Genomic DNA, 69,003 nt, shown 5'->3' on the forward strand with positions numbered 1-69,003 from the left:
AACTCAATCTTCTACTCAAGTCTTATTCATCAAGAATGGGAGGCTATGTGTTAACATGTTATTATGGAATGGTAAAAACATCAGCAGGGGTAAGCCAGTTATTGTGGTGGGTACTATATCTACAAACAGGACTGAAACAGATTTGTTACGTGAACAATTATTTCTTAAAAAAGGAATTAAAAACTAATAAATAATGAAATCTTTAAAAATTTAGCCCGGGTACAGAAAAATAATAAGTGAAATTCAGTCCCTGTATGACACACTCCGATCGATTCATTAGAATAATAACGTTCCAAGTGTTACTGTAGGACCTATCTGTAGAACGGCATGCTACATCTGGAACCACAGAAATACCTGGAAGATATTCAGTGGAAACAGGAGTAGTGAAAGTCGCAGATGTGGGAGGGCCGGCTACGTTCGGTAAGATTTGATGACGCTTCAATGCCTCAAGCTATATTCTATCAGCAGTAGTGTAGTATTCAGGGTGGTGAATTTCACCAGCACGGAAGAGAGCTTCAACCAAACCAAGGTAAGCCTTTTTCTGAGATTGTGTTTGTTCACTCTGCATGATACTTTAGAAAAATGTAGAATTTACGACAAATTAAATACAAGATAAATGAATATACCAAGTTGGTTGAACCTAACAGACAGCTTGAACTGGAGTCCCTTCCGGTATCCGGACTGCTATTGTGTGCTCTTGATCTAGACTCTTTTCTTCCCAGTCTAATTAAATTTTGATTTTTTTTTATTTAATGCTTTTTTATAATTTATGTACAGTATGTCCATTTCTAAAATAGGGGTTCCGATTTGGAACTTCACTACCTAATCAAAAATTCACAGTTGTTTTAGATTTGTGAAGAAGAGAATTATGAAGGGAGTTTTCAGCTAAACTCCTTAAGTATGATCTCGGAATCATATGTTTCTGTGATTGAAGAAGTTGGTAATGCCAGAGACATTGTTGTTTTAAACCTCATTGAAGAAGAAAATATTGTTTTACCAATGGATGGTGATATTGATGGAACACTGTTGATTGGTGTAAACTATCCACCGGGCTCGTTAGTAGAAGGGAATTTTGCAAAAATGTAGGGGAGACCGGGGCTATGTGGGACATTTTTTTTCTTTACGCTGCCATTTATATAAAAATTAAAATTCTGAAAAAATTAAAGTATAGGGGTGATTCCCTGGCATTTATTTACATTTGGTAATTTTCTTAATTTTTTTCGTTGATTCGTTTAAGAGTTATGTGATGAAATGCCAACATGAAAAAATGCCGAAAAACAAAAAATTTTGGGTTAAACGAAACAGAGCCAGGGGTAAAATTGAACATCGTTTTTCTCTGCAACGGCTGAATTATATTTATTAAATAATGCACTGGTGAAAAGGAAATTCATTTCCCTTTCAGAAGTGCTGAATTTTTATTTATTTTATAAAGTAGAAGTGGAGATACTATAAAAAAAGTTTTTTCGATCATTTTTCCTTTGTTTTTGTTGCCAGGGGACGTTTTTCTGGAAATAACGTTAATCTGGCAATACCTGTTTTACCCCGTTTTCCATGTCCCGTTTAACCCGAACCCAAACAACATTAAATAAACTAAATTATTAAATACTTAGGAACCCATAACAAAAACAAAATACAGCACCTTAAACTAGAATAAAATTGCTATCAGATAGTTATTTGGGTTTTACAAAAATATTGATTTAAGTATCAATAAAATAAAAAACTAAACGTCTTAAATATTTTTTCAGATTCCCATTTTTTAAATTTCCCATAGAACAAGAAAAATAAATCACAATTTCAAGAAATGAAGTTGTTTGTTCAAGAATGAAACCAAGAATCACGTGATAAATAGGCCACTTCCTGCGTTTTAGAGGCGGGCCACGGAGTGGAAACTTTAAACGTAAATAACTCGTAAAGTAAATTTTTCCCAGCTATAGTATGATTGGGAGATATTTTTTTTTCTCTTATTTTTAATATGTTTTATTTTTATTTTATTTTTTTTGCGCCATCCCCTATTGATGTTTTTCTTATTTTTAAAAGAAGCACGACAGTTCTACATTAAAAAGTTATTTAGTTATCAATTTATTTATTTTAAAAGCACCCTGTGGGGTAAGTTGTCAGAAATTTTGAGGGGCATGTTGGCATACAGATAACTCACCAGAGGGTGAATTGCAAGTTTTCAAAATTGGACGTAGATATTTTAGAGCAATGGAGAATCGTCAGTAGCCAACTTACCCCGTAGTTGGGGCAAGTTGACAGTTTTTTTTTTCTTGCAGTTTTTCTCGATTTCACAATTTCGTGTAAATGAACATTGTAAACAAATACGAACAATTCATAGAGAATTGAAATCTGAATCGGATTCATTCATTTTACCAGTAGTGTACTCAAAAAATTCAGAAAAAATGCACCTGCCAACTAGCCCCTCTCTCCCCTACAACAGATTAGCAATTGCATTCGCTAATCAAAAAGTTCCTTAAACAGATCAACACGATTAGGTAATCAAAACATCTATTAACAGATGTTAATCAGCTAACTTAGCTAACCACGAAATCGCTGTGAAAAACCAAAATTATCTTGCGCTGCCAGTCTGCTGCTCACTTTTTTTAGCAAGCAGGGATAACATATTTGTTTTTGATAAACCTACCCCAAAACCTTCAAATTTCAAGGAGATCAAGTAGATCCCTAGCAAAATATGATTCCTTCTCAAGCGACAAATGTTTCCTCAATTCAATTAGAAAGAGAACTGACGGAAAGAGGATGGTTTCATTTGCACCTGACACCAAAGTAAAATGCAAAAGTAAAATCAAAACTTTTTCCGTTCTTGACCCAATTGGCAAAGAAGGAACCAATTCGAACACACCCAGACCCCTCCCAAACGAATAATTTTTTTCCCTTCACTCAACTATAAAAACCCCGATAGGGAAGATGAAAAGTATCAGTTGTTCTACAAATCAACCGAATTCAACATGAAGTTGGTAAGGAGATGACACGCAAGGCATTTAATCAGTCAACAGTCGTCGAATTCATTTATGCTTTAATTGCCTCAGACTTGGGACTAAACTATGTGAAATATTATTTTCTAGTTTGCTATCGCCACTGTCTTGGCCGTCGCTGCCGCTGCCCCTTCTAGCTACAAGCCGGAATACAAAGCCCCAGCTTACGCTGCCCCAAGTTACTCTGCTCCGGCTTACGTTGCCCCAAGCTACTCTGCTCCGGCTTACGCTGCTCCGGCCTACGCCAAGGATAACAAATACGCCGGCATCACCGTCACCAGCCAATCTGATGAGCGCAATCTCGACGGCAGCAGCCAGTGGAGGTAATAAAAATCAACGAAATGTTAATTCTACTTTATTTACTAGTTATAACCTTGATGGATTCAATCGGTTAATCATTTCTTGATAATGATTAATATGTGCAGCTACGCCCAGTCTGACTACACGACCCGCGAGGAATCGCAGGTGCAGAAGAAGCTCCAAGGCGTCGCCTACGACTCTTACGGCAAAGCAACTTACGAGGATGTGATGGGTAACACCAACAAGGGATCTTCTTACTGGGTTTCCCCCGAAGGCGAGAAATTCACTTTGACCTGGGTCGCTGATGAGCAGGGATTCAAACCCAAGGGCGACCACTTGCCCGTCGCTCCCGTCCACGTCTACGAACTCCCCGTCGCTCCCGTCCATGAATACGAACTCCCAGTTGCTCCCGCTCTCCCCTACAAACGCACCGGACTCGGTTATTCCGGCACCAGTTTTTATTAAATTATTAAATTATTAGACCAATGAATGATTGAATGATGTCATATTTGATATTTGATGTTTTCTTTGCGATAACGTTGAGTGTGATTTGTATAAATAAATACAAATTAGGCTCTTAATTAATCTATAATTAACGTTAAGTTCTATTTTTACGAATTCATCAGAGAATTTAGTGATAAGCTATTCTCCAATTTCGTATGGCAGTATAGGTAAAGAATTTATGCAAGGGACAAAAAAAAAGATTCTTCAGTTCTTCCAATTTTATCTAATATGAAAAGTAAATTAATATTTAATATATTGTAAAAATAGTTTTGGTATTTATCATATCTTGCAATAAGTGAAATCAAAAATGTTTTGTTTTAAAGGGCGCTCAACTGCTCAAGGGCGTTGTCTGACAAATCTGCGGGGAATGCTTGCGAATATATAGGTGAATTGGCTTTGAGCAGCTTTGAGTTTGTTACGTATCACTTATGACCAAAAGAAGAAACACGAAAGAATGAAAACGAATAACTGGAAACCGGGCGCTCTCTCTTATTACTGGCGAGTATAATCTGATTTTGTACCATATAGGAGGACCTAATCTATTCCAGACATTACAGTGTTAAACTCTTTCAACAAACAACATGAACACGCAGGTAGCCAATAAACAGGAATTCTTCGTGGATATTTCGCAACGCATATTGGAACTTGATCTGCTTGAAATAATATTTGACTTATAAAACCCAAATAAAAATAAGAAATTTCCGAGGATATTTCTTTTTCATGTTTAGACTGTTTACACTCACTCCTACTTCATAAAATGTTATTTGACTAAAGATACTGACCCGGAACGTCCACAAGAACATTATAATAGGGTGCTGTAAACATTTAGTCTCTGACTTCCATTTGGACTTATTTCTTCCAGTGACCTTTAAAGGAGTTGGACAAATGGTAATGGCTGAACATTACAATATGGCACGTTAGGTTAAACTACTTGTCGCTGTTTCAAATGTTCAAAAAATGTAGGCCTAGTTGGGTCATCAACCGAGTACTAATTGATCTGCCACATTATTAATGAATTTATTTGTACGTGTAAATATTTTGAAGCTTGATCAGCGGTGGACGCATTTTATTTGTCACCTGATGTTACGTTAAATAAGCTTTGTACTATACAATAACACTGCGTTTCTGTTAAACAGTTGTCCTTGTGCAGCAAAGCGTCGAACCATTGGAACTGCCGGCAAGGGATTCGATAGTCAGCGTGTTGTCCGTCAACGTGTACACTGTGCCCACAGTGGGTGACCCGGTGATGAGGGTTGTTCCGCTGGTGCTGTAAAACTGTCAAAATCATTGGGTAATCAAAGAAATTGTGCGCTTTAGCATTATTTGTATCACAATTCACCGTGGTGTACGTGCCAGCCTACGTTCCTATATTAGACGGCCGTACAACTAATTTGAATTTTGCTCCAAACAAACGGCTACCGTGGCTAGACACTGTGCCGTTTGTGTCCCGGGAGTTCGGATCGGTTCGGATGGTTTTGTACGATCCAGTCGTCGTTGTGGAGCACGTGACATGCCAGACAGAATAAACGAGAGATTATAATCTCTCGTTGTATAGTTGTCGGCGTCGTAGTAGTTGTCGGAGTTGTTGTTGTCGTCGGAGTTGTTGAAGTTGTGTTGTTGTCGTCGGAGTAGTAGTTGTTGAAGTTGTAGTTGTTGAAGTTGTAGTTGTTGAAGTTGTTGTTGGGACTTGGGGTTATTGTTGTGCTTAATGTTGAAGTTATTTGTTGACATTGTGGTATCCTCCTGCACGACCAAAAATGGCGAAATGATTGAAATGAGATTTAATTTCCCAAAGGCCAAGCCAACGGACCCCAGAATCATGCAGACTCGCTATCCAAATTATCTTCTTTCGATGTTCAAATTCTTCGTCTGAAAAAAAATGAAATGAATCAACCAGCATTCCAAGAATTAATGTATAGCGACTTTTATGTACAGACAGTACAGTGTACTAAACTTGAAGTCTCATTCAATCAACAATTTATCCTTTACATCATTACAGTTCAGTTTATTATTCTCATGATGATTTAAATTCATTTCGTCGTCTGAAGGTGTTTCGGTGTATATTTGATTCCATAACGATAGTTGGATAATATTTCCAATGCTTATTAATGCTGCTCGCGAAACTTATCGAGGTATTGAATTTGTTTGCTGACAAAATTATGGTTACAACAGCACTGCTGCTGGAGGCGACGTTTTTGGACGTTTTCCCATCGCTCGGGATTTATTCGTCGCTGAGAGTTGCACATCCACAGAGATGAAACTTGTAGCAGACCGGGGAACAGAACCTTTGATTTAAATGAACAATTTGAGATAGTTCGAAATAAAAGCAAACACCGTCATCAGTTGAAAATTGTAAGCGCGCTTTATATAAAGGTAAGTTTAAGTAGGCTAATATCAGTTTTAAACTACCAAGAAAGTAGCTGATTGAATCACACTATTCATACTGATGAACTTATTTGCATTTTGTTGAAGCGGGAGTCGAATTACGAGGGCCTATCACCAAGAAATATGTCGTAAACTTTATTGGTTCTTAACTGGCGATGCTCACTCACGAAACTGATATCCTCGTATGGTCGCCTCACCGCGTGATAAGGTGGAATCGCTACCCTTCGTTTTACTGTAGTTCTTATTCAGGTCTTGGTTAACATACGAGAAAATGCTGGTTATGAAAATAAATGTCTATTTTTCTTCAAAAATTGCCAGAAATACAAAATTAGAATTCGTGTCTAAAAATATGGCCAAATTTTGTCACGAGCATAGGGATGCCTTTTAACGATTTTACAGCAGTTTGTATTTTTATTGGTAAGAGAAAACCGGTTTGATATTAACGCCATAGGCTACTAATATATTTTTCCACAGTAATTTAATGCCCACAGGGACTTTCGGTATTGGGCGGATAACGTCGAAATAAAAATGAACTAAATTTAATCGAAATAATTTAATCGAAAATTAATTGTGAATAACTTCCTTACAAGTGGTAACCTTCCTCCATAACCTTTTTAAGACAGAGAACTGACCGCTTTACATTGTTAAAAGCACAAATTTATTATACTTTTTTAGCAAATCGATTGTGTCAGAAAGTAAATATAGCAAGGTCATTCATTCACGCGAATTAAATAATGTAAAATTAAAAAGTAAAAACAGTGCGCGATCAGTTGAGTCAAGCATTAGCATAATCTTCAATTGGAACCGGAACTGTAGATCCATCGGCAACCGTCTCTTTGTCGTTTCTTGTTGGCCGGTAATAAGGCGCACCAGCAGCAACAGCTTGTCCAGCTCCGGCGTATTGCATCACCCAAGTCTGTGCGAAAACTGAAAATATGAAAATGTTATGCCAACTTGAAAGTGGATTGTGCACAATTTTACCCTATCAGACATCTGCGGAGCACCGGCGTATTGGACGAACTTCGGGCCAGCAGCTCCGTATCCAGCGGGGTAAACGGCATATTGTTGGGGTGCAACACCCTGGTCAGCAACAACAGCAGGGACCTGGACAGGAGCTGCGTATTAAGCGGCAGCCACGAACGGATTTTGGAGAGCACGAACGAGACCGAGCACACCCAAGAGCTCTTCTGCAGGTCCTGTTACGGCAAGAAATTTGGACCCAAAGATTACCGTTACGGCGGCGGTAGAGCTGGAGTCCCATCTATGGACGACGGAACCGGCTCGTCACTCCACGTCACTTTTGCCGCTGTGTCAGAAATGCCGGACTTGAGATTGAGGAACCACGCCTCCAAAACGACGACAAACAAGCTCAACAATGACAGGCTCACAATTACAGTCTAATATAGGAAATAAGACCATAAAACACAATGAAAAGACCAAATAAAATAATTCACAGATTAACATAACTATATAAAAATTCATTTTATACCTTCATTTTCAATAGAGTTGGAAGAGACAAGTTGTGCCGTGGAAGATAAAATGGGATCTGCATACCATCTGCCAAGTCACGTCGAGCTTTTATCTCGTCTCATCGAATCCATAAATCACCTCGAGCTATTGGCGCTAATAAGCTTTTCAAGGTAACATTCCTGTCTGCTATTGATGGAGGTGGAGACCAATTACTATTATCAAATTCTGATTCACTTTAAACAGATTAAAAAGTGGCGCGCACATTTGAATGGTCTGTAACTGCTATCGTGGTACGGTATACAGCTATACACCCATTTTTAGGCTGGGAAAATATAATGGCTATCGAGTTCTGCTCGAAGTACATTATTCTGCTATTTTTTTTTATTCGTGTATGTAGTGAATTCAAAGAATTAAATTTATCTCAGGAAGGAACAAAACCTCTTAATGTGTATTTACGCTAGAATTTACGTTCACGTCATCCCTGCGTCATGCAAAATATAATTAAGAAACGAAAACGTTATTACAGAAGAAATCCCGTTTCCATCTATGAAATTATAGTACAATTACTTCGTTGTAAAAATAATAAATCCATTTGGATATTATCTTTCCGTAGACAAGGGATTTTCATAAAACGATGTTTATTTATCAGAATATCACACACAAATAAATCCAACTGCCCCTCTGGATTGATAAGATGAAATTGAAACTTGAGCAAACACATAAAATAATTTCCATTTGTTTGATCACGGTGTACGCTATTTTATCAAAATATTTCAAATTATACCACATCAAAATCTGCCTCCTGAGAGGATTGAACTCTTGGCCTTTGGTTTGCTTTATGTTATCTGCTCTTTTCTTGGTAACTTTTCTTTGTATAAGACCAAAGCTCTACCACTGAGCTAAGAAGGCACAGGTGAATCTCAAATAGGCTATTTTTTAAATGGTAATATTTGTTTGAAGCGTGATTTGGAAAACATTCTAGAAGCTTCCGCGCTGCGCAAAATTCAGATAATTAAAGTGTTATCTACGTTTCTCAAGGAAGAGTTCATTACGTTTAGATACTCAGTCTTCTCAAATTTACAGCTATTCAATGGAATATAGAGCTTCAAAAATATTTTATTGCGGGTTTTATTATATCGTTCAAATGTGATTACTGCCTCCTAAGAGGATTGAACTCTCGGCCTTTGATTAGCTATACATTTAATTAATACTAATCTCTTTAATTTCCCTATACGAGTCTACGAGACCAACGCTCTACCACTGAGCTAAAGAGGCACACAAAATTATACAAAATTAGAAAACCTTAAAAGACTGGAATATTTACATGCTGAAAAAAAACGATAAGTTGCTCATAATCAATCTTTATGAAATATGAAACGAGAGAAATAAAAACTAAAAGAATTCCATTTTAACTAAAAACTTTATAATGCTAAACCGAGAGACCGATGCTAGCTCTTATTCTTAGTCATGTTTCCGACTTAAAGCAACTTACGACATACCAAGATTCAAAAATCTTCCGCAGTCATTCACATCACAAATGATACCGTACTATATTTACCATTTTTTAAATAAGTCTTCAAACTTCAAAGGGATCATTTAGTTCTCCTGAAAAATAAGATTCTTTCTCGGACAAAAAATTTTACCGCAATTCAATTAGAGACGACTGCGAAAGTGAATGGAATTCGTTTGCACTTGACACCAAAATAAAATGCAAAAGTAATATTTGCAAGACTTTGTTCCGTTCGTGACCCAATTTGCAAAGAAGGAACCACATTCGAACACACCCAGACCCCTCCCAAAAGGATCATTTTTTCTCCCTTCACCCGTTCCCATTCACACCCAACTATAAAAGCCCAGATAGAGAATATGAAAAGTATCAGTTGTTCTAGAAATCAACCGAATTCAACATGAAGCTGGTAAGGCGACGACATACAATCACACCAATGGCATTTAATCAGTCAGCAAAACAGCCATCGAATTCATTTGTGCTTGAATTGCCTCAGACTTGGGACTAAACTAAGTGAAATATTATTTTCTAGTTTGCTATCGCCACTGTCTTGGCCGTCGCTGCCGCTGCCCCTTCTAGCTACAAGCCGGAATACAAAGCCCCCGCCTACGCTACCCCAAGCTACTCTGCTCCGGCTTACGCTGCCCCAAGCTACTCTGCCCCGGCGTACGCTGCCCCGGCCTACGCCAAGGATAACAAATACGCCGGCATCACCGTCACCAGCCAATCTGATGAGCGCAATCTCGACGGCAGCAGCCAGTGGAGGTAATAAAAATCAACGAAATGTTAATTCTACTTTATTTGCCAGTTATAACCTTGATGGATTCAATCGGTTAATCATTTCTTGATAATGATTAATATGTGCAGCTACGCCCAGTCTGACTACACGACCCGCGAGGAATCGCAGGTGCAGAAGAAGATGCAAGGCGTCGCCTACGACTCTTACGGCAAAGCAACTTACGAGGATGTGATGGGTAACACCAACAAGGGATCTTCTTACTGGGTTTCCCCCGAAGGCGAGAAATTCACTTTGACCTGGGTCGCTGATGAGCAGGGATTCCAACCCAACGGCGACCACTTGCCCGTCGCTCCCGTTCACGTCTACGAACTCCCCGTCGCTCCTGTCCATGAATACGAACTCCCAGTTGCTCCCGCTCTCCCATACAAACGCACCGGACTCGGTTATTCCGGCAACAGTTATTACTAAATTATTAAATTATTAGACCAATGGATGCATAAATGATGTCATATTTGATGTTGTCTTCGCGTTAATGTTGAGTGTGATTGTATAAAAAAATATAAACCATCAAAGATTAAAACAAGTTGCCTAAGTTCTACTTTCACTTTTTACGAACTTCTAGCCGAGACTATAGTGATAAGACTAAATTACTGTCCAACTTATTTTAAATTAATTTAATGGTTTTATTTAAGGAGAATGGAGACACACCCGGGAAGCGGGAACACTTTACGTGATTCGATATAAACCATTTTTGTTTTATTATATTTTTTTCGAAATATTTCATTTGTTTGAGTCGTTTCCTATTTTTTCCGATTGGTTTTGAATAATGTAAGAAATTGAATAGCGCTGAAAAGACGCAATCCGACACAATTTGCCAATTTCTATTTCACGAAACGGATATATTTCGGAATGGGTTGATGCCATTCAAAATGACTCTTTACCATGGAGGCATGAACAAACGACAAATTTGAAAATCAAAAGTTGATTTCATCAAATAGTTTCTCTCCAGAAAATTGCGATTCTTTATTTCTCATCAATAAAACGATAATCGTCGAAAAATTATTTTGTAATTCCGGAAACATCAGGGATGCGTGTTTCTAGATAAATAAATCGTGAAACCCAAAAATAATATCACAGCCTTGCGATAAGTGAAATCGCAATTTTTTTTTTTTTTGAAAGGGCCCTCAAGGGCGTTGTCTGGCAAAGCTGCGGGGAAATGCTTGCGGATATGGGTGAATTGGCTTTGAGCTTGTTACGAAACACTTATGACCAATAGAAGAAGCAAGAGAGTATGAAAACGTATCTGAAAACCACTCTCTCTTATTTCTGGCCAGTATATAATCTGGTTTTATACTAAACTATATCCAGTCATACTTCAGTTCTTGAACTCACCCAATTGCACCCAACAGACAACATCATGAACAAACTGGTATTACAAACTCTCTGGATATTTCACGATTTTGATTAGTACTTCTTCTGCTTGGAATAATAGCCTATCTAAATGATGCATTTCAAAGTTTATTGTCGCTGCTGTTTTGGCTGTCGCGGCCGCTGCTCCTTCCAGTAGTTACAAACCGGTGGAATACAAGGCTCCCGAAATCACCATCGTGAGCCAATCTGATGTCCGCAATCTTGATGGCAGCAGCAACTGGAGGTAAAGTTAATATCCACAGCATGTCTTGGATCCTTATTGATGCCTTACGATTTCATCTTGTCGCACAGCTACGCTGGATCTGACGGTACCACTCGTGACGAATCCCAGGTCCAGAAAAAGATGCAAGGAGTCACCTACGACTCTTACGGCAAAGAAACGTACGGTGAAGTCCTCGGCAACACAAACAAGGGATCATCCTATTGGATCTCCCCCGAGGGTCAGAAATTCACTCTGACTTGGGCGGCAGATGAGGCGGGATTCCAACCCAAGGGCGACCACTTGCCCGTCGCTCCCGTTCACGTTTACGAGCTCCCGGTCGCTCCCGTCCATGAATACGAACTTCCCGTTGCCCCTGCACTCCCCTACAAACGCACTGGACTCGGTTATTAAATCATCTAAATCCAACTTCATTCTTGAAACTCACGTGAAATTTCTGTCTTAAGTTCCTAAATGGCTTAAATGCACCAGTGTGTAACTTATTGGTGTGATATAAATATATTGCTGAAGTCCTTGTTAAATATCACTTCTAACCCAAACCGAGTTGCGTCTTTTTAGGATAAATGCCGCATATTCATTTTGATGACTGATGACCTAGTAGACTATTCTAAATTCCTAACACCTGCTTAACGCATATTTTAAAACCTTAGTGAATCGCTCTCTCACTCTTGTGAACTTAACTACCGTATCCCTACATCACAATTCACAAACCATTAAATAAGTTAGAGTTCAAAATAATAAAATTTCGGTGTCCTGATGCCAGCCGAATTTTTAGCTAAAAAATGCGATAGGCTAATTGTGTATGTTCTACGGGGAGTTTTCCAATTTGTTGAAAAATGCTAAAGACGTTTTAATAAATCCCCATCAAGCAATTTTATTAATCTTAATTTTCTATTTTCGCACTCATTTCCAAGCTAGAGTGACCGACTATACGATTTGGTCTTTCCTGTTGCGTTGGTCGTAGACCATTAAAAGTAATTGGAAATTTGTAGAACCAAATTAAGAGCGGTCCAATAATCATAGAAAATAGCGGTATACTCAAAAAATAATTGCGTAGAGCAAAAAAGGGTAGGCCTACTGGTTGGAACGCATCATATTATATATTAGGCCTACTGTACCCACGGGAACGGGAAAAAAGCGAGACTATCCGAATGTCCGGAATTCGGATTCGGACATCTCTGGAAACGTTAATTAATGATTTCTGCAATTTTCCACAACTAAGTAATGCCATAATTGCTTAAGCTGTTCATGAAAAAGAATGAAAAATGTCGTCTGTGACTGTCACCTGTCAGTGATAACGTCGTCTGTGATGAATTCAGTCAGATGCCGACCTTTTATCCGGTAAAAGATCGCTATTTATTAAGCATTTTTTTCATATTTTCTTGATGAATCAGCTTTATCATTTACACCACCGTGTATTGAGCATCGTTTTGAGATCACTTCTCTGCCATTTTATTGAAAATTTTTCAGTTGGTTTTGTTATTTTTCAGTTAAACGAATATCTCAGAGAATGAGCCTTGTCTTATTCACCATTATTATTGTAATAATTTTGCATTAGTGTTTTCAGATTGCTACCCTTGTTTTTTAGTTGTAATCATTAGTTACTTGTTTTGTTTATGTCAATCTGAGACAAAATGACAATGCCTTCAGAGCTTGAAGGATGTTGTTCCAATTTGTATGATGATGTTTGGCTTTATTCTTTCATTGCTCTTTCTTCTTCAAACAAATTCAGGTACTTCAATCTTGCCTTAAGGATCACAACAAGAATTACCAGTAATGCACTTATTCTTCGATCATGGGAGACCTTAGCTTCCTACACAGCGATCAGTCTTCCCCAATAGAATATGTTGATATATAACCTCACAGTAAATTTGTACAGGTAAGACTTAAACCAACAACAAATTCAATTTCATCAAAAATGAATTCTTGTTTCAATCTTTTAGGGATACTCTTATGGGCTTTTTTTCTATCGAGGAGAATGGAATACTGCCACATGCAAACAAAATTGTTCCCATTTTGAAGATAACATGACAGATAACTGTCAGACATCATTGAAGTCAACAATAAGTGATGACCGCTTCTTAAGCTGTCATCAGTCAGATGCAGCAAATGTGGATGTCCTACATGTTGTTGGCATTGGCCTTTTTCGTTTACAACCTTGCAGTAAGCTGGATCGTCCACCGACTGAAAAGCCGAAATGATAACCACACTACCACTAACGTTACCAATGGCACCACAAATGTCCCAAGAAGAATATTATCTCGATGGTCGCTACTGATCGACTGTCTTTTTCGACCCCTGTTCTCTGACCCAGCACACAGTCTACAGGATTTAGAACTTGACGAAAGTGTTGAACAATTCCTTGAACGCCTTGCATTACCTAGTTTGTGGCTGACGCCCACCGTGCCAACGGATTACCTGAAATTCCTCCCTGTTTGGCGATTTGAAGGCGGCAGTGCTGAAGAGCCGCAGACCATGAACTGGATCCCAGATGCGGATTGCGCTATTTGCTTGGACAAATACCGCGTCGCTGTTGACGTTTGCGGTCTACCGTGCGGTCATCAGTTTCATCGTAATTGTATCATGGTCTGGCTGCAGCGAGACAATCATCATTGTCCAACTTGCAGATGGCCAGCTTATCAAAACAAAAGTTTTTCTATTTAATGTGATCTCATTTTGTATAAATTGCACTTTTATTTTAATTTGGACTCGAATTTCTATTTTGACTTGAATTGACTTTTTAACATAACTAAAACGATGAATCAGTTCAGATATGAATGTTAGTCTTATTTTAATCATTGATTTCTTCAACTCATCTATGCCCAAATATTTATCGATGTCAAGTGTCGCCTCAAGAGATTCTTGAGAAGCATTTTTTTTTCGGTCAGATATGCCAAACTTCTGTGATTCAGTGATTTTGTCTGTGATAATAACGTGCACTTCCCAGATAAGTTCTCACATTTTTCTAATTATTTATCTCTGTATAAAGCGAAAATGTGTGGCTATATTTTTATTTTTTCAATAAACAAACCCTTTAATAATGCAAAAAATCATACATTGACTGCAAGTGAGAAACCGAATGGCCGTTGCTGCCTCGGCACCTCGCTTGTACTAAAAAAAATTTTTACCGAAATATGGAACTTGTAGCCAGGGCGGATTTTGGAAGGGTAGTTTGAGTTTCCATCTGCGAGCGTTAATGCCCGGCAAAATTTGTCTATGACGTTTCGCGTCGTCCATCAAGTTCCAGGAATCCAGGAAGGGACGGATCAAGTATTTCTTCCGGGACATTTCTATTGCTATAAGTTCCTAATTAAGATGTTGTGAGTTCATTTTCATTTAAGACCAAATATTTTTACAAGTGTTATTTCTTAATGCAATCGACGTAAATCTCGAATAAATTTACATGAAAAGTTCTAATTTATTGATCAATAGTTTAGAATTTTTCACTTAAAACTCATAAAATAAAAATACCGCGTATTTCCCCGTCTAGTAAGCTTGTAAAAAAGAAAGAAAAAGGTCGAAAAGAATTAAAAAATAAGATGCGCTCGGCCATTTTTTACGGCAGTGCACCAAAAAAAGGTTCTGTTTTTTAGTTTACTCGGAGTTTGCTTTTAATCTCTTCTGATTAGCACTCATTTTAAATGGCAGATGAAGGGTTGAGCATATACTTTACATTTAGTTTATGAATTATTGCTCTTATCAGCAAGTTTTAGTCCAAATCATGGAACGATCGTGTTTTTTCGTTTCGTATTTGTTTTTTCTTGTATTTATGCACATAGCTCCATTTGTGACCGGTAGGTGGTTTTTTCCTGATTTTTTCTTCGTTAGTGGCGCGATTTGGAAAAACGTTAAAAAGACGTTGATAATGGTATGCTAGAAGGAATATATTTTGCAAAGTTTCTCCTTTACTAGCAAATTAACTCGTACCCACTGCGGATGTATATTTGTGCCAACACCAAACGCCGAACCTTAAGTAAAAAAAATGATGTTATCTGGGATGAGGAGTACTACTTCGGTAGAGGAAGCAATCAAAAAGGTATATAATCACCATATTCGTGGTCTTGATAGCATTTGCTTACGTGCGCTCTCAGCGGCCTCGGGCTTCCGAATCGTTTAATCAATTAATGTTTTCCGTTGATTGAAAGCAATGTACCTAACGATTTTCTCTATTATGTCGATTATTCTTAGCAAAAATTAGTATCTCCTATGCCCTTAAAATCACCCAAGCTGAAGTGGATGGCCATAGGAGGTATCATAGTGGGTTTCATGGCCGTTCTGAAGTACACCGGCAATTTGAACAAAGCATTCTTCATCGACTGGTTCAAGAAAATTCCATCCGATGTGCAACGTCCATCATCGGCAGTTATGGAGCCTCCGCTTGAGATTCCGCCTAAAAAATCATGTAACATTATTCATTCTCTAATCTAAAATGTGTTGAGTGTTCTAATATTTTTCTTTCGCCTTTTTTACAGCTTAATATTCCGACGGAAGTAGAACAATTTATCAATCGTCGACTTCAGGAATCGTGAAAATTCAGGCTGAATTCAGATGGCTTAATTTTTTTAAAACCTGTCGTGTGTATGTGAACATTCTAAAACGAAATACAGTTTCGGTTTAGATTTTGTTTGTTTACCAAATAATTGTACTTGCATTGAATTAGTTTCACGCAAAATTGTTTCATGTTGTACTTATGTATTTTATTATATTGCTTGCGACTGTGGCGGTAGGCTAATAAATATTTGAATGAATCAACAATTAACAAATGGTATTTTTAAATTTTCTTATCACATATTATCGTATGGTCTATATATAGTAACATCCAATTATCCACCACATCGACCTTGTTTAGGTTTACATATAGAGCTCTAAAAGAAGGTCATCAGGTCAAATGCCCTTTGATAAGAGCTGTCAGCTGTCTGTTCCACAGGGGAAAACGTTTTCGTCTTACTATAATCGTCCGATCGTCGCAAGGAATTTTGGGCGTCTGATCATCGCAATTTTAGTAGTAAACGGGCGTTATGATTTCGTCGATAAGTTCGTCAGGCTCAGACGGCACTAAAAAAATCATCCATATCCATTCGACTATCAGCCTTTGGTGCGGCAAGACATTTTGAAATTCACAATGGCTCATTGGTACGCGAACAACAAATACACCGAGGAAATGATGAAGGTAAGCAGTTCTTTCATTTCTGTTCTGCTGCGTTTAAAGATTATGGAAAGCTAAGAAAAATTTGTTTTATTATTTTGGGCAGGTGATGCGAACTAAGGGCTTCAAACGGACCATGATGGGTGTGGTGATTGGCTCGGTGGCCGGCTTGATGGTTATAAACTACAACAACAAGAGGCTCGGACATAGCGAGACAATTAAAAGACACTAACTTGTCATGGGGTGTATTTTAGCTGAGCAGTGAGTTACGATTACGTATTTGCCCACAGAAAGAATATTTATGAAATTCTCTTATTTTCTTATAATTCTACAGAATTTTTGCTTAACGGCTTATAATCAAGATGAATGACTGAAGATGGAAATAAAATCTCAACTTCTCATGACTGAAGATGGAAATAAAATCTCAACTTCTCAATTGTACCGTGTTTTCCCCTATGTGGTGGGAAATAAACTAATAAAATTAGACAACGGGAAAAACGGCTGTTTTATTTTCATAATACCTAACTGCCCCCCCCCCCCCCATAGATAAAAGTAAGCTAAACGTTGTAAACTAAGTAATAACTAATAAAATTATTTCGCAATTGATTAATATGTTCCACCATTCGTTTTTTATTTTCGAAAATTATTTCTGATTTATCAATTACATTACACGATGCAAGCGAAGCTTATTCAATTTCATTTTGATAATAGTGGCTTTGGTCCGATTTAACAATGAGACGCACACGAAGCAATTCCAAAATTATTTCACTATGATAGTGGCTTCAGTTCCAGGCGGTAGCAGCGGCTGTGTAAATAAAAACATTAAAAAAAAATTACCCATCAAATAATCAAAAACCAATTCCGTAAACGTAAATTATCAGTGGGCATACGCTTTTCTTTGAGGGATCCGCGTCGGTCTGCTGTTGCTGGTGCAATGGTGGAGGAGCTTTCCCTGCTGGACCCATCTTTATAAGTTCAGCGAAGAATTCTCTGTTAAGATTTCCGGTAATTTTCATGGCACCTAAGAAACCCAAGACAATGCCTCCAATCGCTGCCCATCTCAATCCAAATTTTCGATTTGAAACTGGGCTTTTCTATTAGGAACAAAACGTTGAACGCAATTTATAATAATAGCTACCTCAAAATACATAGGCCTGCTGTTTAATAACATAAAATAAGAATTTACTTACGATCTGAGGGGACTCTTGGGCAATATTCCTCCGAATAAAAGTGGTAAATGGCATCTTGTCTGAATGTAGTGATAACTCGGACTGATGAGAATGTCCAACAAGACAAAATATTCAACGTCTGTCAATCGAATCCACACACGTTGAGTCTCTATTCTAAATATACATGGACGTAAAGAAGACGATTCTAATGGGTAGTAGATAATGCAATCGCAAACTAAATTTTTTTTTAAATAATGAAAATCTTAAAACAATAAAAATCCAAAAGGCCAACTTGGCAACTTGACAAACCTTTCTAAAATTTTTAATGGGATAAACTGCGTATCTTTTCGATGAAAAAAGACATTGAGTTAGCCAAGGGTGAATTGCGTAACAACTTGTGGAAATAACCATATAGGCTAGTTCGTTGACCCCCGGCCGTACGACATGGGAAACGATGGGACGAATTCTTCTCGGTTCCAACTTTGGCGTTCTGTTTTACCTCTTCTCGTCGGTCTAGCACAATCTGCGAAATAAATCAGCAGGTAGTCCGTGTCTGTGGCAGGGAGGGTAATTAAGTTCTAGCCGTTTCAAATTTATCGTGATGGCTAATAAACCAATCTTGACTGATATTTGGTAGGACTTGATGAAGGAAACGGTCAAAACCGGCGCTCTCATACAGTGTTACAAGATTAACTGCTCCAACCAGGGAGATTCATTCTCAAAAGAGTCAATCAATCAACGGAAACGCCATGGTTTGGGTCAAAGAATATAATGCGACGTTTTCAAAGTCATCAAGTCATGAGTCAAGTCATCAATTTCATTTTCATGACTTTAAGCGACACCGAAGATTCAGGAAAAATTAGCCACTCGGGAGTCGGAGATCTTCTTTGACGCCCTGTTCCAATATAAATAGAAGCTGTTTCCACGACAAACTTCACAGTTTCTTACCGCTTCGATTCAGTCAACAAGGTGCAAATTCTACCTCATCCTAAATTATTGTTAACGCAATAATATAATTCTGTTTGTTTTGTTTTGTTTTTTTTTTGCAGATGAAATTGGCATTGATCCTTCTCGTTTGCTTCGTTGGAGCTACCTACCAACAGGGATATGCGTGGTCACCATTCTACCACTATTCACCACACCTGTTTTTCTATAATAATTACGATCAAGCCAACCGCCAATTTTCGGACAAATCAACGCTCAACATTGGGGTATTGCTCTTTAGAATGTACTAATTAAATTTCTATTATATCCTGCTTATTTTCGGGATAATTAACAGACAGGATATAGCGATGACGAAATCGATTCTTCGATCCCCGAAATCCAGGCGAGGATCCCATTTGGCCACACGAAGAAACCCCAAAAAAAGTTTTTCATCACCAGTATCCTGCCCAACTCTTTCTTCAACTTCAAACCTTTGACAATCACTACGCTGACGAGCACCGTTTTTTCTACCATCACGTCGACGGCCGTGATTGCCACGGTACAGTCGTGCCTTCCTGCGACTATGTTTTTCACTTCTTCAGGACCATCGGGCTTTGTGACGTTGACGTCTGCTTGCGGCCGTCGCAGACGTGACATCGACGAGTCCAGTCCGCGACAAATCACAGCTGAAATCGGCGACTCGATTTTGCCATCCGTCGTGTCACCGTACGTTTTCAATTATTTAATTTTTTAATTTTTTGTAACTTTGTTCATTGTAACGCATAATTTTAGGTTGGAGACCAGCAGTGTCGTATCTGAATTGGACGGATATAATAATGTCAATCCGGAGATAACTTCTTCTCAGACAAATATCGAAGAGGAACAGCGTCAATTCGTAAATATCGACAAGAACAACGGACGCCAAAATCGTGCCTTGAGTCTATTAGTGACTGTTACATCGACGTCGACGTCCTTCTCCTTTTCCACGACCACGATCAAGAAAACTATTAATCTGAGCGGGCCAGCGCAATTGTCGTGCATGCCAAGTGGTTTCGCCTTGTGTTAGATATTTTAGACAGTTAAGACTTTGTCTCACTCTCTTTTTCTATTTTAGAAGCGAAAGTAATTGCATTTGCTTTTTAGTTATATTCCTTAGAATAATGTTTTTATTATTTATGCATTCATTTCTAACATCATTCAGCCTATAAAGTCGCCTATTCTGGACTTTTTCTTTCTAGTAAAAGGCCGCAAAACCTGATTGATAAAAATCAGTTTAGAAAATTGTGTTTTACCCTATTTTGTTTCATGTTCTTATTTTTAACTTAAATGCAATTTTCTTTTCAAACCTGGATCCACAAGGATTTTGGTTTGTTGTTATTGCCTTACCACACAAAATGTATACATGAGAATTTAGTTAAATAAATAATAGTGTTCATTATTATATGACTGAGTCACAGCAGTTAATAATCAGTGGTAGCGTGATTTAGTAATTAAACGGTTTCTCCTTCAATTTTCTGGTGATTTGGGTGTCTGCCTGTCTGGTTTTAAATCTCCCATGAATTATTCACGATATAATGCTTTAATTGCGTCATAAAGAAAGACATTTAATGGAAAACGACCATACGCAGACATATTATGCAAGAAGTAAACGGCATCCCAAAGTCGACAAGCGCTGCACTGCTGTTGATGTCACAATACATTGAACCTTACTAACTGCCAGGTTAATCGGTCGATGCTCGACGACTGATTCATTAGAAAATTAAGGTCGTTAACGGACCCTATCATTGTCTACTTGATGAACGGCGTCTGTTGAATAAATCACGATAGCCTTATACGCGTTCAAGTTCAGACTGTTATTGATTTTACCGAGAAACGGAAATCGGTTCATATCACGAAAGTTTACGAGCATTGTGTCTCAGGTCGCTGTGATGTATACTGGTTCTTTTCTCAGACATTTGAAAACCGTTTAAAATGTAATACTATATTGGTTTCGTGTATTAAGGAGATATCGTAGTGGATAGAAAAAAAACTTCGGGTATGGTGCATATCCATAGAGCGACAGCCAGCCATAAACCAGTGCCATAAAACGTTTCTGGTGGAAATTACCTGCACACTTTATATACCTTTAGGGGAAACATTTAGGGGAAAAGGTTTTCCCCTATACAACATATATGCGTCTTTGACTCTTTGTTCAGTTGACGCAGTAATAAGTGAAAAGGGGCGCCATGTTTTCCTCCGTTAATTTATGTTTACACAATATTTACAAAAGTAATTAAGAACCAAAAACGAAATGAATTGATTACCGTTATAAAAATCCTGTATTTGTTGCATCGTATACCGTCTACAAAGGAGAAAAGAACACCTTATACGCTTAATTATGAAATGTCACCCTCCACAACCACAAAGTAATAAAAGAATGTTAAAAGTGATCGAATAAAGTCAAAAGTCATTACTCGTTACAAAAGTGAATGATTGTGAATTGTTTTGAATGTCGTGACGAGCAGCAATATTCTTTTCTTTGATCGTTAATTGCTCATTCCGTAAATTTTGACGCGTTTTGCTTCACTCTATACGATGGATGGACAGTCTTTCTGAACAACCGGAACCAGATTGCCCGCCTTAAAAGGCCCGTTGGTAAAGAACCTGGAGGTGACTGTATTCATGACGGTGTCTGATAGCGTTTTCTGCTTACCCAAAAGCCACAATTGCTCTGCATTGAATTATAGATTCAGAAAATTAGCCATTGAATTAATTATTATCAAATGAGGGGATTACCTCGCCGATATCCAGTGCAAAGGGGATCGCAACTCCAGGCTAGAGCATAATTAGTGTAGTCAGTAGCGATAATCCAGAATCGAATGTCCACGGTTGCTGCACGAGAAATTTTGTTTACAATTGATTAATCTAGAAATGCTTTATTAATAATTTCAGAATTTCTTTGTCTTACCGTTCCAACTGACGATAGGCATCTGAACTAGAAATTTGCTCAATTCTCCGTAGTCAAAGTAAGCATTGCCCGCTGCAATCGTAACAGCGTTGTCTCTGTCAAAAATGTTAAATAAGATATTTCGGTTGAACATCATTTTGGGATGCCAGTCTCAGTCGATTCTCAAAACTTACATATTGCTAATTCCTTTGAAACTCATCTTGAGAGCTCCCTGTTTGGACGGTCTGATGTCAATCAGCGAGCACCTGGTGTCGTCCTCGAAAGTTGACGGATACCGGCTGATCTCGTACCACCGAGTAGTAATAAACTAGCGCACGTAAAAATTGCGTAACGACCACAACACACGGTAGAAATTACAAAATTAATATTATACCTGAGCTGGATTAAAGCTGGGCTGCGTTGGGTATTTGGGACAATCACCGGGAATTACAATCTGGCCCAAAACGAAGGACGGTATTTCGACTGTCAGTACAGCAGCCAGCAGCATCAGCGCACTAAGGTTCTTTGCCATTGTGATGTTTGATGTTTTTGTCCTGGCGTGTGTTCTTCGGATGACAAACACCGGCGGTCTAATCCACAACGACGAGCTGCGCGTATCTTTTATACACTAAGACAAGAAATTCACGCCTTGCGCACCTTGTATAACGTGATAACAAAAAAGAACGCTCCTAGCACTGGGTTAGTAACCGATGTGCCAACAAAGAACCCCGCTGCTTGTTTTTTGGAGGGGAGGATAGAGAAGATACGAGTGTGGTGGTGGTAGACTCTCCTCAGTGGGGCGTAATTGTTTCACGCAGGTCAACTCTTCGAGACCCTACCCTTCTCGTTTCTTATAGCGCTGGATATAATCAATTCCAGCATGCTGAAGAAGAAGAAGAAAAATATTCCTGCTTCTCGAATGCTATCGAAAGGCACGATCGTCCAGCCACTTGCTTCACAGATTTTTCAACGTGCTGCTGCAATCCGTCTCGTTCTTTGTGGCCGCGTCACGCCCGCTTCGGAGGTCGAGCTGAGCTGTTATTGCTGCCTCCCCGCTGAGCGCGAAAGGTTGATTCGGCTGGAAATGGGCATCCATGAATGCCACATGCAGCTTTTTTGGGGAGGGAAAAAACGAAATTCGTGTTTATTATGATTCAACCTTGAAAGTGGAAATTAAACCCTGGGGTTAAGAGACCAAGTCCCAGTACAGCACCGCGAGCCGTACGTAACACCACGCGTCAACGCGCTCGATCAAGGTCCCGCAAGGCCAAAGATCGGGTAAACAGCTCTGTCGTGAGTTATTTTACTTGTATACCCCGATTGAAAATAAGCATCATCCATCTCTTTGATGTTGGCTTCCTCCAACCGAAAATGCATATCTCAACGATGGCCAGCGCTCTTTCGATTAGGTGATTAATGGATCTATTCAGTCAGGAAAGTGACTTGACAACCAGCACCGATAGGCCCAGCACCGACTTGAAACGCAATTTCCGTGTTAGAGACTAAAACCGAAATTAATTATACAATGTATTGTCTGGAAAATTCGGTAAATACCTTTATTAACAGTTAAGCAACCCGTGGCTTTTCAATGCGTAAAAATAATTTTATGATGAGGTTTCATTGAAACAAAAAAATACAAAATCGATTTTTTAAAATTGAAAATCAGAAGAGATTAACGATGCCGGTATTTTCAATGAATTTTATTTCAGTCGTTTGCGGATATTGGAAAAAAATATTGCGCGCCTTTGTTTTGGGCGTTTGGGTAACTGCCCTTGAAAAACCGATGCGTCACGTTTTTGCAAGGCATATTTCAACTGACAAAAAAGCGAAAAAAACAAACAAACAAAAACATTATGAAAATGTGGAATCGATTTTCACATTTCGCGATCCATAAACATAACAAATGTTGGCGTTTTCTCAATCCCAATACGGGGTCCAACCATCCAGACGGACCTTGGCCGAACACGGTGTTGAGGATGCTGCTGGAGTCTTCGTCATGCTCAACCTCAAGCGCTTTAATTGCGTTTTCAAGGTTGAATAATAAATAACATCGGTCCTCTACACTTATTCACGGGTAGGAGAGGAACTTTTTTACTGCCGCATGATGCCCACACCCAGCTGAAGACGATAGATGTTTACCTGCTGCTTGCTGGCGGGCCAGTGTGAGCCGAACAATGTTGATTCACGGTCAAGACGGATATGCTGTTGGCTTCTAAATCCAAACATCACAGATTAGAAATCCGAGTTCAAAGAAAACAGTCGAACATGTACAAATACAAAATCACGAATAATTAGAACAGTCGGGAATTAGGCAATTTACTGTTATTTAGCTTTCGAAATCTAATGATTGCGTCATAGGGTCAGGCGATCAAGAGTCGAATTTTGTTCTGAATAAGAGCGTCTTTCAACCATTTATTGAAATTTCATCACAACCCACTTAATGGACTGCAAATGGACTAGTAACCTAATTAACGGCAGTAATTAGAATAATTCAAATTGAACCAAATCGCGGAAAGCTATTTATTGAATACACAAACTTGGATCTCCAAGCGATGTAAGGGCCAAATTCGAAGATTTGAATGTTAAAAAAAAGATGAGCGTGTACGTGGGACAGTAAAGAATCAAACGATGAGAAATAGGGTATAGGGCGATACACTGGAAATGCATTAATTAGTAGGGGTTTCCAGTTCTGAGGCTGGCGTCTCAGGCTCCTCGTCGTTGTAAATATTTTCAGCCATTTGCCAAACTTGCATGATGTTATCCTCAGAGACGGAGCAGATGACCCAGGGCTCATTCGGGTTCCAGGAGAAATCAGAGATCTTGGCCGTATGACCACCGTGAATGAACTGTTGAGAATTCAATAATTAAACAGCATCCGAATCAAACAATCGCATCAATATTTCAACTTACCAACAATTCTGGAGGGCCATCTTCGGCATCTTCGGTGGATTGTTCTTCTCCAATTTTGGACAAGTCCCAGACATGCAAGCGTCGGTCGGTGCCAGACGAAGCCAAAATAGTCTCATTATGCGGTGACCATTGGACTTGAAAGATTTCATCCTTGTGCGACTCGAACGAATGTAATTTGAGTTTAAGATTTCTCAAATCCCAAAGAGCTACAGTCTAGAAATACAATTTGGAGACATGTTTAGTTGAGTAGAATAAATAGTAGATTTTAATATTAAATGAATACTTTGTCTGCAGATCCGGTAGCTAAAATAAATTCGGAGTAAGGATTGAATGACAGACAGTTCACTTCAGCCGTATGAGCATCCACGGTATGGGAGGGCCGGCTGGTGTTATTGCTGCGAGTATCCCAAATCATAAGCTTCTGATCATCGGCAACGGAACCAAACAAGGACTCGTGAAGCAAGTGCCAAGCGACATCTTCTACAACTGCTGTGTGGCCAGTGAATACGGTTTTGGCGTCGAGAACACGATTCTCTCTCGGCGATGCGTTAATATCCCACAAGCAAATGGTGTGGTCATCAGATGCTGACAGCAAGTGACCATTAAGGTTTGGATTCCAAGACAAACCGTAACCTTCCTTCTGGTGTCCTCTCAGACTAAAAAAAGATAATGTAGTTGTGAGTAACAAGTTTAGGTCATAAGAAATCATTTGAATAAAAAATGACTCACCGTAAATCAGGGTGGCACTCTCCACTAGGATCAGGGCGAGAAGGATGTTTTGTGTAGTCAAAGACCAAGACGTCAGATGAAGGTGTTTTAGTGGCAATCACACAAGGATTCTGGGGCATGTAGCGAGCCCTGTTGACTTCTCCTTCATGGTTGATCTTGATCTCAATTTCAATCTTACCACTCACTGATCCAAAGCCTCCAAACTCTGATAGAGATGAAGCATTAAAACAATAGTGCAACAGATTTGATCAAGTTAAATGACTACCTCCTTTATCATTGTCATAATGTGAAGCATCAAACTGAGCATCCTCATTAGGAAGCTGGACAGATGCAATCAAGAGGTGATTTTGTTCATCGCTAGTGTGAGTACCAAGGATGAGACGATGCACTGAGTAGTCTTTGCCTTCAGGCCTAACGGAGAAAAGAAACATTCAACAGTTAGAAAGAAACAATAAAACACCTTTGTTCTCAGTAATTTACCTTGTAACATCAGGAAGCCATTGAGCTGTAAGTGAAGGCCATTCCAGAGCATGTGTCATAACCAAATCATACAAAAATGGAGTATTTTTCTTCCAAATTTTGTATTCCTCGTTGATGACGCGTTCTTCCACTGCTTCATCAAAGGGCTCTAAAAAAGATTGGATTAAATTTCACTGTCATCCAATAACAAAGAATGATTTCAACAGATACCTCCATCTTTATCTGCCATCGTTAGTCAATCAAGTCCTTTACTAATGATGAACCGGCTGGAACCTGTCAAGCAATAGATTCGGTTAGCAGAGACTTTTGAGCGTGCTGCTTTGTTAAATGGCGGCAAAAACGAAAGCAATTCCAGTGGTGCCACTTTGGAAAAAGTCGAAACTACTTCAATAGTTTATTTTGCCGTTCATAGATGGCATGGTCATGTCTTTAAAGAAAAAAATCTTGAAAATAATAAAATTGTTGTCAAATTAAAAGAATTTGCCTACTTCAAAAGTCTGATTTAAAAATTAAATTTAATTAGTAATAATTAAAAACAATATTTAGGTAGGCCATGGGTGTTGAGAGATTTGTATGCCTGTGGGTAGGTCTAGGAAAAAATCTTCATGTAAGGCAGTGTAAGGCATAAAAACAGTTATATTGTTATAGGAATACAGTTATTTTTTCTAGAAAAAAATATTTGCTTTCAAAAATATATCAATGCTTAATTCCACAAAATTTTAATGGTTTTCCGATGCCCAATATGATTTTAACTTTTTCTCAAGCTTTTTCTGTTGCGCATAATTAATTTCATAGTGGTTTAGCGCTAGATGCCAAAACAATGGAAGGAAATTTGAAGGTGCTTCACCTTTGTTGTCAAGGTTAAAGTGATCTACCTGTTACAATGTAAAGGCGATTGGCGCTCTAGGAAATGGTTCACAGTAAATCATGAAGAAAGCCTCCTCCGGCCATCCGTTAAACAATGTAATATTTTCCGTCATCAGACAATCAAACCGATATTTGAACTAGAAGATAGCAAGACGAGTAAACCACTTCAAAATTCTCTTTCATTGCACAGTGTATTTTTTGCCATAAATTTAATTGAGTTCAGTATAGAAGTTGTACAGCGTTAATAGGATTATTTTTTACTGCGTCTAAGAAAAATTAATGATTTGAAAACACCGTCATTTCTTTCCATTCCTTCATAACGTATTTATTGGATTAAAATTTTCTGCTATCACAACATTCACTAAAGGCTAATAACGTAGTGCTTCAACCAAATGAAATATATATATATATATATTTCGCCGAGCATTACGTGTAGTATGAGGAGTATGAGGAATATGAGGAGTAATAATGGATGGAAATGCCGGTTGAGATATTATCATAACAATGGTCCAAAATTGAAGTCAACTTCTGTTCTCATTTCAAAAGAGATATTCCACAATTTAAGTTAGCTGTTGGCCTTCCGTTCATTTGAACAATAATTCATTGTAGATTCGATCGGACCCAATATATTCATCATCATCATTCATCCAGCATGGTACGATATAAGCTTTTGCACGAAAGACACCCATACACCATATTAACCACGTTAAAGCATCAGAGTTATGTTAAAAAAAGAAGAAACAAATATGGTTCAACCAAAAGTTGGATAAACAAAAATTTTGGTTTTGGTCTTGGTTGCTGCAGCTAAGGAAAAACTATTTAAGAAACTGATAAAAGCGGTTGTTTTTAGCGCAATGAATCCTCGAGACGACGGAAGAATGCTGGGTAAGATGACTCCGTTCTCGTTGTTTCGTGTGTAGATTTCCTTCAAAATCTCCAGCTGCGTCATTGCTTCTTCGTCGCTAAGATTTTGATCAATTAACAGAGGGGGCGGTGGGGTGGTAGGTCTAGAGTTGGCGATATCACTCCTTTGGTTTTCTTCATTCAGCATCAATTTATTTGGCTCAGCAATGGGAAAGTACGGATAGTAGTTGACCAGTGGGATTTTTGGATAAAACTGCGTCCCCGGTAGATGAGTTGGGTGGAAGTAATAAAACGCTCTGTTTCTCATTGCCGGATTCCCATTCCATTGCTGAGTGACAAATGAATTCTCAGATGAAGAACTGAGTACTGCTAAAACAGACACCACCAATATCGTAGTGATTTTTTTCATGACGATAGCTTCCAATTTCCAAAGAAAACAACAAAAAAAAATAAACAAAACAATCAAACAAGCATTTATATAATCAGACAATTATGAAAAAATTAAGCCCCAGCGATTTCTTACCGCCACATAAATTAGTAACAAAATCATAAAAATAACAATATTAATTTACCTCATAAAAGGAGACTGCAGCGTGTAGGTGAAGCAATATACAGTCTGCTTTATGACGCCGATAGTACAATACTGCGCTTCTATTTATAAGGACAGCGCCGGACAGCGCGAAATGATTTCCTAGAGCTAGAGGTCCATTGAAAACTGTGGGTTCAATGCACATTTTTTGTTTGTTTGTGGTTGCTCGAGGTGAAACATGAAAACAATGTTACACAAAATAATGGCGCTACCCACAATCCCACCGAAAATTCCAATGTATCATCAGAGCGACCAAGCATGGATGAATGTGCGATGTATACATGCCCCGCTGGGTTCCCACCAAATGGACTCTTATATTCGCTGTTATTATGTCATATCATAAAGAATAATTTGGTATAGCATTATTTTCTTTGCAAGTCACACCTTTATTTAAGTTATTTAATTCTGAAACATCCAGAAAAGATAGTTTTTCAAAATGTACTATATTAACTAGTCGAAAAAGAATTCAACTTCGCGCCTGGTTCGATGCTCATTTTTAAAAACACGATTTATGTAAAAAAATGAAGGATCTTTTCATTTTGACTTTTAGTTCAATGAATCCCTATTAAAATAGTAGGGAACAATTCATAACACAACGGAATTTTTTTAAACGTTTTTTTTTTTATTAATATTTTGCGATAATAAACTCTTTGATTATATTATTTTAATTTTTTTAGAGTAAAAACTTATTATATTTTTACGTACAATACAATTTTTGGGGAATTTTTATATATTATTTACTATTTTTTATTTTACCCCTCACTGCCTCGGTTCACCCACTGTCGCAGCTTCCAACAGCCTCCCCTACAGTAATTTATAATAACGAAATGATAGACAAAGCACCTATCCTTTTTTGGTGAACACAAGAAGAGCACTCTTGCAGATGAAATGGTTCTAGACTGTATACAATATCATATACGTATACATATACCGTACATCCATAATTAATTACAACTCAGAATCTTGTTACTGTCAAATTTATTTTGAAGTCACCATTAAAATGTAACATTATGTTCAATTTAGCACAAGGCATTTGGACAATTCAATTAGCCCTAAATAGATTTTGTAATGAAAACCTACGGCGAGGAACGAAGAGAAAGAGGGCAATAGGGGATATCAATTTCGCAAGAAATGGATAAGGTCAAAAATGGATTGGAAAGAACATCTCCAACGGATGAAACAAAACCTGAAAATAGAATTACAATTTTGGAAGAAGGGAAATGTATATTTGAGAAGAAAGAGCAGCATGACGCAGGCGATATGGGATAGGTCATCTCGGCAGCCGTATAAAAGATCCTCGCTCATCAGAAGATTTGCGCTCGTACTCCACGCGGAACACAAAATGAATTAACGGAATGAAAATCCATTAGATTTTCCACGCCTGTCTCATCATCAGATCAAAGTAGGCGTCGTGATCAATCGACGAGCTGACTCCGGCGTAATAGTCTAGAAATTCGTCGTACGTCACCTTATTTTAAAAAGTTAAAATTAAGCATTTAGTCAACTGTCAACATACTGCACGATGTGTGATTTAATCAATTACCATTCCATCGATTGAACCATTTGCTTCGAAATTGGCAAGGAACTTTTTGAGAATTTGCTCTTCAGTATCCTCTCCGCTAAATTGAAAACAGTGGAAGAAATGCAAATAAAGATTAAAATTTTGCTCGATAAAATTTCCAGTAAGTTATAACTGACCTCAAATATCTCGGATTGTGTTTTACATTGTAGACGCCATTTAAATCTTCGAGAGTAACAATAGCGTCTCCAGTTCGGTCAAGCTTCTTGAAAGCTTCAGCAATGACTCGTTTGCGCCCTTCCGACATGGGTGGCTAAAAAAAGTGAGATATCGAAAAATAGATCCTTAGCTTACACAGGATATTTTTAAAAATTAAACAAAGTTAACAAACGGACCCGTATAGCTTTTAGAAACTCATTGATGCAAACAGATCCAGAACCATCCTTGTCGAAAGCATCGAAGAGTGCGCGACATCCATCTTCAGTCTTTCAAGACAGTGAAAGTAAATGAAATAATTAATACCCTTTCTTCAATTAAGAAAAAAAATAATCAAATACCTTGACACCACTTTCATCAATTCCTTTACTGAATTCTTCAAAGCTCAGCGAGCGATTTCCATCGTCATCCATGCGACGAAAAACCCTTAATTCAACAAATTAAAATCGGTTAGAAATGTAATGAATTTCCAACCTGGTATTCCACCTAATAGGCTACAGTTAATTACACCTCCATATCAAACGTGATAAGAATGACAAATGTAAAAACATTCCAGTCTATTCGTACCTATTTTCTGAGGGTTGCTGATAATCCAATGAAAGTTAGACTTTTTTTTTAAATCTTATTTTATTTTTTGGGGGAGGGGTACGTCGTCCGTATATACTTCCAGATTATTCTCTCTAGCGACAAAGGATATATAAATCGATCTTTACGTCAGTGCTCATCAGTCACTGTCCGGAAGGAAGTGACGGATAGATAGATAAGTTCTACTGTTGCTGTAGTTGTAGCCTACACGACTATTTAAACGTAGTACATACATCGTATAGACTATAGTGGAAAATAATAAGTGGGTAGTATATCCTGACCGTTACATGATGATGGCCTCACTCAGTTCTTGTCTGGCCATCATCCCCGACCCTTGTCTCTTTCCTGCCTCAGCAAGCAGTCTTTTTTAAAATTTTTTTGACGTTCGCGATCGATCGGTAAGAGTGTCTGAGTGTGCGTGCGGATGGAAAAGGATATTACAAGGGATCCTGGCCCAGTTCCTTCTATCGATTTGAAAGAGTTACCAGGCCTTATAGACTTGCTTTTCTGCCAAAACTGCGTTAGCAACGCCGACAAAAAAGAAATTTAAATGGGATCCCACAAATGGAGAGTAAAAAAAAAATTGGAGAATCCACAGGGATATTGTAAACGAATCGAATGAAAATGAGAATATAAAGAGACGCGAATAAAACTGTGTGAGAAAGAGAAGGAAAGTTTTGACAGTCTTTTATGATTTGTTTGATAGAAGCGGGGGCGTTGTTTTATTGTTGGATGGTCGGTGTCGCGAACCGTGAAAAATGGAACTCCGAATCACGATTGACGACATGCAGGCTACATGCACGCACCTAGAGAGCCTACACAGTTTTTCATTTTGAATCTAAAATATTCTTGAAAGAATCACTTTGTCTTTTTTTTTTTAAATTTTTTTGCTCCCCTCAGGTTAGAATGACATGTGCAAATTTCTAACTAGTTTCCACCCCCACTTCCTCCTTCTTTTTCTTCTAGCTCCTAACGCTCAAAAGGGTTTGGCATGTGGCATCATCCAAAATGGAGGTATTATTTACAGCGAATATAGTCTCAAACCAACTGACGTTGCTGTACAGCAGCAGCCGCGAATATACACGCATACCGGGAAAGGGCCGCTGCCAGGGTCGAATGACATCACAGCACACGTCTATGTTGATTGCGTATTACTGTATATCTGTATTTTCCAACGCCGGAATTGGTCGCGAGCCATTAACTGGATTGAACGTGGCAATTTTACAATTTTTTGTTGGGGGGGAGGGAGAAAGCTACACAAGGAGGTGGGGCGAAACGTCAAACAAGTATACCCGATATCTCTTGAGTCTTGAGTGTAGGCCAATATCTACAATAAGACCGTCACACTATAACTTACTTAATATAACTATAAAGGAAACTTAAAAGAATTGCTGTTGAAATATTGTCAGGAAAAATTGACATTAATTAAGACAAACGCAGACAAATGCCTTAGGGTAGATAATGTTAGACAATTCAGATTATGAATATTCTTCAAGTATTACTTGCCAAATCCGAGAATTCCGGTGGCTCCGCGAGCCAGCAGTTGACAACGCAGCTTTTCTGATCATTTAAAAATGGAGAAAATAACACATGCACACACAAAAATAAAAGATGATTAAATTAGCGACGAAGAATGATTTAAAAAAAAAAAAAAATCCAACGAAGATTTACACTGAAACGAGAGCGATTGCATACCAAGTGGATCCTGCGCCATGGTTTGTTGGCGTTTGGCTTTCGACATCATTTCGGCTTCGTTGCGAGAGTTGGCCGTCAGAGGCCGGCTCATTTTTGGGCTCGCTTGGCTGGCAGCGATAAACGACGCCAATGACGGGCTCAGACTTTCTCTTTTTCTTCCACGACCGATTTGCGGTTTTTCCCCACCCACTCAGCTCTCTTTTTTTTGGTACGTGGAAGGAGTGTAGATCGGCTTTTCTCTATCGTTTCCCCTTAACACGATATTTCAGAGTGATTCCACCGATTCAAAGTCGAGCAAAACTGTTGGCCTCCTATAGCTAAATGAAAATTGTCACACTGGTGATAATTTGACAAACGTAATCAAGAAAAGGTGAACAGACGTCCCAAAAGTTGTCGAAGTGAATGTCTGGTCTTCTTCTACGGTGTCTGGCTGTTTGCTCTATCTAGGATTGGTAGTTTGGTTTTGTTTATTCCTTCGTTCTTGTTATTTTTCTTTCCGGTTAGAGCGGAGTCGGCGCGGTCGGGATTTGTTTACACGGGTTATTCTGCCGTTGTTCTCTATCTCTCTTTCATTTCACTACGACAATGTTTTGGGTCCCTTTTCCTCTCTAAGATTATATTGCGTCATATATTTATCTTGTTTTAATTTCCCCATCCGACTAATGTTCTTAAGTTGTTCACACGAATGCGGAACGGGAGACGGACGTGTGACAAGCCATTAATTCACGCAAAGATCTGATCGAAGGAGAAACGTAAATTTCCGAAAGGAAAGGGCTCTTCGGTAAATGCACATGCAAATCCTTTGTCCTTGAGACGGTTGAGATTCGTGAAAATCGGGGAATGACGACGAACTTCCGGCCAACCAACCACCGGAACGAAATTCCCGTCTAAAGAATTTCGCCGTTCAGGCGCTTTCCACAATCTAGACTCGTCTAGACTACGTTTTTAACTCCTCAACAGCACGTACGAGGTCTATAGGGCTCCAGACGCAGTGTGTATAGTGTATGTACACATGTATATGTAAGTCAGCGCAGCCACCGAAAACAATATGTACAAACAGAGCAGTCAAAACACATGGCTTTTGACAAAGTGAGTAACCGTAGCAACTATAGCCAGCCGCGTGTGCAGAAGTTCTGTTCTATCCATCTATCCATCTATCCATATATAATAAAAGAACAAGCTTTTGTGGGAGGAGCCTGTGTCTGTCACGGATAATGTGTCAACACAGGCTCCTCCCCCAAAATGGAATCATGCCCAAACATGCCCGACACCAGATGTCGTCGCCGTGATGACGCAATCTTTGATGACGCAACAACCAGCATCATCACCAGATGTCTCGCCGTGATGACGAAATCTTCAAGTAAGATAGTCACTGGGCAGATTTCTCACGAAAAAATCTTTAACGGGCAGATGATTAAGCTAAAGAAAAGCGAATAGCAAAACAGTCCGACTTTACGCTAGACCAAAATTCCCCGGATTTGAACGGGGCTCAGGTTACTCGTTTTGAAATATTTTCGCAATCTCGATTTCGCAACCTCTGTAATTACCCGAGGCTTAACCAATCATCTACATACAAATCGACTTAACAAAAATAAGATAGTAGCCTTAATCGAATTAAATGAAATTTCTATTTGAATAATGTTGGAAATATATAAATGAATTAGAATTCAATTAAAATAACAAAATTTGGCAAGATTGAATTAATTTTAATGAAAGTTAAGATTTTTCGAATAATTTCTGGCCGATTTCTGATTAACTACTTCTTTTTCGAGAAGCCATCTATGAACCGTTTTTTAAACTAAGATTTCGCAACCTCTGCTTCCACCCGAGCCTTGACCCATGAAATTCATTCCAATCGAATTAATAAAATAAGATAATCGAATTCCATGAATTTTCTTCTTGAACAATGTTGGAAATATTTAAATGAATTATAATTCAATGAAAATAAGCAGATTTGTTTTTTTTTTTTAAATTACGAAAAACTAACAAAAAGTGACTTTGCAATCGTTGCCGCGTCAATAATCTGATCCGAAGGTATATAGGGGGGCGACGGTCTGCCTGAATTTATATCGTTTGAATCTCTGATTCCTCAAGCCTAGACATGTATACCCAAATGTTTTACATTGTTCTTGCGCTGCTCTTTGCGATTAGTCAGCTCGGCATACCAAAAGTGCTCTTTTTAATCGGCTGCCTTCGCTGGGGTGAATTTTGGACAGAGATTATCACCAGCTACAGTCTACTTCGTAGCTTGATCCCAGAATTGCATAAATATCAACCGCAGGAAGCTATTCTTACCATTGATAGTTTACCTGACGATGATCTGACGGCGAAAGATAATAAACTGGTAGCAACAGAGCCAGTTTTAGAACCCAAAGACACTATTCCGGCTGAAGTATCTCCATTCAAAGAACAACTTGAAACGGAAGAGAAAAAGTCGGTACAATTCGACACAAAAGTTGAAAAACCCAAAAAGATCCAACTTGAATTAGAACAGCAACTTGAGACGGGCCAAAACAACCCGGAGCTCAAGAATAATCAAACGCAGGAAGCTATTCTCACCATCGATAGCTTATCATTTGACGACAATCCAGAGCCACCAGTTTCTGAACCTGTAGACATTCCAACTGATATACCAGTAGACTGTAATACTGACTGTAATACCGAAGTAATAATACCTCCGTCTAACGAACCACTCGAAATGTTGGACGAGAGAGAGCCGGAGAGTCTGTCGATTTTGCCTAAGATCATTGTCGACAGCACCGGAAACGTGACTAACGAAGATCCGGTGCTGGGGGAAACTCAACTGGATGAAATCGCCAAAGAAACGATTATACCTGAGGAAAGTGAACGAGTTGAGGAAGACCCACTAGCAGATGCTCAGTCTAAGATCACTGATGATAAACAATCAAAGGATGATGAGATGAGGAGAGTCAATCGAGAGTCTCGGCCGCCAACCGAACGAGACATCATTGACGAGGTCTCAGCATTGAGCAAGTTGATGGTACCGGACGAAGAGATGATTGTACCTGAGGAAAGTGAACGAGTTGAGGAACAGCCAGCAGCAGACGAGGCTCAAACCAAGAGCACTGCTGATGGACACCAATTAACAGATGAGGATTCAGTCAATCGTCAATCTCCTTTGCTAACGGAAGAAGAAATCGATGACGAGCCCACCGGATTGAGTAAATTGATGACACCAGACGAGCAAATGGAGAAAAATCAGGAGGAGGAGAAGGAAGTGAAAGAAGAGGAGGAAATAGAGAAGGAGAAGGACGAGGGGGGCGAGGAGGAGGTGAAAGAAGAGGAGGAGAAAGAGGAGGAGAAAGAGAACGAGGGGGGCGAAGGGGGCGAAGGGGACGAGGAGGAGGAGGAAGATGAGGACTTGCCAACGGGGAATGAAAATCCGATTCAAGTCGTCAACACGCCAAAACGTGTCGAAATGAAAGTGGTGAGAGGCGCCAACTTTCCGGAAGCGAAAGATTCCGACAAATATTACGTGTCCGTGCGGATCGAGGAAATGCGCGGCAAAATCTGTTACCAGACAAAGAAATTCAAATCCAAAACGATCCGCGGCAGCCAGCCGGAATGGAACAAAAACTTTACCATCAAGACTCAACATCCTGAATCGTGTCTAATGACTCTCAAAGTCAAAAAGTCGTCGTTATTCGGATTGAAGAAGTCCACGGTCGGCTTCGTTAAAATGGCCGTGTCTGATTTGATGCACGACGAAAATGGCCATGTCAGTGCGTTGAAGATGCAACTGAACGACGAGTCCAACAATCCAGTGGGCGAAGCATATCTCGAGCTGGATATGAAGGTCGGTGATTTGCCAGAAGTCGTTCCCAGTCCGGCCGAGCTTAAAAGACAAGAGCGCAAACTAAAGGCTCGCCAAATCTTGTCTGACACAATAACACAGTCAATACATCATACGGGCAACGATACAAAACCGCAAACAGACAAAACGAGTAACATAATAAAAAATATTTTGAAAAATATCTTCCTGGAAGAAAAAACAACAAACTGCCTACACAATCCACCGTCTGACGAGTTTATCGTTAGAGGAAAATCAGTTAAAATGCTAATTGACTCGGGGAGTCCCGTATCATTTATTACAAAGGAAGAATGGAAGCGGATCGGAAAGCCACCATTAACTCAAGTAAAAGGTTACTCGTTTAGGTCGACGAGTGGTCGGTCTGCGAAGTTAAAGGGTATATTCATGGCCAGCGTTGTCTATGAAAACATGAGCTACCTTTTACCATTGTATGTTTCGGGTAATTTTGTAATGAATATTGTTGGACGAACTTGGCTATCAGCTATTCACAACGTTGATTGGAACAAAAAAGTTCTATCTAAAAACATTGAAAACATTCAGCAAGAAAAACTGGAACAATTAGGACAAGATTTTCCTGAAATTCCAACCTTGAACTTAAATATTAATGGATACACAGTTAAAGCCGAAATCGATACTGGGACAACAACATCAGTTATCACAAAGGAAACGTGGGACAGAATAGGGAAACCAAAATTAAGAAAATCATTTATTCCAGTTATGGATCCAACCTTTAAAAAAATTGCTTATAAAGGTCGATGTAATGTAACTATAAATAAACGTATCTATGAAATAATTGTTTTGAAAGAATCTAATAAAGAAAAAGACCAAAGTAATTTGATAGGAATGAATGTTCTAATAGATTTGGAAAATATCGATTTTAATGAAATTTTCAATAACTTAAATTAGCTACACGTAAAAGATAGATTGTTTTATTGCTTGTCATTGTTTACGTTTGCGTATGGAATGGTTAATGGACGGTCCATATGAAATTCATGGTCCATTATGGACCATGAATTTTTGTGTGATAAACGAAGTTTTGTAAAAGTTTAAACTTTAAAGAATAAAAAATTAAAAAAAATGAAGGGAGCATTTCTTCCAAGAATTCGATCGTGGCTAGTTTTTGCTTTCATGAAGAAGAAGACCGTAGTTGATGAACAGGATCGGATTCTGATAAAGACTGTAGTTGAAAAATAAAATCTTACTTGAAAAAGAGGCCTTTAATTAAGAAGACCATAGTTGAAGGAGAAAACCGGAGATAAAAAAGAAGAAGGGAGTTAAAGAAGAGGACTGGAGTTAAAGAAGAGGAACGGAGTTGAAGAAGAAGACCGTAGTCGAAAAAGATTACCGGAGTTGAATAAGATTACCGGAGTTGAGGAAAAAAAAACGGAGTTAAGGAAGAGGACGAGAGTTTATGAAGAGTACCGGAGCTGATGAAGAAGACCGTAATTGAAGAAGAAGACCATAGTTAAAGAAAAAAATTGCAGCTGAAGAAGAAGACAGTAGTCGAACAAGATAACCTGAGTTGAAGAAGAAGACCGGAGTCGAAGAAGATTACCGGAGTTGAAGAAGATGACCGGAGTTGAGGAAGAAAAATGGAGTGAAAGAAGAGGACAGGAGTTTAAGAAGAGGACGAGAGCTTATGAACAGGACCGGAAATGATGAAGAAGACAAAAATTGAAGAAGAACACCAGAGTTAAAGAAGAAAACCGAAGTCGAAGAAAAATACCGTATAGTTGAAGAAGAAGACCGTAGTCGAAGAAGAAGACCGGAGTTAAAAAAAGAGGATCGGAGTTGAAAAAAAATATAACGGAGTCGAAGAAGGTTACCGGAGTTGAGGAAGAAACAGGAAGAAGACCGGAATTGAAGAAGAAGACCGTAGTTGATTAAGAAGACCGTAGATCGTAATTGACCGTAAGCACATTGTGGGCAAGTTAATTTCAAATAAATGATTAGCACCATGCAGCTTTATAGTAGCGCTAGATTAGGCTCAAATATATCTAGCTAGATAAAGTAGATAAAAAGTAGTTAAAAAAATTAAGTACTTTGCAAAATAGAAATGCCTACTTATATTTGGTAAACTATACTTTATTTGACCTGTTACAGATGTTTTAAACTACTGAAACATTAAAGCTTGAAAATAAAAAAAAAAAACAGTTTTATGACAAAAGTATGGTTTTTACCAATAAAGTAGCTTTATCAAACTAATTTTTAACTTTGTAACCCCAAATTAGTCCCAAACTTGCCGTTAAAGTTAAGTTAATTGAAATATAACCATTTATTAGGACAGAAAATAAGAGTTTTATCAAAATAAGAGCTTGAAACAGGGTCATTCCGCCGAGTTTCGAATTTTTTCGTCGCAAAAAAAATTTGGTTTTTCCATTTTTTTATCGCGTATTCTTCATGTCATGAAGAAACAATGTCCCAAAGGATTTTTTTATACTAAGCCTTTTACAAAATGTTAAAGTTTTGCACTTTTTATATAAATGTTTGGCGCGTTTTATAATTTAAATTACTGCACGGGTCACTTGTATGATGTTAAATATTATGAAAAAATGACGATAAGAAAAATCATTTTTTCTCTTTTTGATTGTGTATTTATTACCTATAGCAAAAATGTTTTGTCTTCTTGTAGTAATCTTCGTTCAAACATTTTTTATTTCATGATCAGCAGATCCGATCTGGTCTTTCGGATGCACCAAATTTGTACCAGTTATAGATATGAGTATGAAGAACACATATTCAAAGAATGAAACTTATTGTTCCACAACCCGTTCGAGAGTTGCGAATTTTTTAATTTTAATTTTTTTCCCTATTCCTTTGGTGCGGGCGCACACTCCCTCCCTCCCTCTCCCACCCTCCCTTCGCTTGGAGAGGGAGAGCGTGTACCAAAGACATGGGGAATAATAACGAAATAAAAAAAATCATAACTCTTGAACGAAGTAAAGGAAAGGCTTTAAAGCCAAAAATTGTGTTACCGGCGGATGAGCCCAGAGAAAAAAAATGTTCCACCTCCTCTAGCTAGTCTAGCTACCGGTTCACGTGGATTCTTTGAAGAATGATGCGATCAAGTTGGTGGTAAAAAACCCGGTGACAGATCTAAATTTCATGTATCTACCCCTATTCCAAGAGACATACGTAAAGACGATGTTCGTGCAGAACATAGCAGAAACAAGCAAAGCAATGTTTTTTCGCTTCGACGGCTGCCAGGCCGTCGCAAAAATGTCCGTGAAGTATCGTAAATTCTAGCACAGCCGCACCAATACCTCGTCACACATGACAATCTAAATAATTAAGAAAAATGAATTACCAAGTGTCTCAGTGGGAAAATGTTAAAAATTATAAGTAAACAATACATGTTTGGGTCTTACATAGTATGTAAACAATGCCCATATGCCCTGTACAAAACATTTAATTAATATGACTTCCACTACTTCAATAGTGGAAAACTTACATGCTACGGATTACCTGAATGATATAGTATTTTTCAATACTTTTCTTTGGTCGAAGTTGTTATCCAGTTAAGAGAAAAAACACTTTGAAAAAATACTTCCATAAGAGACAGTGTTAAAAAAGGGTGTGGTTTTCTCAATATGGCGGATTGCAGCGTTGTCGGACTACAAGAATCCTGCTATCCGCACGGTGCAAGAGGTCTATTGAAAATTTATCTCTTTTTTGTAACTTGTTTCTTAACTCAAAAAAGCTTACACAGGTCAAAGATTAACATGCTCAGTATACTATTATTATGATATCATTAAGTTAGCTTTAAATTTATTTTCAAGGTAAATCAATAAAACTAGCTAAATATTCGAACACTTAGTACCACTAAGCAAAAAGTAAGTTAGTGGGGGCAAAACTAGCTCGCTAAAATTCAGCTATAACCACACATAACACCAGTCGTTTTCCTACTTAGTTTATAGCTAACTTCATGCTATATTTTTCGCAGAGGCCGGCAGAGGCTAGCCACTATACCATACACTTCCCAAAATAATTGTTAATGCTTTTCTAAACTCTAACAATCGACGTACCTCCCGCAGTGCCACAATCGTTAACAGATAAATAAATAAACAAAATGAAAACTGGACTTTACAAAGCATTGTATTGTTCTTCTATATTTGAAAAATTCGCCCGTAAAAATGCAACGTTGGAAGACAGGACATAAAGTTCTTTTCCTATAAACGATTTCCGTTGATGTTCCCATTTCCCCCAAAATTCATTTAAATTATCGATAAATGGACCTGCCTTGTTGAATTCGTGAATGAATTGTCATCAAATTAAAGTCACGGGTATATTATGTCCGAACTTCTTGTCGGGCCACTAAATGCTGGGCATGTAGGGGATACTGGAGTAAGACGGGACGGTTTTCGTTTTCCCCCTATATCTCCCAAACTAATCATTTAATTTCTTTAAAATTTTGTTTTTATGTATTCCATATTGTAATGTACCCCCCATATTTTTTATATAATTTAATAATAAACCATTTCCCCATAAAAGACCTTTAAAGTTTACTCAGATTTGTGAGAGGAGCCTAATTTTTGGGGTAAGTGAGGACACCGGGGTGGGTGGTGAGGGATGTCCTCTGTTTTCGCCTTAAAATTCATTAAGAAAATTGACAAAAAATTGAAAAAGTGTCCCACTGCATAGACTCTTTGAGTTTATAAATATTTAAATTTGATTATTGTGTTAATGAACCTTTTTTCTTATACATACAAAAACCCTTATTGAGGAGTAGGATATCCTGCGTTGCCAGGTCAGGAAATCAAGCCTCTTTAAAATGCTGTACGCTGATTGGCCCGTAACTGTCCCAAATTAGTCAAAAACAGCTGTCCCGATTTCCGGATTAAGACTTTTTTTTTTAAAGTTAATACTGTCTAAACTAATTGATCTAAAATTATTGTTTCTAACGATCAAGAAATGATTTAGCTTCATTTACATATTACATTTACATGCCATAAGCGTTTATTTGTTTCTATAAACATAAAATGGCGGAGACCAAAATAACTTAAAAAAACCGTTTTTTTTAGTTTTGTCAATTACTCATACAGTTATTGACAAAACTCAGCCAAATGTCATGCCAAAGTAGATTATACGTATTTTAATAACATACTAAAAGTTTTTTTTAATTTTATTAACATCTACTATTTTTCCCCTTACTGTCCCTTTTGACCCGGTGTCCCAGTATACTCCAGTCTCCCCTAATTGGCAGGAATCCATTCCTTTTACCGTTTGCGATGAATAAACGGGAATAAAGGAGTAAACGATAGTTCCTTTGGTCACGACCACACTCTCTAGCACAGTGAAATACTGGTTAATGTTAAGTAAATTTTCTTGAAGTAGTCATGGGAAACGCACCCAGTAACTAGCACAGATATTCACAGGATTCAGAGCTAGTCGTTTTATATCTAATGTTAATGCTGGGTTCTAGTTGCCTTAAAAGCCAAGCGGTAACAAGAAGCCCCAAGGTTACTTATAATTGCTCATACTATCCCTCCTAAAATTATGGAAATGGTTATAGGAAGGGTAATGATTTTCTTATTCAAGTCTGATTAAAGGCGTGACCCAGAAATGATCACACAAAACTTCGGGGGAAATTATGCGGCTGTCTGCAATTAGAATTCATTTAGTGCGAGAAAATCAGTTTTAAGTCGCTTTGTTTCGTGCTGATCAACGACAGAAAAAATTTAAACGAAAAAGAACGTGGGGCTATCATTGCATATTCCAACGATAGGATGTCGGTTGGATTTATTAGTGGCCGATTAGGGTAATTTGTGACCGTGAGTTTTGGCAAACATGGTATCGTGAAACAGGTGACGTAAAGGTTAGGCAAGTTAGTTCGGGTAGGCACGGAAGATGAAGATAATATAGTCCTAGCGATGGAAATTAAGCTAATCACAACAGCACAAGAAATTAAAGGTAAGGGTAAGAAAAGTAATCTCACTAATATAAAGAAACTCAATATTTCTAGATGTCGTTAATGTGGCTGTGAATCTTAAAAACTACCATCCTTATTCTTAAACGGAAATGAATTAACCCGTGGCGAGCTGCACGAAAATTGTTTTTGACTTCTATGTGAAAATAGATTTTGACGTCTGTGCACGCAAATTTGCGCTTTGAATTTGAGTTACACTTCATGAACAAAACCCAAGCGTTCTGGGAAAATTAGATTTTTAGCAACGAAAAAACATTCGGTTTATCTTAAGTGTGATTCTTATAATACCGGTAAACTGCATCTAACAATAAATTAAATATTAGATCGTATTAGTGCGGCCGAGTGTTTGAGTACCGGCATGATGGGACCCGCTTTAATAAAACCACGTAAAGTTTAATGACCGTAGCGGAAGGAAATCTGTCCCTGTCTAGGCTTGGTTTTCCGGAAGTGTTGGTAGTGATTTTGTCCGTATAAAAAAAAAATTACATCCAAAATATATTTGGAAATCCTTAAAAATTCCCTGCTTCCCTCCGTACAGATTTAGATTCCCGAGGATGTACGTTCCATTTGTTCAGGATAGAACGCCCATTCCTGAAACCAATATTATCAAGTTTGTGTTTGATGATAATCCTTATTTTGATCCGACTTTGATCTGCTTTACAGACCAGCTAAGGGAGTGGATATTTTCGCAATAGAGAAAGTTTGGGGTGGTATGGTCAAGGATTGCGAATTTTTCCGACCTCGTAATTCGGATGAAATTTTTGATAGGGTTCATTCAATTTGGGATGGGTACCGACCAAATGCAAATTAATTGGGAAAACTTCCTTATTCTATTATTTCCAGGCTTCGTCTAATCGTAGAAAACGACGGCAACTGGACAAAATATTAAATGACAATTTATTAATAAAGATTCGTGCTTTTTACTCTTTTGTTGATATAAAAGTCAGCAATTATTAAAGGTGAATGAAGGGTGAGCGAAAAAAAATAAAGCGGAAAGCGACAAAAAACGGTATGAGAATTGTATTTGTAGTCAACAATACAGGTTTCTACGATACACATGTCTATGATTAAGTATAGAGTTTATAAAATGAAATTAAAATAATCATAGCCACAGTTCGTTGAGACTTTAAATATACCTAGGAAGCTAGAGGGAACACTGAGCAAAGACACTTTTTACATACAAATTTTGTGTTGTGTGACCACAACAAAAATGGCATAAAAACACTTGAAACCCAGAAGAAAAAGACATCTTCATTGATGAAAAAACTTCAAAATTACGTCATCTACAACGAGGTTCTCAACATGGTTAAGGGTAACATCGGTTTTTAATCCGTGTGAACAAGAAAAAATGTGATCAATTGTTTCAATGTGTGAAACTACATATTAAAATAGTGTGCTTACCGATAGCCATGAGATTTTTCTTTTACATCTGAAATATTCTCCATTACAGATGACCTATCAGGTAATGATCTTCAACCACTACCTAAAGATCTTCATTCCGCCATTCCTACACAAGCTAATATGAAAGCTTTTATCGTTTGTGATTTCTTTGACCTACCCGTAGGCATTACGTGTCAAATTTGTTACGATTCTATCTACCTTACAAGGAAATATCTCAGAAATAAAGCTTACTTAAGTTGCTGATGTGAAGTTCTGCCCACAAAACTTCATAGAAAACCATTTAATTTATTGGTTTTGCCACCATGGTAAAATACGAAGGCAACTATACGAAGGAAAAGATAAGATAAGAAAACTCGAAGAAAAGACACGACAACAAAAATTCCTTCCAATGGAAAAAGAAAATTGTCCTAAAAATTTTGAAAAGAATCATAAGGAGAAAAGACAGGAAAAAATTCTTCAAGAAAATAGAAACAACCAAAAACCTGGATATTTATCTTTGGGAAAAAATGCCAAGCATAATAATTACCTCCGTCACAACCCTGAACAGAAAGCATTCCCATACTATTGGGTAGATAGTAGCGGGAATATTCACTGCCATTGTGTTGATAATCCTTTAGCAGTATTCATTGAAAAATTGCAGCGGAAATGTGCCAAACCGAACCATACTGGTGGTAAATGTTTTCTTTTAATCCCCAACATTCAATAATCGACTAATGATATATTCAGAGTAGGACTACTGTAGAGCTGTTCTACATCTTGTTTAACATTTGTATCCATCGCGGCAAAGCAGCAGTCGTTGGAATACACTTTGTAGCAGCAGACGCGCTTGGTAAGAGAGTCGATTAGTTGAGAAACTCGTGTCGATTAGTCTCCGTTGCACAAAATATTTATTGTTGCTTGAGCAACGACAATAACTTTACTTGCAATAACTTGGAGCAAGAGTAAAGTAGATACAAAACTTCTTGGTTCACAGAAAGAGTTAAAAAAGGTAAAGACTCAAAAAGTAAAAAAAAAGGTTCAGCAACGGACTCAATTCCAGAAGGCTCATAAAGGTGATACAGACAAAGAAACTGACGAAATAACTTATTAAAGAGCTCAAGAAATTAGGGCTCAAAACATAAACGGTTGTAGAAAAGGTAGATGCCAAAGGGCTAACAACAACAGGGCTTCAGAAATCGCGTTCACTTTCAAAATTCAACTTCAAATGTGTTACCTGACATTCCATAACGATTTGATAGCTTACACCGCCATGACTTCCTCCTCGGTCCAACGTCGTCAGCTACTTTTTCAACAGAATTTGACAAGTGATCTTAACCTGGATTAACTCCTCCCCCAATAGCAGCTACACTGTAATAATGATTTTAACTGTTCTATGCTACTTGAACAGCGGGAAGAAGAATTCCTTGATACTCAACAACTGTGTGACTTCCATTGGGTTAAAGAATCTTCACAGTTACCTGCCAAGAATATTAACGCTTTAATTATTGAACGACCAAAAGGGGCTCACAAAAAAAACATTTTGTTGAAATAAAAAAAAATGGTTAAACTCTCGCAAAAAGGAAAGAAATGGTGCTGAATTTGAACTCTTTAGAAAGGAAAGATAATGGAACTAACTTTGAACTCTTTAGAAAACGCAGCAAGAACAAAATGTTCACCGTAGGTGCATTCCTTTCAAAGTTCTCTAACTTAAAAAAAAAAGAAATTGCAATCATTTGTCAAGTATTAGTTTGTAAAAAAACACGCAAGGCAAAATACCTTAATTGGTAAAGAAGTGCTTGGTAATGTGAAACTCTTAAAAGAAGTTTGAGTTGAACTCCAAATGGTCTGGCACGGTTTGTCTTATGAAAAAGTGATATTCCATATTTCCGTAAAATTGGCGGGACAGAGCATAGAACAAACAATTGTAAATTGTTCGAGCAAGCGAAGCTTGCGATGGACAATTGTAATTATTGGGAATGAAGATGAGCATCAACTAACTATGTGTTGACCTTGTATTCTAGCTAATTATAAGCAAAAAAGTTAAGGTGGTGGGCGTATACCCTGGCAAGCCTCAGATCTTTTGAAAGAGGGTACAGGTTACATCAAAACATTTAAATTTTTGTTGAATCGCCCACCGCTATTCTTCTCCCAATTGTTTTTCCAGTTAGGCCCACTTCTGTTACCGAAATCTATAAGATAGAAAAGAGAAGTTGGTGATTTTATGAAAACACTTTTCCAGAGACAACTTAGGGCAGGGTGGGAGGGAATATAGTTAGTTGATGCTCATCTTCATTCCCAATAATTCTGATCAATTGCTGTATCACGGCGGTAGAATTTAACAAAGGTTGATTCGTTGGCCCAGTGGCCTTGTTTCAAGATTGTTTGGATCGAAACTCCGGCCGAAGCGGCTTTGGATGCCGCCGCTCCTCTGGTAGAGTGTGCAGAAAAAACAGATGTGTCCACGCCTGCCTCCTTTAACTGGTCTTTAATCCATCGCCCTACTGTCGGACCCTGTCACTGGGTTGTGAGGCTTTGTTGACCCGATAAAAAGATGTTGTGCGTTATGGGGAGACCTCAGACTGCTGGTTTTTTCTACGTACGTCCAAAGGCAAGTGAGCAGACAAATTGCCCTATTCTGCTCCCATTCGTCTAAGGAGAAACGCGTAAGTGGGCCGCCACGCTGGGATTTTCGGAGAGTTCCGAGATTAAAAGAAACTTAACATCCTGAAAACTTGATCGTTTCTGCTTGTATGGAAGCGATTTCGGAACATCCTAATAAATTGTAAGGGCCAGAAAGGGGACTACCTTGCGGGCCAGTTGCAAGAGTTTAAGGGACCGTCCTGCTGTCACGTCAAAGTTGGAGAGAACTGTATTCGGGTCCCATGTGCTGCTATATTTAGGAGTTGGGGGCTTCGCGTTGTATATTCCCTTCATCAACTGAGTGACCAGGGGATTTTTCACACCATTTCACACCACCATTTCACACCACCAGACACGGGATCGGTTGTCTTTGTTTGGCACCAATTACTCCAACCATTCCACGCCGACTGGTATGCAGCGTTGGTGTTTTATCTCGTTGCGGAAGGAGAAGCTGGACAACTTCTGGCGGAAAGCCTTGGCTATCGAGACAACTCCCGATAGCCTCCAGGTGATTAACCGGATGGAATGATTGGCCGTTAGTTGATGGAATTCCCCCAGCAAGGATGTCAACAAATCCTGTTCCGGATGGAACAAGCGGGGTATGTCTATCGACAGTTCCAACAGGATCGGGAACCATGACTGCGTGGGCCAGAGCGGTGTGACCATTACCGTTGTTGCTTGGTCCTGGATCAGCTTCGAAAGAAACTGCGAGATGAGGTTGAAAGGGGGGGAAAGCGAAACTCCGGATGAACCTCCAGTTCAGTGTGAACGCGTCTGTCATCCACGCGCCGGGCTGGGAAAACCAACTGACAAAAATCGGGAGTTGTGTGTTCCATGAGCTGGCGAACAGATCGACTTTCACGTTCCATAGTTGTTGAATCTTTTCGAACGCTGAGGTCGAGATCTTCCAATCTCCCGTCGAAAGTGGATTGCTTGATTCTGCGTCGGCGATAAAATTGGATTCACCAGGCAAATAAATTGCATGAAGATCGATCGCTCGTTTCTCACACCAAGAGCTAATTTCTAAAGCGACTGAGCAAAATGGGCTAGATTTCGTTAACGACGCATCGGAAAAAATAATGATGGATGAGGGGGTGGGAAATGTTATCTTCCGACCTTCTGAGAAATTAGCACGCTTTATCCACCATGACAAGTTGGATTTCGCCTCTGAAGAGAGAGTGACGACCAATGAGAGATCCCCATGCGCTAATTTTGATTGTTGGATGTAAATTGCTTGCAAGTCTCGGTAATTTGCTGGGGAATAGTTGACTGACTGGGCTGCCCAGTTAAAAATGCTCAGGATCGACGCCAGCTCCCTGAGCGTTATAGTTTTGGACTTTAAAGCTCTGCTGCATTGTTCCACAAGTATTTCTTTTTTCTTTTGATGGAGGATACACGACATAGAAATCGTATCGATCATCAGACCGATATACTCGAGTGACTGCGACGGCTCTCTTACGGATTTTTCTTCTTGAATTACGAAGCCTAGTGATTCAAGCAACCCTACAACTTGTTTGACAGCTTCTTGTGCCTCTTCCCTTGAGTGTCCTATTATCAAAATGTCGTCTAGATACACGACTAAACGAAGTCCTTGCTGCAGAAGGAAACCGACAATCGGTTTCAGAAGTTTTGTAAAAACTCTGGGGGCTGGCCCGAGGCAAAAGGGCATTGACACATATTGACAAATCTTTTCTCCCCATTTGAAACAAAATTTGTTTCTTTGTGATTGATTAAGTGCAACGGGAAAATACGCGTCCTTCAAATCCACTTTAGCTAACCAGTCCCCTTTTCTAATAGTATATCGCAAGGTGCTGACGCTCTCCATTTTCAAATGCCGGTTTTGAATGAAAAGATTTAAGGCCTTTAAGTTGATGATAGGACGCCACCCCCCTGACGCTTTTGGGACCAAAAAGAAACCGCTAACAAAGAAGTAATTGTACACTTGCGTTATCGCCCCCTTTTCTAGTAGAGATGTAATTTCTTCAGCACAAATACCAATTTGTTCAGAATTCATTACGGCGTTACGGGGAATTCGCCGTTGCGTTGCGGGCGAGATAAAATCCAAACTAAGGCCATTTTGAACAGTCTCTAGAATCCACGGATCACCCGTGATAGTCCGCCAAACATCAACAAAACGCGAGATGCGTCCACCAAAAGAATAAGGGGATATTGAGACATACCCATCGCGTGATCCGGGGTTGGAGTGATTATTGGACTTGTTGAACTGGCCTGAGGGACCTGCTGGCTGGTCTTTGGTTGAACTTGATTTCTTGTTTTTCTTGGCAATTCTTTCCAAAGTGGCCTGGGATTTCGCCTCTTCGACGAGGTGTCTCAGGAATTTTCGTCCAAACAGGTCCTCGACGCCTGACCACATATCATCGCGTTCCAGCAGTCCTATGTACTCGGGATAAACTTGTGAAAGAATGTTATGGCGTCGTGATTTTGTGATGTCACGGAAGAGTGTAGACCAGAGTCTGAGAGCAACTTGATGGCCACGTCGCTCTCAGATTTTCTCTTGAGTTTTGACCGATTGGAAAGAAATAGAAGCGGCTTGACTAGGTCCAAAACTTTAAACGACTGCTTTTTGTGAGCTTTTTTGGTCGGATCAATGTTGGCCTTGGTGGCGTTCGAACCCTTGGAAGCCTTCAGGCGGAGGTAGATTGATTCGTCTAACGTAGGATTCGTTAGGATACTGGCTATGGCGCTAGGATACTCTTCAGTGTTGGTTTGTAGATTTCTCTACACTTCTTGATTTTGTCTTCGTTGATGCCTGTGACGATCCATTGGAACAATCCTGTTGATTTAGCCTTGGAAAGATTGAACTTATGAGTAGAGTAGTTAAGAAGAGAAGAACTACTAGAACTAGATTTGCCACTAGAGGAAGATGAGCTAGAGCTGGATGAACTAGAGTAAGACGAGTTGTCGGACGACATTCTTGCTTGAAAGCTAAAAAAGATCTGAAGCTTGCCAGGGTATACGCCCACCACCTTAACTTTTTTGCTTTTAATTAGCTAGAATACAAGGTCAACACATAGGTAGTTGATGCGAACTGAATTTACAATAATTTCTAAAGGGAAAACAAATATTCTCAAGAAAACAGTTATTGTTCTTAATGGACATGTACCCATTAGCCGGAACTTCTACTAATGCCAAATTATGGCTTTTAAAGACGTCGAAAGCTGCTCTTTACATTGCAGAAACTTATTGCGTGACACAGCAAATTTTTGGCTAACGCTTAGGGGAGAACTGGTTCGTGACAGACGCGTTTCACACAGATGAAAAGCCATTACAAGATTGAGTAAACACTGCTGGATCGTCTAGAACGTAGACGACAGGAGAGGCGGATTCACGTTCAGATGATGGGTGCGTGGCCACGTCCAGTGGAATATCTTGCCGTTTGTGTCGACTAGAGACAGGAGCAGCGTCGACGGGTTCGTCGGGCTCTTTTACAGCGATGACGCCAAGAACGGCAGTTCCGGAGCTTTGGCTATCTTCGTCGACTGGAAGCGACCATTTGGCGATGGCATTGACACTTCGGCACGTATCTATCACTTCTACCTCTGTTTCGGAAAAAAAAGAAACAGTATCACAATCAGATTCAGATTCAGAATGAATGAGAATGAGAATAAAAATTAGAATCATTATTTCCACCAATGACGGGACAAATAACTTACTTTAAATTAAACAAGTATTTCCAATCAAATTTCGATTCTTACCAGTAGTACGACGTCTTCTCTTGCGAATATATGACCAATGTGGATGATGTTTGCCACAGCTGTGACTGGGCACTCTTTCTCGTCGTCTGTCTTATCCGAGGTAATGGCTTCAATTATGACATTTTTTTCCGCCCCCTAAATATTGACAAATTTAAATATTGTGATTAAGAATTCCAACACGAGATTTTAAGACGCATTCACACTAGATGATTTTCGGCTAGTTGAAAAACTAAAATACGAGCCGAAACGGGAAATAAGTTGTTACCATCTCAACAACCAATATTTCGTGTTCCAGACCTGCAATTTCTGTGTGGTGGTTGTTAACAGTGGAAACTCCGCCTGTGACCGCAGTTCTAGTACATGTTCTTTCCAAGTCCTGGATACATTCTTGTGTAACAAACCTATGTGATTCCTACAATAATGAAATTGAAAATGTAGAATCAGCGAAAAATTAGAGAAAAATTACAAAAAAAATTAAGTCATCTGGCTTTAGTTTTTCGTTACGTCTGGGGGGAACGAAATCGCTATCACTTGTGGACTTGAACTCATTAGACAGTTCCGCTTTTCCCTTCGTCAACTCTTTGAACTGCTTCTTGTATTGATGCTTGGAAATCAGGTTACATGTTTTTTTATCCTCGGGAGTTTGTTGCTAGTAAACAAAAATTGAATTATTCCTAAAATTGAAAAATAAAATGTTAAGTAAATTACTTTCCATGAAAGCGCAAACTGAGCATTTACAAAACTCGCAACCGTAAACTGCTTTTCAGGATCTTGCCTCTGATGGAAAAATATCAGGAATTGGCATGTTATGTTTCAGGGGATGCATTGAAATTGCTACACGACTTCGTTGAAACAAATCAGTAAGAAACAATTTCAATTACATATAATTTAACGTCATTCAATTATCCGTGCTATAAATAAAGAAAAATGCCATTGCAGTAGTACTAATTGAAATTTGTCATTCAATTTTCTGTGCTATAACTTAATAAAAATTCCAATTATAGTAGTTCTAATTGAAATTTTTAAACCTATTCGTGAATACATATTGTAGAACAATGCTTAATATGAATGGATACGTGCAATTCTTGATGCCACCTTTTGAATCGATAGGTAGTGGTCTTGCCAGCTATCGTGTCCTGACTATCTCCTTAAAGGACGAAAAGGGCTCCCACTACTCGTCACTCAGTGATATTATCAACATGGCAAATGGAGATATTCGCAACAATTACGACAAAATCACGATAGAAGCATCTAAATTTTCTTCAATAACCTGCAAACCTGCCAATTTGGTATTATTTCCATTTATAATTGAACAGCAAATACTTAGTTATAAATGTTTCAAATCTAGGTTGAATTACTGGATGATTTCAAAAGTTTCGGCATTCCTCGAACTTAGAGGAATGCCGATACTATTAAGATAATTTTAAGAAAATGATGTCTGTTGGAGGCTTCAACAGAAATCATTTTCTTCATGTGTGGATTCGAAACAAAAGACGGCAACAACTCTTTCACTCCATATTCGATTACCGGTGAAGAAATGCTTCATGCTTTTCAAAGTAGACAGTTACATTTTTTAAAATTGCAATTAAAACATAACTGAAATTTCACTGTGAAATGAATAGAATCTGCTGTGGATTGAATAGTTAAAACTAAACTGCTTCGCAAGAAACTTCATAGACGGATTAAGCCCTGGAAGAAATTGCACTAAAATGTGGGAACAATTTCTTTCACCAGAAGTAATTGACATTCAAAGAAAAATAACAATTATTAACAAATAAGATGAAGAAGAAATTGTTGAAGACTAGAAAAATGCTAATTAATCATTAGAATGTTACTTTTTCGTCTTATCTTAAACAATACAGTTTCCCGTTAATACTGGGCTTTTCAGATCAATCCGTCTTTATTTTTTAATATCTTTGTTAAAACTTTATTTTGATTTTACTATCGGCACCAGGATTATTTGGTTTAACAGTTTAAATTATGGAGAATTTCACTAGTGAGAAACACTCTTTCTCTCTTTCTTGGAATGGGGGAACCCGGGTTCAGACTCGCCGAAAGACCCTGTTAGGCAAAGGATCATAGTTCACCCTTGTCGACGCGGTGATGGATTCTAAATGTTGTGCATTCCATCTTCTCCTGTCACCGTGTCAGCCCGGAATTGTCAGCAATGGTAAGTCCCACCTTGGTAAACAGAGATTTGCGTAACGCAGAAAGAGGATTTCTCATCTCGGAGGCCCGCAAATTGTTTTATAAAAACAGGGATACGCAAATTACAAAAAAAACAGACCACCTGGCAAGAGAACTTACAGGAATTCCGGATGAAGAGATGCAACCAATAACCGAATTCTTAAAAACAGCAGTAGAATATAGCCCTGAAAATTATCCTCAAAATGATTTTGATTTAGTTGACGGTGAACCACATGTAAACGACGATGTGAATTTCTTGCTGGAGGAGGTATTTACAGTTTTTTCTACATTTCCATTCAAATATTACTTACCAGCCTCATACAAAATTGCTTTTCTAAATTATTTATTTTTCAGTATCGAGATATTGCTGCTCTCATTCAGGAAATGTTTAATGTTCGCATTTAAGCACCACACGTTTTAAATCCACCGGTAGAACGACGAAATATCAAAAATGAGCCACCAGCTCAATTTGAAAACCCCATTCCCGGTGCACCATAAGAAGTAAGAAGAGTCGGCCTTCCTCGTCTTTATCATTTACCCCAACCACAAGCAAAAAACCACCATATCACTGTTCCTAGAATTGCACACAGAGCCTGAAATGGTGGTCACAGCGCACAACCTGGTCGTGGCGCACGAAAAGCCCGTCGTGGTATCGGCTAACCTGCTGCACAAGTTAATGAACCTGAAATCTTGGAACCAGAAAATGCATATCGAGGTTATGGTTGCCCCGAAAGATGAAGTTGCACGAAATGCCCGTCGTGATATCGGACAACCTGCTGCACCAGTTAATGAATCTGAAAACTTGGAACAAGAAATGCATATCGAGATACTGGTTTCCCCGGAAGATAAGTTGAAACATGTTTAATGAAGAACATGTTGGAGACTGGATGGCTGGGGAAGAAGAACGACGGCGTTTGATTAACGAGTTTAGTTCCAGAGAGCAAAACGTGCGAGATGATGCATTGCGTGTGTTTGAAGCATGTATGGTTTGTAAAAATCATTAGGCAGGTCAAAAAATCACTTGTTGTCTTCAGTTTCTCTGTTTACCTGTCAAAAAAATATTTCTTACCAAATGCCACCTATTTTGCAGTATGGGCGGCTGTATCGCCTTGCAGTAGGCTGCTTGCACTAGCTCTTGACGCTTTGTGCAACGTGGCCTACTAGGACCAGGTTGCTCGGCCACTCCACTGACCTTCGTGGAGTCTGTTGGCATGAGAAATTCTTCCGCGTGGCAGTGCCCGACTAATCCTTCTTCTTTTCTCAGTCGCTTTGCTGTCAGATACCTCTACGAGATTTGCATTGTGACGCATTGTCTCCTCCGAGCCGTTCAGCTCCTGCTGTAGGTTGGACAAAGGCGATTAACTTACTTCATCTCGGGTTCAACGATGTTAATTTTGCGGCCTATTTCATCAAATTGATGTGTTACATCTTCTTTCGTGACAACCCTTTTAGCATCCCCTCCATTTTACAGAAACCTGAATTTTTAAATTTTCAATATTTTCAAAGTGAATCAGTGGTCGGCAGTGTTTTCAAAAACATTTTGATTTAAATCTAAACCGAAATCATTTTTGAAAAATTATAAAAATATATGTATTCATATATAATTTTCTTTTTCTTTTCAAATGCTAGTAACTTTTTAGGAATTTGGAAAATTCTTTGAGTGGTTCTCATAAATTGACTAAATAAATAAATAATGAAGGAGCTGCCATTGTGGCAAACCATCGAATCACAATCGTTGAATTGTTTCTCGCAAAACTTGCCTTCAAAACCTGGTAGGCAGAGGCAGCGGAAAAGATCGTCTTTGTTCTGCTGTAATGCCCCGAACCTGCTACACCGTGTCCTGGCGACATCATTTGTAATGTGGCGCAAGCTGTTGTGATGCAACTATGCAACCATGCAACACTAGATGGCAGCTCCCTTGATGACAGCACTATTGATGCGGGAGATACCTTTGTCTTTTCTCATCTACTGTATAGGCCTTCCTTTTTCCCCTCTCCCTTCTCTGCTGGCACTACGCTAACTAACAGCTCTCTCGTGACTCATGTAGAATGATCTTAAACTATTTATCAATGTCAGCTCCTGCAGCTGACGAGATTTATATTTAGGTTGCTTCACATCAGCCATCTTTTTATTATATATCATTCTCACCGTGTTCTGAACTTCGTGTTCCAATTATATAAGATAGCTGTTACACGTCAACCACACACAAATATCTCTATTGTCTAATTATCAATAAAAGATTATTCTCAATCTCCAACACAAGCGGTATCAACTGCATCGCGCAGATGCGTGGTGAACGTCACCGAATCACGGTGGCAATATGATTCCAACTCGATGGTCATCGCCAGATCAGTAATATCCGAGTGCTGCAGTGACGCCACAGATAACACGCGCCGCAATTCTTCTAAGTTGCTGACCCGGGATAACGCGTACAGGCCGTGCAAATCCAACAAGCTGCACCTGCCCGTAAAGTTGGTGAGAAAGTTGGCGAGCGTTTCCCAATCACGAATTTTCTTAGCTGAGACGACAAGAAAGATGGACAACTTCAATACATCTGAGGGGTAACCACTGAATATATACACCTTGTCGACAAACGTCAAAGTAGATTGAAAAGTCGTTGACTGCCATGCAGTATTCCATGGCTAACAAAAAACGATCCTCGCTGAGATACAGTTTGCCCAGCATGGCTGGAGTAGCGCATGTTGGTTAAAGCCACTCCATGTAACTTAGGTTAACCTGTTCAGCCGTTGTTTTCGACGGACTAAACGTGTTCACATTGGCAAAAAAAAAATTTCCCACGCACCTACTTCGGCGGCTTAAAGTAAGGCAGAGACTGCCGGCCGAATACCGTACCGTGGCATTTTCCCCAATATTGCGTCTCAGACGTCGGTGGCTAAGACGTTCGTCCCGTAGTTAACTGTCTTGCCATTCAAAGACTGCAACCCGTGACAGAAAAAAATAACGAATGCCTCGTTTAAACAGCTCTCAAAGAGTTCCTGAAATGCAAGTTGGAAAAATATTAAAATTAGCGTTTCTTGATAGCAATCACTTGAAATTACCACTCGCAAAACATCCCACTTTACCAGGGTCAAACAGAAGCAAAAAAAAACCACTCACCAAATCCTGTTGGCCAATGTAAATGCTCGTCGGCTGTCTCATGGCAAGTAGCACGATGTCCCCGGCCGGTATGCGTTGACGATAAAATCCGGCAGCATGTTGAGAGTCGCCACGTCCTCCTTTTGCTGGTGGGTTGGGAGAATCATCGCGGACAAAGGCGAATGGGCTGAGGACGCGCTCGCGAATTTTCCGACCACCAATCTTTCCTTGGGAAAACCGGGCCGATTCCCATCACCGTAATGGCCGGGCTTTCTGTTAAAAAGGAAAAGGCCATTATTTATGCACACACGCACAAATGCACATACGCACAAACACACACACACACACACACGAAAAAATACAACCCCCACCCCAAACAAAAACAAAAAAAAAAACGAAAATTTAAAATGTAAAAACAAACCACGCACGTTCACTCCATTCCACGGCTTTCAAGAACTTGTCGAAATGGTCGTCAGCCAGCTTGCTTGACAAACCCAACTTTCTCTCACACAAGAATACAAGCGTCCTCTTGCTTCTCACCGTCTCGTACTCCGGAAGTGGGTTGCTGGCCATATTCTGGTCAGTTATGTCCTGGTAAACAGTAGTGATGTGATGGCTGCATAGTCGGTCTTAAACTGTCTCTCTGTCGGAAAGGTTGCAGGTCGCAAGAGGAACAGACGGGCTCGTCGTTTTCGATGAAGAAAGGAACTCGCTTAAAACCGGGTGGCATGAGCGCTTCAGCAAGCTTGACACTGTCCGAAACCTGCCTGTGACAAGAAGAAAGAAAACTGCGGTTAGCACAAATCTTAATAATTTGCAAAGAAACGTAATACATTCATATCGCCAACCCCCCCACAACAAAAATCTATTCTAAAACATTAAAAAAACTTACCACTCCAGATTTTCAATCAATTTTTGAACAGATGATTTATTCCTTTCTTGATTGAATGTGTGATGTGTCAGGCCATGCCTTCATTCTCTATCATTCGTGGCGATATAGGTACATTCCTTGTCGTCATGGTAGCCTTGTTTGCATTTGAAAGAATAGTTTCCGAAACACTGAACGCTAACCGACGGAATGCTGACTTTTTTGGTGCTCTTATCGCTCTTTCTGGAATTGGCAAACTTTGCCGTGATTTCTGAACTCAAGTCTGGTGCCGAAAAAAAAATAGGCAATGTTACTCGTAACAAATTTTTTGCAATTTTTCAACCAATTTTCCAGAGTCGGCGAAAAGGAGACTTGGGAATTATTCCAATCATTGAATTTCTTTTTGATCGCTATGATTCCTGGTAACGTACACGACGATGCTGTAACGCTCACCTTATAACGAAAACTAAAATGAGTTCAAAGTCACCGTTTATTTGACCTTCACAATTGTGAAAGTGTTCCTTTACACCTGTATCACGTTACGCTGTGGATTCTCATAATTCTGTTGAAACGGCCAGTTTAAATAGTGATTAGTAGTGTGATTGTTATACTTCCTCACAATTGAGCCACAACAGCAAACTAATGCAACTGGAGGTTCATCAACCACCACCGGAGACGGCAACGGTTCCTCGACAACTTCGGACTCTTCCTTCGCTATGCTTTACTAGCGGTTACCTCCAGATCCTTGGTCAATTGTTTGAATTTGGTGAGATCATTGAAATTCTCCAATATGACGCCGCAGTCGTGAAACAACGTCAAATAGTACTTGATTTATTGCAAAGAACGAAAACTCTTTTTTTGCCACAATTCCTGCGAGACAAATAAGCAATGTAGTCGATAACTGAAGCGATAATGTTTTCGAGAGTCAAAGACAAGTTTGTCTTTGACTAGCAGAAATAACTAGAAATTTTTCTTATAATTAAAATGTTAAACACAACGATTACAAAAAAAAAATGGGAAGGGGAAAATATCAGAAATCTCTGTGACGAGAAATATTCTGAGCCTAGACGCTGGCAGGAAAAGTAATGGCGATTGGCCAACGAGAAAGATGGTATCCGGTGCGGAGTGAAGTTGCCAAACCCCGTTCCCAAACCTATAGTCCAGTCATTTTAGCTAAAAAAGGGGGTATATCTAGAACAAATTGTAATTAAAAATTTTTTTCATGAACACTATTTCTTATTACTTTTTATTTTATTACTAATGAGGGCAAACAAAATCGGCCGGTTGGATCATTTAAAAAAATGTAAATGAAAATTTTTAATTGAGATTCAGGGGTCTAATTATAACGATTATTAATATTCAATACATGTAATCATAGTTTATTTATCAAAAAATATGTATTTTAAATTTGAATTTATTTGATTGACATTTACTATATTTTATGAATTTATTAGAAATACACATTTTTTTACGAAATTGTTTCGCCGTGTTTAACACGGCGCTGATGGTGGAATTCAAAAACTAAACATTAATACTACATAAGAACAAAAAAACCCGAAAATCCCCACTTAGTCTTATTTTGAAGCCCCTTTATCCTTCTTTACTTTGTTTTAATTACATTTATTAAAAGTAACACAGCAAAAAAATTATTTTAATAACAAAAAGATACACTTTTCCAGTTTTCCCAAATGATTTATACCTCCACCAGGGAGACATTTGTTAGTCGAGATAAAGTTGCAGCGGCAACAGAAAATGTCCTCCGTCGTTTGTTTTCAGTTTCTTTAGATTTGTTTCCTTCCTCTTCAAGTAAGCTCGTAAGACTGAAGAAGAAAAACCAAGCATCGTTTCTTGAAGCAGCCATGGAAATAATAAAAATGAGAAAATACAGCGTACCCTAAAGTAACGGACTCCATCCCGCTGCTCTCTCATTCTCATCTTCGATTTGCTGTTGAAATCTTAAATACAAAAATTAAAGTTACTTAATAATACTTGTTACAAAAAACTTTAACCCTTTCTTATTCCAGAGAAGTTTTCAAAGCCACAAAATATTCTTCCTTTTGGCGGAGATTTGAAATTACGTTGCTGGATTGCTCGTAAAAATTTTACAATGCCTTCAAAGTGAAAATATTCAGAATGAATTTACTTTAATTTACAAATTACAAATAAAATTATCAGAAAAAATTACTTGTTCTCTTCTTATATACATATTCTAATAAAAATTGTTCTCTTGCAAATTGTAACTTGCTTACTAAATTAGGAATTTATTTCCCCCCTTAACAGACCATGATTATCCTGAGAACAATCGTTAGAAAATGACAACTGAAAAATACAGTCGGGAAGAGATGTGAAGCTGAGAGGATCCTGGAATTCCTGCTGTGACGTGTCAAAAGCGTTGCAAGCCAAAAGCCATGAATACCTCAGGAAACTGCAACTCTTTCCACTTAAAAGTGGTATCACCCTTTTAAGTCTTTTTAGCGTAAGCGTAGCGTTAGCATAGCCCCCGTTTTGGGTACTATATTCCTGAATTAGCAGTTATAAAAAAAAGTCGTTTAGAGAAAGATCTTGACGGAAGATACATTTTTGAAGACATCTCCCTCCCAACACGGAGTTGCTAGTTTTTGATAAATTTGTAAATTGAAGCGGGGATCCGCTTCACAGCTGGGAGAAAATCGATCCTCACGACTTACATTAAAAATAAGAACCGAAGCTAACATAGGCAAAAACCCTATTTTGTCAGATTAAACGCCTAATTATCATGGTTAGGCCAAGTTTAGACAAATGGATCAAATTTTTTTTAGTATTTGCTTCTTCTGGCGCAGCGTCTTGTGATGAATTGTATAGCTTGGTCATAGCGGTCATCATTCGCTTAGAGGTGGATGGTGGGCGTTATTTTTCCATTTTCAGTGACAAGGCATCAAGCAACAATATTGGAAGCTGGCTGAAGCGAGAATATTCAACATAAAAAAACTCTCATTGCTTATCCCAAAGCACCCAACCGGGGTATTTTTGTGCTATAAGTCCCTCCTGGCATTTAAATATATGCCGAATAAAATGTTGAACTACCGAACTATAGAAGAAGTGTCACATTTGGTCTGATGATTGATTATTACCCTGATTTTTTATTGAATTTGTGGCGCCACACGGACAAATAGAACAATTTCTAAGAAATAGTCAACATCTTCGGAGAGGGATCGGTTTGTCGAAAACTTAAAACACAATTAAAAAAAAAAAGAAATACAAAAACCTACTTCCTTAAAAAAATCGTCATTAGTTAGGCCATCCAGAGATTTTTCAAGATTTTTACGGAATTATGTGTCTTTTGTTTTCTTTATAATCCCAGGTTAAATAATTTTGATGCCCATGAGACGATGATAGACCACGAAACTGGGTAAGAGGTTTTTAGCTTTTTATGAAACCTGTGTAAATATTCTTACTGAGTTATGACATAATAGAATCTGCTGAAGTTGAGCGAGATTTACGTCATACTGCTTGCGTTATAAAAGAGAAACTACTTGAGGTCTCAAGGTCAATAGACAAGCCAGAATACTACTATCAAGGAGTTAAGCCCCCGGACTATAGGTGGTTGGGTGGTTCCCAACAACGTACAAGACTATCAAGATGAGACAACAACAATCTGGAAGTGGTGGAGCTTCCCGTCGGCCCTATTTCCAGTTTATGCTCGAAATTTTACAAAAAGATGTTGCAGTTAATCTGGACAATATTGTCGAAGCAGGTTTATCCGGTTTCAATCGCATAAGACGTCGTTGAGAAAGTGCAACAAAAATGTCCATTTTCTCGTATTTCTGATAAACTTTTTGTGTTATCTTATTATTTCGATTTTAGTCCGATCTTAGTTCCTCAATTAGAAGCGAAAGCAAATTTTCAATGCAGGAATTTTAGGGATGATGATGGAGGCGGAAGCGGAGTAATCGCAGGTGAACAACCAAATGCTGGATATACTGAATGGATTTTATCAAAAAGGTGAAATGAAACTTAATTTGATGAAGAGACTAGTAGCCGATAAAGAATGTTAAGATCATTGTAAGGATGTTGACTGATTGAATAAATGTATTTACGGAAGTTGGTCAAGAGACGACCAGTACAATAGAGAAGTGGACTGAAGGGAAATATATATTCCTAGCGGGAAACAAACGCTCCGGAGAGCGATAGGAGAACAGGACGTGTAAGATGATACATAAGAGGTCATCACAATCATTAGATTTTAGATTTCAACATTATTTTAATTGATGTCTTAAAATGATGGTGATGTCTTGTTCAAAATTCTAACGACAAATTGTCATTTGAAAAAAAGTTTTGTTTCCTTATTTATTTGTTCCTAGACCATTAAACAAAGAAAATGCATAACTCGTCTTTGGTTTTTAGCTTGCTGTTTCAAGTTCAATGAAATATAATTTATAAATCCCATAAAGAATAAGCTAACCTCTTTTTCTTTTTTCAAAGGCTGGTATCACCGTTATCTATGTCTTCTTTTGAATTGTTGTTTCTACGTTCATTGTTTTGTCGTAGTTGTCGTTATTATATTCCTCTTCGTCGTCGTCCCCATCCACGTCCAATAAAAAATTGTGTAGATGACTAGAGCAGCTACAGAATCTGGTATGAGGCTTAAATTGGTTACATCTAGATAGTGAATTTTTCGCAATTTACCTTTAAAGAGAGAAAATATTTTCTTTTTTGCTTCTATCTATGCTGTGTTGGTTATTATAATTGAGTTGTACATGGAATAACAATGAACACAAAAAAATTATTTAGAGCTAAACTCACAGAATGGGTACCCCACAATATGTACAATTTACGTCGTTCAAATGTCTTTTGTCGGTGAAAGGCTTCAGTAGATGAATGCTTACGGTATAAGATGAATCCCCAAGATTATGATAATTGTCGAGAACCAAAAAACCAAAAAATTAAGTAATCGGTTGTCTACATCAATTTATCACACCTTATTACGCACTTCTGTTCTTCACGTGCATATTTGTAAGAAATTGAAGCCAGACAAATTTTTTTTCATAGCCAATAAAAAGTTAAAAAGAAATGTCCACGTGAAAATCTTAACTGTAGCTTAAACTGTCTAAGCGTTTAACTACTTTAGACACGTTTTCTTTCTTTTTCTGTGTCCTGAAACAGTTTAAATTTTAAATTTTAATTTTCTGAATCTCCTGCCAGCAAGACTTAGAGTGTGTCCCATCCTTTGTTCACCCTTGGACTCGGGTAAATGTCATTAGTTCATCGAGGTAAAATTTGAACTTTTTACAATGTTTTATTCCTATAAAAAACATGAAAACACAAGAAACTGCACATTATCCCCCTTTCTGAATTGCTATTGACATTCTGGCCAATTTTAGGGACTTATTATACTCTAAATACAATTTTAAATGTGCCCCGTTGTATCAGAGTTTTTACTTATGAATGGTATCTTAATAGTCCTGTATAAGAACTTCTGAAATAACCCAATGAAATTTCCCCGTGAAAAGGTTGACACAACGAGTTCATTGTGTCACCAATACAAATAAAACATCACGTATGGAACATTACTTATGGCCGTTCGTTGCCCAATCCAATGCTTGCGCTAAATTCACCGTAAAGTTTAAAATGAAGCTCATACTATGAACTGCATCCTGGTGGTCCAATTTAGTTTTTGTTATCAAGAAAAATGTATTTATGGAGTGTTGTGAGAAATGTAACTTCATTAAATTAAAAGCTTTAGAGTTATTGGATACAATTGAATTGTATTAAAAGATAATATCAATTTCAATACACTTCTCCTCATCAATGTTAATGTTGTTAAAATAATTGTTTATATTTTTAAACAGATGAATCTCTCACATCGTTACTAATTTCTATCCTCCATCAGCCTGAATTTTAGCCATAACGAAGACAGTAGTTTCTTCACTATGCAGCACCAGTTTCTTCCATGATTTCTACGTTTCAGTTAGTATTATATAGGTATCTTCACATTTCCTAGTAACAGCTACTGTCAATACAGTACCTTCTACATTGATCCTGTAGCTTTAGACCATGCTTAATCAGTTTTAGTGTTGTATCTTTTATTGAAAAATACATTGCCTTCTTGTACAACAGATTCCCCAGCAACAATAGTAAAACTATGATAGATATAGAATTGACGACCCGCTGATGAGTATAACTAGTTCCCCAATAAATTTTTTTTTTATCAACTGATAATAAGTGTTGAATCAACAATAATTAGCGCTTTATTAGATGATAAGTCATGAACACAAATTAGCGTGGAGTGGACGGAAGTGTTGTGGTCCGGCATTACCGGCAAGTACATGCAGTAACTAAACTCGCGCTAAAGCAAACACTTTCAGTCCCGAAGCTGGAGCTAAATGCCACACTACAGGCGACAGACTGGCCTGGGAAGTGGGAGGTGCGTCGATGTCCGTGGGGCAGAGAAGGGACGGGTAGTAGCACAACTAGGAATTGGATTCGTAACAACATAGCAAATTATCATGAAACACTCATGAGTCATCATGTGGGTGAGGCACAAATCTTCACGAAACCAGAGTTGTGGCGCTTCATTCCTGGCCGAGTAAATCCAGCAGATGAGGTGACGTGGTCCACTCTTGAAGAAAAGTCAGCCCGGTGTTGGGACGGTCAGGATTTTCTTCGAAAGCCCATGAAGCAGTTGCCTAAAATAACCGTTGCCGAAATAAACCTATTTAAATAAAAAGCCAATAATTAATTAAAAGCTTAACTAATTAAAAAAGTAGGCCTCAATAAACTTACCTAGAATCTACAATATATGGACCAATATAATTATTTCAGTAAATTTAACAAAACAAAATTGTTGAATTTGTCAGCTCACTTGGAATTCAATCTAGAGAAAATTAAAGAAATGGTTTCTAAATTGGACAAATTGTGGGTTATTTTAGAAGCTTAATTCAATCAAAATAATATCTAAAGCTAAAAATCAATAAATATTTGAGAAAAACCATAAACAAAACTGACCTATTTGAGCAAACGAAATGGCTGCCGGTATAAACATAAAATCGTAAACGGGTCACATGACTATGCAACAACCAATCAGTATGCTTTGCCATGGATGTCAAGACTGTTTTTGACGTCAAGAGAGACCAGGCTGCTCTTTTCTCCTTTTTGATCTTTCTTGGAGTATTGAGCCTGATGATCTAAAAGATCAAATCCTCAGTGTCAGTCTCGCTCTCTACAGCGGGTTTAGGCTGCTGACTGATTTTTTTGAGTTTTTCCTGAGAAAAATAAGAGTTTGTTAATATCTTTACTGGTAGACGGTGTATACTCTTTAATTACCTTTGCCTACTACCAGAACGGGTGTGGCTTGGTAGGTGTTATACGATGGCGAGGCAGTGTATAACTGCATCGCTAGATCTGAAAAAAAGAGCTAGACGGAAATTTTATTTTACCTAAGTTGCACCTCTCCACTACTGGGTGGAGGGATTTTCCGTCTATAGTGAACGGTGGTTTATCCGGATCAGTGCCTCCAGTTGGCGGCCGTTGACGGATGGTACCTTGATCGGGCACCCAAAGACTGGTGACTAGGTCTTGGGCCGGCGGTACGGCTCTGCTCAGCGACCGTCTGCGTGGCCTTGAAACGTCCGTGGAGAACGGGAAATTCTCCACTGGCACAACTGTGTTGCCTGATATCGTCGACAACTCTCTTCTGCAACCTTCAACAGGCAACTTATGCCAACCGGAGCTGCGAGTTGCTGCCCTTTGGGAGGTTTCAAAAGCTTAGCCTCTTTGACAGCGAACTAGGCCTGCTGGAATACCAACAGCTTCCGTTTGGCTGCCTGCTTGGCAGTCGCCTTATGCAACTACACGAGATTTGCGTGGTGTCGCAAGATCTCTTCGTTCTTTCTCAGCTCCTCCTGGAGGTCTGGTGGTAAAACCTGGATTTGCTTACTCTTGGCGGCTGCCGTCTCTCTACTCGGTCACACTAGCAGAGAGTATGGGGCCGTGAGTTTGAGTAGATCCAAAATGGGAGTTCGAACAATCTAGCTAGAAAATCCCAGCACGCTTTTGTGTCTCGAGATTCCACAAACACTTTGGACGGTTCTTTCACGAGCTCAATGGCTGCAGCCCACTGCGCGGCCGGATTGTCGTAGGTACAGTCCAGGATCTCCACTAAAGAAAGAGATAGAGTAAAAGAGGGGTGTATTAGTTTTCGGTTTAGTTCCGGAAACCGATTAAAAGGAGTTAATTCATGGACAAAGCTGAAATTTGTATAAATTGGCCTACATTTTTGTTGAATACATCTGGTCCATTGTGCAAACCAGCCATTCATCTTGTCAGCATTTTCCACCGAAGCATATAGTTTTTCATTTATCGCCATTTCTGTCAGATGAAATACATAAAATAAAATGAGTGAATGAATAACACCAGTAATTTGGATGCATACTTTCTTCGAGGTCTTTAACTTCATTTGTATCCAGGAACGATAATATTTTGAAGGAATTCGTGCAAGTTTAAGGATACCAATATATAAATTGATGCATTAGGTACCTTAATGATTTGACTCCGCCGTAGAGCTCTTCATGCTGTTCTACAGATCTTCCTTTCAATTATATTCATATCATCATTCATGGCACTAGCGTATGATGGTGGTGGACCGTCATACGGTGATTGTTCTGTCGTGTGTCCGCCAGTCTCTGAGACCTGGCTTGTCTGTTTTCTCTAGGTCTCGCTCCAGTGTCTTGTGTGAAAATAAGTCCTAACAAATATGCAAGGATTCAGCAATTAATTTATGGAATATGTATGCCGAATGCACGAAGTGTTGTTATGTTCGCATAAGCACATCAGTGGATGGCACCAGGTAGTCTTCGTTAGATCAGATTGGTTTTGGGGTACTTTCCTGTCCTTTTATTTAAGTAGAATACTAATGGGACCAATGAAAGAGCCCAAAGTGGCGTTCCTCAAATGATAACTGCAATTTAAAAAAAAACTGTTTCAAAATAAGAACCAAATGCAAAATAATAAAATGTGAAGTTAGCTATCATCTTTCTTGATATTCATTCACGAAAGAAATTTTCTTGGTCAAGACCAAACAAGAAAGGACTCCCACGCTAGTGACGACAACAAGATGGCCGATAAACATAAGAAACTCGGTCACTTTTTTTACGCGTGTGACGTCCGCAAATAAGTTAAGCTTTATTAGACGAGTAGTAAAGTGTTTGTGTGCATTACTAATGAAAGCGACTGCTCTCGCACGATATCATTCCTGGTTCTCAATTGCCTTTCTGTGTCGTTCATGTGTTAAAAACACTGGGTGATACGAAGATTGAGTTTTCAGACTATTTTTTATTTAATCGTGTCCACCAATGACTGGTTAACCTGCCTTTCCATACCCTCTATATTGGGTGTTGGAAGTATCGGGGATCCCAAATCTTGGCCGTTCTGTGAGAGCAGTAGTTGGGAGTCACCTATATGACTTCTGGCCTGGGAGGATGACTTGAGGAGTTACTTGGCGGACTCCTACTTGCTTAGAGATACGTGAGTTAGAGCTAGAGCTCGAGCTCGGTGGAAGCCCGGTTCTGTTTGCCTCAATTAGCCGTGTGCGTAGTAGCTCTGCAGATTCGTCTCCCGGTGGTTGTTGGCCGGTGCCTTTTATTAGCCGTTGTCGTCGGCATGCGGCTTCTGCCACGATTGGTGTTGGCGGTTTTTCTTGAAATTTCTATTTGTTTTTAGAAGGAGACACAAGTTTGAGATGCAAAATGTCTTTATTAAGGCCGCATTAAGACTTTATATCCCAGGCTTTTTATTGAATTCAGCACTAGGACTGACGCTGTCGTTTCCAACTCGGTTATTCAGCAGAAAATTATTGTCTCATATCCTAGTTTTTCTGACGATTCAGTGTCTGTCGACATTGATGATTGCCGCACGCCGATTCCATAAAACGTGCATGGAACGTCCGGCCATCTAAACTTAGTCCGTCCATTTTTAGTCAGCTTTGGGTATTCGATGGACCATCTCTTTATAGCCGCTCAAAGTGGATACATCCATCGGTTGTACATTGTACAACTTTAAATAACTTTGGATCCCAGAGAGAAGTATCAGACAGTTAACATAGGATGTTCGTGAAGATAAGATGTATACTTCCGCTTCACTACAATCGCCAAGTGGCTCATCGATTTTACTCTGGAATCTAGTTCTATCTAGGCCAGAGCTCGTTGTTGACACTGCAATCGCCAAGTGGCTCATAAATATTTTTCTCTGGAATTTTGCTCTATCTGGCTCTATCTGAGCTTGTTAACACGTTGACATTGCAACTAACGACAGATCACGAAAATAGCTACTTATTGGCTTTATGATTGACTATGAGCTCGTCAACCCATGTCTTACCTCACTGAACTCTGAAAATAAAAAAAAAAACTTATTGAAATCAGGAAAAATCAACAATTAAAAAAAGAAATGCACGTTGTTCTACGTTTGCAGAAATCAAGGTTGCATTGAAGTCAGCTGTTTTCCTCTTTCAAAGCTCAGACCTTGTCTTTGAGGTCTTTTACTTCGTCAGATGACTTTTTTTATTCATTTCGGCTTTCAGAGCCGCCAAAGATCCGATTCCAATAATTTTTAAACAGCAGCATTTCCATACGAAAGATGGAGAGGGCCATCATTGCCGTCTTCGTTACTAGGAGAAAAAAGTCAGAAGAAGACGAGAACAATGTTTGGACTTTGGGAGACGATATTATTTTATTGATTTGGTTGTCCTCACTTCCCTAGAAATCAAAATATTTGCAGGTGACTACACAATTACAATAACATAAAAGATTATTCTAATAGACTTAGTGTTGAACTGAAAACAGCAATTTATAATTCCGTTGTGGTCGATTCTACCGAGTGATCCCGAGTTCTCTTCCTTATTGAATGATTGGCTTTCATTTTCAATTACTTTGCTGCTGAATGTCTGGTCACCAGGCTTGTCATTAATTTGACGGCTGTTGAAATGAGTCTGAAATACATTGACGAAAAAACAAAAATATAGTATAAAATTGCCTTCAAGAAAAACAAACTCTACTCCACATTTTTTTCGCAGTCTTTTCGCTTTTTAGAATGTCACACTTTCTTTTCCCAAATGATTTTTTCGCCACAAAAAGCTTTGATGTCTGTGGTGTAATTGTTTGTATAGTTTCTTCAGTCAAATCCTCTTTCTCTTTTTATCCCTTAGACTGGCGTTCCCCACTACCTTCTGGGTCTATACCCTAAGCTGGACAAAAATGTTTTCGTCAGGTGTGTCAGTTTTCTCCCACATTTTTCACTGATCTTCCCAAAACTTGCAATTGAAAGAATGTCACCAGCTAGCTGATCACGGTAGTGTTTGAGCTGCATCAAGTCACCAGTAAAACCAATATTGAATTATTTTGTGTTACAATAATGTATAACATGAGTATTCGAGTATATACTTGTACGGCACACTGCTTAAGTTTCGCTACTCTTTCTTCTGTAGCATTTTTAAAAGGCCAATGTGGCCAGAAAACAAAATAAGACACATCATACTAAAAATTTCTCTCTGGTGTGTCATCACCAGCACACTCCACATTATTCAGACTACTTAACCCTGTTTCCACAGAGCCATGCCATTAAAATCAGAAAGAGAATACTTCGGCCATTTGTTCACGCGAAGTATGGTCACACACTCAAAAACCAAAAAAATGAAAATTTATAAGAAATTTAGTATACTTAAAGCCTCTGGAACAGCCTCAAAAAGCTTAATATAGAGACTTTTGTATATTTTCTTTCAAATCTTTTCATTTTTGGTTTCAAATGAACATCGAATATTGGCATCACTCGTTTATCAAAAATTATTTTCCCTCTTGCAATAGTTTGTGCACCTGCCCGGGCAATGCTGTGAAATATCAAGCAGTTCAATGCTTTTACGGATGCGTTTATTACTTGATTAAGCGAGCAACTGCCGAAAAGGGTCCTGGATGGGCGATGTTGTTTCCCTTTTTGTATCCTATGCCTGAAAAGAACACAAGAATCAACATTTCGGCATGACCAGTGCAGCTAATAAAGGTAACGAAAATAGTTTTTTTTGTCTTTTCTAACTGTTATCACTGGTTAGATTGCATACATTATGCAATGCGTGTTTTTGTGTGGTTTCCCAGTTCATCAATTTTTGGTTAGGAACCCCGGCCAACCTTGTTAGTATTACATTCAAAAATCCTTCCTAATCAATAATTAATAAGCCAATTTAAAAAATTCCTCATGAAATTCTGCTTGACATCAGAAACATGAGTTCTTACCTTGGTGACTGGAAAGCTACTGAATACAGAAATTTCCTCATTTTCACTCTGCAGTTGCCTTAAAGAAATTGCTTCCTTCAGTGTATTTTAACAGTTGATGCTTTTTGCAAGTGCTATGATATTATTAGTACAAAAGACCTCAACAGTAGGCCAAGTTGAGAATGTGCAGCTAATAAGGGTATTGCATTAAATCCAGAACTTTAGGCCTAGAACATTTTAGTTATAGCGTTAATACACATTTAATGTATTTGAGGAAACTAAAAACTGTGGTGCTCCATGGGTATATTCTGCGTTTTCATATATGAAGATGTGGGTCGGTTTATTAAAAGACTTTTCCAGGGAAAAAACTCAAAAGCAAGAGTAATTTTTCGGAACTATTTGTGTTGTAGTAAATTACGAAAATATTCCTGACACTTTATTCCATTGTCAAACGAGGTGTAGTTTTCGTAGTTTTTATGAAAAAATGGATGGCCCACTTTCGTTTTCGACATCTTATACTATTTTGTTATACATTTCTACAATTAATCCCAAAGAAATATATTGATGATTGCTGAAATTGTTATTGTAGTAGAACGAAGTTTGATTTGCTATTGAGTTGCCATAATGTATTTTTTAGTGAACGTTTTTCTTAATAGTCATGGCTTAATGTTATGGTAATTGCTTAATGGTTCACCACCCAATCAGACATTTCAATGTTGTAACGATACATTCTTAATATATATTACGTAAATGAATCATAACGATATACGATATTTCTTTTAATGAATCCAATTTGTTCAAATCCTACACTATCGATAAACTAAAGAACTTACCTCGTATCCGCTAGCTATTCCGCATTTTTCCTTATCTTGAGATAGTTTTCGTACGATATCTCTTTGCTCCCGTCATCGTCATACACTTCATTGTCAAGAAGCACCTCGTCGTCACTATCTAATGTTA

General features: G+C 38.6%; 8 protein-coding genes, 4 long non-coding RNA genes and 2 other non-coding genes across 14 annotated transcripts; 6 read left to right on the top strand and 8 right to left on the bottom strand.

Moving 5' to 3' along the window:
- Nucleotides 1–2,948: 2,948 nt before the first annotated feature.
- On the top strand, nucleotides 2,949–3,783 carry LOC124196699 (endocuticle structural glycoprotein SgAbd-8-like). Its single transcript, XM_046591869.1, has 3 exons — nucleotides 2,949–2,972; nucleotides 3,081–3,313; nucleotides 3,416–3,783. Exons 1-3 carry the CDS (start codon nucleotides 2,964–2,966, stop codon nucleotides 3,753–3,755), a joined length of 582 nt encoding a protein of 193 aa, XP_046447825.1. The 5' UTR covers nucleotides 2,949–2,963; the 3' UTR covers nucleotides 3,756–3,783.
- Nucleotides 3,784–8,445: 4,662 nt separating this feature from the next.
- Trnai-uau lies at nucleotides 8,446–8,558 on the bottom strand. Its single transcript has 2 exons — nucleotides 8,523–8,558; nucleotides 8,446–8,481 (listed from the first exon to the last, which is right to left on the bottom strand). It is a non-coding gene; the product is annotated as a tRNA-Ile (tRNA).
- Nucleotides 8,559–8,803: 245 nt separating this feature from the next.
- On the bottom strand, nucleotides 8,804–8,924 carry Trnat-cgu. Its single transcript has 2 exons — nucleotides 8,889–8,924; nucleotides 8,804–8,839 (listed from the first exon to the last, which is right to left on the bottom strand). It is a non-coding gene; the product is annotated as a tRNA-Thr (tRNA).
- A 600-nt stretch (nucleotides 8,925–9,524) lies between these two features.
- On the top strand, nucleotides 9,525–10,475 carry LOC124196700 (endocuticle structural glycoprotein SgAbd-8-like). Its single transcript, XM_046591870.1, has 3 exons — nucleotides 9,525–9,565; nucleotides 9,689–9,921; nucleotides 10,024–10,475. The coding sequence occupies exons 1-3, from the start codon at nucleotides 9,557–9,559 to the stop codon at nucleotides 10,361–10,363; spliced, it is 582 nt and encodes a 193-aa protein (XP_046447826.1). The 5' UTR covers nucleotides 9,525–9,556; the 3' UTR covers nucleotides 10,364–10,475.
- Nucleotides 10,476–11,224: 749 nt separating this feature from the next.
- On the top strand, nucleotides 11,225–12,067 carry LOC124196701 (larval cuticle protein 65Ab1-like). Its single transcript, XM_046591872.1, has 3 exons — nucleotides 11,225–11,324; nucleotides 11,413–11,549; nucleotides 11,618–12,067. Exons 1-3 carry the CDS (start codon nucleotides 11,313–11,315, stop codon nucleotides 11,937–11,939), a joined length of 471 nt encoding a protein of 156 aa, XP_046447828.1. The 5' UTR covers nucleotides 11,225–11,312; the 3' UTR covers nucleotides 11,940–12,067.
- A 672-nt stretch (nucleotides 12,068–12,739) lies between these two features.
- LOC124196702 lies at nucleotides 12,740–14,587 on the top strand. Its single transcript, XR_006875794.1, has 3 exons — nucleotides 12,740–12,887; nucleotides 13,279–13,425; nucleotides 13,490–14,587. It is a non-coding gene; the product is annotated as an uncharacterized LOC124196702 (long non-coding RNA).
- Nucleotides 14,588–16,569: 1,982 nt separating this feature from the next.
- Nucleotides 16,570–17,074, top strand: LOC124197568. The gene is made up of 3 exons (XR_006876240.1): nucleotides 16,570–16,716; nucleotides 16,799–16,953; nucleotides 17,027–17,074. It is a non-coding gene; the product is annotated as an uncharacterized LOC124197568 (long non-coding RNA).
- Nucleotides 17,075–17,286: 212 nt separating this feature from the next.
- LOC124197567 lies at nucleotides 17,287–17,992 on the bottom strand. The gene is made up of 3 exons (XM_046593085.1): nucleotides 17,883–17,992; nucleotides 17,583–17,786; nucleotides 17,287–17,497 (listed from the first exon to the last, which is right to left on the bottom strand). Exons 1-3 carry the CDS (start codon nucleotides 17,934–17,936, stop codon nucleotides 17,453–17,455), a joined length of 303 nt encoding a protein of 100 aa, XP_046449041.1. The 5' UTR covers nucleotides 17,937–17,992; the 3' UTR covers nucleotides 17,287–17,452.
- An 810-nt stretch (nucleotides 17,993–18,802) lies between these two features.
- Nucleotides 18,803–20,226, top strand: LOC124197707. The gene is made up of 4 exons (XM_046593237.1): nucleotides 18,803–18,830; nucleotides 18,911–19,072; nucleotides 19,141–19,511; nucleotides 19,578–20,226. Exons 2-4 carry the CDS (start codon nucleotides 18,911–18,913, stop codon nucleotides 19,849–19,851), a joined length of 807 nt encoding a protein of 268 aa, XP_046449193.1. The 5' UTR covers nucleotides 18,803–18,830; the 3' UTR covers nucleotides 19,852–20,226.
- An 858-nt stretch (nucleotides 20,227–21,084) lies between these two features.
- LOC124197593 (apolipoprotein D-like) lies at nucleotides 21,085–22,439 on the bottom strand. The gene is made up of 5 exons (XM_046593109.1): nucleotides 22,106–22,439; nucleotides 21,906–22,039; nucleotides 21,733–21,827; nucleotides 21,561–21,656; nucleotides 21,085–21,495 (listed from the first exon to the last, which is right to left on the bottom strand). Exons 1-5 carry the CDS (start codon nucleotides 22,241–22,243, stop codon nucleotides 21,353–21,355), a joined length of 606 nt encoding a protein of 201 aa, XP_046449065.1. The 5' UTR covers nucleotides 22,244–22,439; the 3' UTR covers nucleotides 21,085–21,352.
- A 1,778-nt stretch (nucleotides 22,440–24,217) lies between these two features.
- LOC124197483 (chromatin assembly factor 1 p55 subunit) lies at nucleotides 24,218–26,197 on the bottom strand. Its single transcript, XM_046592984.1, has 7 exons — nucleotides 26,041–26,197; nucleotides 25,831–25,978; nucleotides 25,616–25,761; nucleotides 25,351–25,555; nucleotides 24,905–25,277; nucleotides 24,622–24,834; nucleotides 24,218–24,557 (listed from the first exon to the last, which is right to left on the bottom strand). Exons 1-7 carry the CDS (start codon nucleotides 26,057–26,059, stop codon nucleotides 24,378–24,380), a joined length of 1,284 nt encoding a protein of 427 aa, XP_046448940.1. The 5' UTR covers nucleotides 26,060–26,197; the 3' UTR covers nucleotides 24,218–24,377.
- Nucleotides 26,198–27,307: 1,110 nt separating this feature from the next.
- Nucleotides 27,308–28,248, bottom strand: LOC124197801. The gene is made up of 2 exons (XR_006876343.1): nucleotides 28,134–28,248; nucleotides 27,308–27,978 (listed from the first exon to the last, which is right to left on the bottom strand). It is a non-coding gene; the product is annotated as an uncharacterized LOC124197801 (long non-coding RNA).
- Nucleotides 28,249–29,111: 863 nt separating this feature from the next.
- On the bottom strand, nucleotides 29,112–32,598 carry LOC124197663 (calcyphosin-like protein). Its single transcript, XM_046593196.1, has 7 exons — nucleotides 32,166–32,598; nucleotides 31,973–32,030; nucleotides 30,227–30,311; nucleotides 30,065–30,154; nucleotides 29,849–29,982; nucleotides 29,694–29,769; nucleotides 29,112–29,618 (listed from the first exon to the last, which is right to left on the bottom strand). The coding sequence occupies exons 1-7, from the start codon at nucleotides 32,254–32,256 to the stop codon at nucleotides 29,517–29,519; spliced, it is 636 nt and encodes a 211-aa protein (XP_046449152.1). The 5' UTR covers nucleotides 32,257–32,598; the 3' UTR covers nucleotides 29,112–29,516.
- Nucleotides 32,599–39,041: 6,443 nt separating this feature from the next.
- Nucleotides 39,042–39,652, bottom strand: LOC124197620. The gene is made up of 3 exons (XR_006876277.1): nucleotides 39,463–39,652; nucleotides 39,366–39,392; nucleotides 39,042–39,278 (listed from the first exon to the last, which is right to left on the bottom strand). It is a non-coding gene; the product is annotated as an uncharacterized LOC124197620 (long non-coding RNA).
- Nucleotides 39,653–69,003: the final 29,351 nt, after the last annotated feature.

The sequence above is a fragment of the Daphnia pulex genome, chromosome 7, assembly GCF_021134715.1.
Source record: "Daphnia pulex isolate KAP4 chromosome 7, ASM2113471v1".
NCBI classification, from domain to species: Eukaryota; Metazoa; Arthropoda; class Branchiopoda; order Diplostraca; family Daphniidae; genus Daphnia; species Daphnia pulex.

Coding starts and splice junctions, on each gene's coding strand:
- LOC124197483 (XM_046592984.1), bottom strand. Junction 25,762..25,830: donor TGGCTTCCTGATGTTACAAG/GTAAATTACTGA, acceptor TTTCTCCGTTAG/GCCTGAAGGCAAAGACTACT. Junction 25,556..25,615: donor TTATGACAATGATAAAGGAG/GTAGTCATTTAA, acceptor CATCTCTATCAG/AGTTTGGAGGCTTTGGATCA.
- LOC124196699 (XM_046591869.1), top strand. Junction 3,314..3,415: donor GACGGCAGCAGCCAGTGGAG/GTAATAAAAATC, acceptor TAATATGTGCAG/CTACGCCCAGTCTGACTACA.
- LOC124197663 (XM_046593196.1), bottom strand. CDS start 32,256: ATGAGCCGGCCTCTGACGGCCAACTCTCGCAACGAAGCCGAAATGATG. Junction 32,031..32,165: donor CATGGCGCAGGATCCACTTG/GTATGCAATCGC, acceptor TTAAATGATCAG/AAAAGCTGCGTTGTCAACTG. Junction 29,770..29,848: donor CACAATCCGAGATATTTGAG/GTCAGTTATAAC, acceptor TTTTCAATTTAG/CGGAGAGGATACTGAAGAGC.
- LOC124196700 (XM_046591870.1), top strand. Junction 9,922..10,023: donor GACGGCAGCAGCCAGTGGAG/GTAATAAAAATC, acceptor TAATATGTGCAG/CTACGCCCAGTCTGACTACA.
- LOC124197567 (XM_046593085.1), bottom strand. CDS start 17,936: ATGCCATTTACCACTTTTATTCGGAGGAATATTGCCCAAGAGTCCCCT. Junction 17,787..17,882: donor CCCAAGAGTCCCCTCAGATC/GTAAGTAAATTC, acceptor TGTTCCTAATAG/AAAAGCCCAGTTTCAAATCG. Junction 17,498..17,582: donor CGGATCCCTCAAAGAAAAGC/GTATGCCCACTG, acceptor TTATTTACACAG/CCGCTGCTACCGCCTGGAAC.
- LOC124196701 (XM_046591872.1), top strand. Junction 11,550..11,617: donor GATGGCAGCAGCAACTGGAG/GTAAAGTTAATA, acceptor CTTGTCGCACAG/CTACGCTGGATCTGACGGTA.
- LOC124197593 (XM_046593109.1), bottom strand. CDS start 22,243: ATGGCAAAGAACCTTAGTGCGCTGATGCTGCTGGCTGCTGTACTGACA. Junction 21,657..21,732: donor GCCTATCGTCAGTTGGAACG/GTAAGACAAAGA, acceptor TTTCTCGTGCAG/CAACCGTGGACATTCGATTC. Junction 21,496..21,560: donor TTGCACTGGATATCGGCGAG/GTAATCCCCTCA, acceptor AATTCAATGCAG/AGCAATTGTGGCTTTTGGGT.
- LOC124197707 (XM_046593237.1), top strand. CDS start 18,911: ATGAAATTGGCATTGATCCTTCTCGTTTGCTTCGTTGGAGCTACCTAC. Junction 19,073..19,140: donor AATCAACGCTCAACATTGGG/GTATTGCTCTTT, acceptor GATAATTAACAG/ACAGGATATAGCGATGACGA. Junction 19,512..19,577: donor TTGCCATCCGTCGTGTCACC/GTACGTTTTCAA, acceptor GCATAATTTTAG/GTTGGAGACCAGCAGTGTCG.